Consider the following 72089-nt stretch of genomic DNA (forward strand, 5'->3'; position numbering starts at 1 on the left):
TTTAGGTTCAGCGGTAAAACTGAAGTTTCTATGGAAGTGCAGCTCGGCTTGTGACTGTGGTTTTCCCTGTCACACAAAAATGCTGAAATTCGACTTATACAGTGTTTGTGCTTATTAACCTTGATGAATTCTCTCCTCTTGACGGTAGAATAGTGTGTAAAGCAAAGCACAATACATTGCTATGTGTAGAAGCAAAGATATACGCGATTTCAGAATGTGTTCCTAGAACAGCTGCGAGCAACTTTTTTACTCAACGTTAACAACACATCTGAAGCTCAATATTTCTGGGCTGAAGCGGGGAGGATTAGACACAATGTGCACTGTAAAGGGGAAGTCTGTGGCATTAACAGGAAGGGAGAAAAAGTACTTTCTACCCATTTTTAGGTTCAGCGGTAAAACTGAAGTTTCTATGGAACTGCAGCTCGTCTTGTGACTGTGGTTTTCATGGTCACACAAAAATGCTGAAATTCGACTTATACTGTGTTTGTGCTTATTAACCTTGATGATTTCTCTCCTCTTGACGGTAGAATAGTGTGTAAAGCAAAGCACAATACATTGCTATGTGTAGAAGCAAAGATATACGCTATTTCAGAATGTGTTCCTAGAACAGCTGCGAGCAACTTTTTTACTCAACGTTAACAACACATCTGAAGCTCAATATTTCTGGGCTGAAGCGGGGAGGATTAGACACAGTGTGCACTGTAAAGGGGAAGTCTGTGGCATTAACAGGAAGGGAGAAAAAGTACTTTCTACCCATTTTTAGGTTCGGCGGTAAAACTGAAGTTTCTATGCAACTGCAGCTCGGCTTGTGAATGTGGTTTTCCCGGTCACACAAAAATGCTGAAATTCGACTTATACAGTGTTTGTGCTTATTAACCTTGATGAATTCTCTCCTCTTGACGGTAGAATAGTGTGTAAAGCAAAGCACAATACATTGCTATGTGTAGAAGCAAAGATAAACGCGATTTCAGAATGTGTTCCTAGAATATCTGCGAGCAACTTTTTTACTCAACGTTAACAACACATCTGAAGCTCAATATTTCTGGGCTGAAGCGGGGAGGATTAGACACAGTGTGCACTGTAAAGGGGAAGTCTGTGGCATTAACAGGAAGGGAGAAAAAGTACTTTCTACCCATTTTTAGGTTCAGCTGTAAAACTGAAGTTTCTATGGAACTGGAGCTTGGCTTTTGACTGTGGTTTTCCCGGTCACACAAAAATGCTGAAATTCGACTTATACAGTGTTTGTGCTTATTAACCTTGATGAATTCTCTCCTCTTGACGGTAGAATAGTGTGTAAAGCAAAGCACAATACATTGCTATGTGTAGAAGCAAAGATAAAGGCGATTTCAGAATGTGTTCCTAGAACAGCTGCGAGCAACTTTTTTACTCAACGTTAACAACACATCTGAAGCTCAATATTTCTGGGCTGAAGCGGGGAGGATTAGACACAGTGTGCACTGTAAAGGGGAAGTCTGTGGCATTAACAGGAAGGGAGAAAAAATGTTCAGCGGTAAAACTGAAGTTTCTATGGAACTGCAGCTCGGCTTGTGACTGTGGTTTTCCAGGTCACACAAAAATGCTGAAATTCGACTTATACAGTGTTTGTGCTTATTAACCTTGATGAATTCTCTCCTCTTGACGGTAGAATAGTGTGTAAAGCAAAGCACAATACATTGCTATGTGTAGAAGCAAAGATATACGCGATTTCAGAATGTGTTCCTAGAACAGCTGCGAGCAACTTTTTTACTCAACGTTAACAACACATCTGAAGCTCAATATTTCTGGGCTGAAGCGGGGAGGATTAGACACAGTGTGCAGTGTAAAGGGGAAGTCTGTGGCATTAACAGGAAGGGAGAAAAAGTACTTTCTACCCATTTTTAGCTTCAGCGGTAAAACTGAAGTTTCTATGGAACTGCAGCTCGGCTTGTGACTGTGGTTTTCCAGGTCACACAAAAATGCTGAAATTCGACTTATACAGTGTTTGTGCTTATTAACCTTGATGAATTCTCTCCTCTTGACGGTAGAATAGTGTGTAAAGCAAAGCACAATACATTGCTATGTGTAGAAGCAAAGATATACGCGATTTCAGAATGTGTTCCTAGAACAGCTGCGAGCAACTTTTTTACTCAACGTTAACAACACATCTGAAGCTCAATATTTCTGGGCTGAAGCGGGGAGGATTAGACACAGTGTGCACTGTAAAGGGGAAGTCTGTGGCATTAACAGGAAGGGAGAAAAAGTACTTTCTACCCATTTTTAGGTTCGGCGGTAAAACTGAAGTTTCTATGCAACTGCAGCTCGGCTTGTGAATGTGGTTTTCCCGGTCACACAAAAATGCTGAAATTCGACTTATACAGTGTTTGTGCTTATTAACCTTGATGAATTCTCTCCTCTTGACGGTAGAATAGTGTGTAAAGCAAAGCACAATACATTGCTATGTGTAGAAGCAAAGATAAAGGCGATTTCAGAATGTGTTCCTAGAACAGCTGCGAGCAACTTTTTTACTCAACGTTAACAACACATCTGAAGCTCAATATTTCTGGGCTGAAGCGGGGAGGATTAGACACAGTGTGCACTGTAAAGGGGAAGTCTGTGGCATTAACAGGAAGGGAGAAAAAATGTTCAGCGGTAAAACTGAAGTTTCTATGGAACTGCAGCTCGGCTTGTGACTGTGGTTTTCCAGGTCACACAAAAATGCTGAAATTCGACTTATACAGTGTTTGTGCTTATTAACCTTGATGAATTCTCTCCTCTTGACGGTAGAATAGTGTGTAAAGCAAAGCACAATACATTGCTATGTGTAGAAGCAAAGATATACGCGATTTCAGAATGTGTTCCTAGAACAGCTGCGAGCAACTTTTTTACTCAACGTTAACAACACATCTGAAGCTCAATATTTCTGGGCTGAAGCGGGGAGGATTAGACACAATGTGCACTGTAAAGGGGAAGTCTGTGGCATTAACAGGAAGGGAGAAAAAGTACTTTCTACCCATTTTTAGGTTCAGCGGTAAAACTGAAGTTTCTATGGAACTGCAGCTCGTCTTGTGACTGTGGTTTTCATGGTCACACAAAAATGCTGAAATTCGACTTATACTGTGTTTGTGCTTATTAACCTTGATGATTTCTCTCCTCTTGACGGTAGAATAGTGTGTAAAGCAAAGCACAATACATTGCTATGTGTAGAAGCAAAGATATACGCTATTTCAGAATGTGTTCCTAGAACAGCTGCGAGCAACTTTTTTACTCAACGTTAACAACACATCTGAAGCTCAATATTTCTGGGCTGAAGCGGGGAGGATTAGACACAGTGTGCACTGTAAAGGGGAAGTCTGTGGCATTAACAGGAAGGGAGAAAAAGTACTTTCTACCCATTTTTAGGTTCGGCGGTAAAACTGAAGTTTCTATGCAACTGCAGCTCGGCTTGTGAATGTGGTTTTCCCGGTCACACAAAAATGCTGAAATTCGACTTATACAGTGTTTGTGCTTATTAACCTTGATGAATTCTCTCCTCTTGACGGTAGAATAGTGTGTAAAGCAAAGCACAATACATTGCTATGTGTAGAAGCAAAGATAAACGCGATTTCAGAATGTGTTCCTAGAACATCTGCGAGCAACTTTTTTACTCAACGTTAACAACACATCTGAAGCTCAATATTTCTGGGCTGAAGCGGGGAGGATTAGACACAGTGTGCACTGTAAAGGGGAAGTCTGTGGCATTAACAGGAAGGGAGAAAAAGTACTTTCTACCCATTTTTAGGTTCAGCTGTAAAACTGAAGTTTCTATGGAACTGGAGCTTGGCTTTTGACTGTGGTTTTCCCGGTCACACAAAAATGCTGAAATTCGACTTATACAGTGTTTGTGCTTATTAACCTTGATGAATTCTCTCCTCTTGACGGTAGAATAGTGTGTAAAGCAAAGCACAATACATTGCTATGTGTAGAAGCAAAGATAAAGGCGATTTCAGAATGTGTTCCTAGAACAGCTGCGAGCAACTTTTTTACTCAACGTTAACAACACATCTGAAGCTCAATATTTCTGGGCTGAAGCGGGGAGGATTAGACACAGTGTGCACTGTAAAGGGGAAGTCTGTGGCATTAACAGGAAGGGAGAAAAAATGTTCAGCGGTAAAACTGAAGTTTCTATGGAACTGCAGCTCGGCTTGTGACTGTGGTTTTCCAGGTCACACAAAAATGCTGAAATTCGACTTATACAGTGTTTGTGCTTATTAACCTTGATGAATTCTCTCCTCTTGACGGTAGAATAGTGTGTAAAGCAAAGCACAATACATTGCTATGTGTAGAAGCAAAGATATACGCGATTTCAGAATGTGTTCCTAGAACAGCTGCGAGCAACTTTTTTACTCAACGTTAACAACACATCTGAAGCTCAATATTTCTGGGCTGAAGCGGGGAGGATTAGACACAGTGTGCAGTGTAAAGGGGAAGTCTGTGGCATTAACAGGAAGGGAGAAAAAGTACTTTCTACCCATTTTTAGCTTCAGCGGTAAAACTGAAGTTTCTATGGAACTGCAGCTCGGCTTGTGACTGTGGTTTTCCAGGTCACACAAAAATGCTGAAATTCGACTTATACAGTGTTTGTGCTTATTAACCTTGATGAATTCTCTCCTCTTGACGGTAGAATAGTGTGTAAAGCAAAGCACAATACATTGCTATGTGTAGAAGCAAAGATATACGCGATTTCAGAATGTGTTCCTAGAACAGCTGCGAGCAACTTTTTTACTCAACGTTAACAACACATCTGAAGCTCAATATTTCTGGGCTGAAGCGGGGAGGATTAGACACAGTGTGCACTGTAAAGGGGAAGTCTGTGGCATTAACAGGAAGGGAGAAAAAGTACTTTCTACCCATTTTTAGGTTCAGCGGTAAAACTGAAGTTTCTATGGAAGTGCAGCTCGGCTTGTGACTGTGGTTTTCCCTGTCACACAAAAATGCTGAAATTCGACTTATACAGTGTTTGTGCTTATTAACCTTGATGAATTCTCTCCTCTTGACGGTAGAATAGTGTGTAAAGCAAAGCACAATACATTGCTATGTGTAGAAGCAAAGATATACGCGATTTCAGAATGTGTTCCTAGAACAGCTGCGAGCAACTTTTTTACTCAACGTTAACAACACATCTGAAGCTCAATATTTCTGGGCTGAAGCGGGGAGGATTAGACACAATGTGCACTGTAAAGGGGAAGTCTGTGGCATTAACAGGAAGGGAGAAAAAGTACTTTCTACCCATTTTTAGGTTCAGCGGTAAAACTGAAGTTTCTATGGAACTGCAGCTCGTCTTGTGACTGTGGTTTTCATGGTCACACAAAAATGCTGAAATTCGACTTATACTGTGTTTGTGCTTATTAACCTTGATGATTTCTCTCCTCTTGACGGTAGAATAGTGTGTAAAGCAAAGCACAATACATTGCTATGTGTAGAAGCAAAGATATACGCTATTTCAGAATGTGTTCCTAGAACAGCTGCGAGCAACTTTTTTACTCAACGTTAACAACACATCTGAAGCTCAATATTTCTGGGCTGAAGCGGGGAGGATTAGACACAGTGTGCACTGTAAAGGGGAAGTCTGTGGCATTAACAGGAAGGGAGAAAAAGTACTTTCTACCCATTTTTAGGTTCGGCGGTAAAACTGAAGTTTCTATGCAACTGCAGCTCGGCTTGTGAATGTGGTTTTCCCGGTCACACAAAAATGCTGAAATTCGACTTATACAGTGTTTGTGCTTATTAACCTTGATGAATTCTCTCCTCTTGACGGTAGAATAGTGTGTAAAGCAAAGCACAATACATTGCTATGTGTAGAAGCAAAGATAAACGCGATTTCAGAATGTGTTCCTAGAACATCTGCGAGCAACTTTTTTACTCAACGTTAACAACACATCTGAAGCTCAATATTTCTGGGCTGAAGCGGGGAGGATTAGACACAGTGTGCACTGTAAAGGGGAAGTCTGTGGCATTAACAGGAAGGGAGAAAAAGTACTTTCTACCCATTTTTAGGTTCAGCTGTAAAACTGAAGTTTCTATGGAACTGGAGCTTGGCTTTTGACTGTGGTTTTCCCGGTCACACAAAAATGCTGAAATTCGACTTATACAGTGTTTGTGCTTATTAACCTTGATGAATTCTCTCCTCTTGACGGTAGAATAGTGTGTAAAGCAAAGCACAATACATTGCTATGTGTAGAAGCAAAGATAAAGGCGATTTCAGAATGTGTTCCTAGAACAGCTGCGAGCAACTTTTTTACTCAACGTTAACAACACATCTGAAGCTCAATATTTCTGGGCTGAAGCGGGGAGGATTAGACACAGTGTGCACTGTAAAGGGGAAGTCTGTGGCATTAACAGGAAGGGAGAAAAAATGTTCAGCGGTAAAACTGAAGTTTCTATGGAACTGCAGCTCGGCTTGTGACTGTGGTTTTCCAGGTCACACAAAAATGCTGAAATTCGACTTATACAGTGTTTGTGCTTATTAACCTTGATGAATTCTCTCCTCTTGACGGTAGAATAGTGTGTAAAGCAAAGCACAATACATTGCTATGTGTAGAAGCAAAGATATACGCGATTTCAGAATGTGTTCCTAGAACAGCTGCGAGCAACTTTTTTACTCAACGTTAACAACACATCTGAAGCTCAATATTTCTGGGCTGAAGCGGGGAGGATTAGACACAGTGTGCAGTGTAAAGGGGAAGTCTGTGGCATTAACAGGAAGGGAGAAAAAGTACTTTCTACCCATTTTTAGCTTCAGCGGTAAAACTGAAGTTTCTATGGAACTGCAGCTCGGCTTGTGACTGTGGTTTTCCAGGTCACACAAAAATGCTGAAATTCGACTTATACAGTGTTTGTGCTTATTAACCTTGATGAATTCTCTCCTCTTGACGGTAGAATAGTGTGTAAAGCAAAGCACAATACATTGCTATGTGTAGAAGCAAAGATATACGCGATTTCAGAATGTGTTCCTAGAACAGCTGCGAGCAACTTTTTTACTCAACGTTAACAACACATCTGAAGCTCAATATTTCTGGGCTGAAGCGGGGAGGATTAGACACAGTGTGCACTGTAAAGGGGAAGTCTGTGGCATTAACAGGAAGGGAGAAAAAGTACTTTCTACCCATTTTTAGGTTCGGCGGTAAAACTGAAGTTTCTATGCAACTGCAGCTCGGCTTGTGAATGTGGTTTTCCCGGTCACACAAAAATGCTGAAATTCGACTTATACAGTGTTTGTGCTTATTAACCTTGATGAATTCTCTCCTCTTGACGGTAGAATAGTGTGTAAAGCAAAGCACAATACATTGCTATGTGTAGAAGCAAAGATAAAGGCGATTTCAGAATGTGTTCCTAGAACAGCTGCGAGCAACTTTTTTACTCAACGTTAACAACACATCTGAAGCTCAATATTTCTGGGCTGAAGCGGGGAGGATTAGACACAGTGTGCACTGTAAAGGGGAAGTCTGTGGCATTAACAGGAAGGGAGAAAAAATGTTCAGCGGTAAAACTGAAGTTTCTATGGAACTGCAGCTCGGCTTGTGACTGTGGTTTTCCAGGTCACACAAAAATGCTGAAATTCGACTTATACAGTGTTTGTGCTTATTAACCTTGATGAATTCTCTCCTCTTGACGGTAGAATAGTGTGTAAAGCAAAGCACAATACATTGCTATGTGTAGAAGCAAAGATATACGCGATTTCAGAATGTGTTCCTAGAACAGCTGCGAGCAACTTTTTTACTCAACGTTAACAACACATCTGAAGCTCAATATTTCTGGGCTGAAGCGGGGAGGATTAGACACAGTGTGCAGTGTAAAGGGGAAGTCTGTGGCATTAACAGGAAGGGAGAAAAAGTACTTTCTACCCATTTTTAGCTTCAGCGGTAAAACTGAAGTTTCTATGGAACTGCAGCTCGGCTTGTGACTGTGGTTTTCCAGGTCACACAAAAATGCTGAAATTCGACTTATACAGTGTTTGTGCTTATTAACCTTGATGAATTCTCTCCTCTTGACGGTAGAATAGTGTGTAAAGCAAAGCACAATACATTGCTATGTGTAGAAGCAAAGATATACGCGATTTCAGAATGTGTTCCTAGAACAGCTGCGAGCAACTTTTTTACTCAACGTTAACAACACATCTGAAGCTCAATATTTCTGGGCTGAAGCGGGGAGGATTAGACACAGTGTGCACTGTAAAGGGGAAGTCTGTGGCATTAACAGGAAGGGAGAAAAAGTACTTTCTACCCATTTTTAGGTTCGGCGGTAAAACTGAAGTTTCTATGCAACTGCAGCTCGGCTTGTGAATGTGGTTTTCCCGGTCACACAAAAATGCTGAAATTCGACTTATACAGTGTTTGTGCTTATTAACCTTGATGAATTCTCTCCTCTTGACGGTAGAATAGTGTGTAAAGCAAAGCACAATACATTGCTATGTGTAGAAGCAAAGATAAACTCGATTTCAGAATGTGTTCCTAGAACAGCTGCGAGCAACTTTTTTACTCAACGTTAACAACACATCTGAAGCTCAATATTTCTGGGCTGAAGCGGGGAGGATTAGACACAGTGTGCACTGTAAAGGGGAAGTCTGTGGCATTAACAGGAAGGGAGAAAAAGTACTTTCTACCCATTTTTAGGTTCAGCGGTAAAACTGAAGTTTCTATGGAACTGCAGCTCGGCTTGTGACTGTGGTTTTCCCGGTCACACAAAAATGCTGAAATTCGACTTATACAGTGTTTGTGCTTATTAACCTTGATGAATTCTCTCCTCTTGACGGTAGAATAGTGTGTAAAGCAAAGCACAATACATTGCTAAGTGTAGAAGCAAAAATAAACGCGATTTCAGAATGTGCTCCTAGAACAGCTGCGAGCAACTTTTTTACTCAACGTTAACAACACATCTGAAGCTCAATATTTCTGGGCTGAAGCGGGGAGGATTAAACACAGTGTGCACTGTAAAGGGGAAGTCTGTGGCCTTATCAGGAAGGTAGAAAAAGTACTTTCTACCCATTTTTATGTTCAGCGGTAAAACTGAAGTTTCTATGGAACTGCAGCTCGGCTTTTGACTGTGGTTTTCCCGGTCACACAAAAATGCTGAAATTCGACTTATACAGTGTTTGTGCTTATTAACCTTGATGAATTCTCTCCTCTTGACGGTAGAATAGTGTGTAAAGCAAAGCACAATACATTGCTATGTGTAGAAGAATAGATATACGCGATTTCAGAATGTGTTCCTAGAACAGCTGCGAGCAACTTTTTTACTCAACGTTAACAACACATCTGAAGCTCAATATTTCTGGGCTGAAGCGGGGAGGATTAGACACAGTGTGCACTGTTAAGGGGAAGTCTGTGGCATTAACAGTAAGGGAGAAAAAGTACTTTCTACCCATTTTTAGGTTCAGCGGTAAAACTGAAGTTTCTATGGAACTGCAGCTCGGCTTGTGACTCTGGTTTTCCCGGTCACACAAAAATGCTGAAATTCGACTTATACAGTGTTTGTGCTTATTAACCTTGATGAATTCTCTCCTCTTGACGGTAGAATAGTGTGTAAAGCAAAGCACAATACATTGCTATGTGTAGAAGCAAAGATAAACGCGATTTCAGAATGTGTTCCTAGAACAGCTGCGAGCAACTTTTTTACTCAAAGTTAACAACACATCTGAAGCTCAATATTTCTGGGCTGAAGCGGGGAGGATTAGACACAGTGTGCACTGTAAAGGGGAAGTCTGTGGCATTAACAGGAATGGAGAAAAAGTACTTCCTACCCATTTTTAGGTTCAGCGGTAAAACTGAGGTTTCTATGGAACTGCAGCTCGGCTTGTGACTGTGGTTTTCCCGGTCACACAAAAATGCTGAAATTCGACTTATACAGTGTTTGTGCTTATTAACCTTGATGAATTCTCTCCTCTTGACGGTAGAATAGTGTGTAAAGCAAAGCACAATACATTGCTATGTGTAGAAGCAAAGATATACGCGATTTCAAAATGTGTTCCTAGAACAGCTGCGAGCAACTTTTTTACTCAACGTTAACAACACATCTGAAGCTCAATATTTCTGGGCTGAAGCGGGGAGGATTAGACACAGTGTGCACTGCAAAGGGGAAGTCTGTGGCATTAACAGGCAGGGAGAAAAAGTACTTTCTACCCATTTTTAGGTTCAGCGGTAAAACTGAAGTTTCTATGCAACTGCAGCTCGGCTTGTGAATGTGGTTTTCCCGGTCACACAAAAATGCTGAAATTCGACTTATACAGTGTTTGTGCTTATTAACCTTGATGAATTCTCTCCTCTTGACGGTAGAATAGTGTGTAAAGCAAAGCACAATACATTGCTATGTGTAGAAGCAAAGATAAACTCGATTTCAGAATGTGTTCCTAGAACAGCTGCGAGCAACTTTTTTACTCAACGTTAACAACACATCTGAAGCTCAATATTTCTGGGCTGAAGCGGGGAGGATTAGACACAGTGTGCACTGTAAAGGGGAAGTCTGTGGCATTAACAGGAAGGGAGAAAAAGTACTTTCTACCCATTTTTAGGTTCGGCGGTAAAACTGAAGTTTCTATGGAACTTCAGCTCGGCTTGTGACTGTGGTTTTCCCAGTCACACAAAAATGCTGAAATTCGACTTATACAGTGTTTTTGCTTATTAAACTTGATGAATTCTCTCCTCTTGACTGTAGAATAGTGTGTAAAGCAAAGCACAATACATTTCTATGTGTAGAAGCAAAGATATACGCGATTTCACAATGTGTTCCTAGAACAGCTGTGAGCAACTTTTTTACACAACGTTAACAACACATTTGAAGCTCAATATTTCATGGGCTGAAGCGGGGAAGATAGAAAACGTGTGCCCTGTAAAGGGGAAATCTGTGGCATTAACAGGAAGGGAGAAAAAGTACTTTCTACCCATTTTTAGGTTCCGCGGTAAAATGGCAAGTTCCTATGGAACTAAATCTCGGCTTGTGACTGTGGTTTTCCCGGTCACACAAAAATGCTGAAATTCGACTTATACAGTGTTTTTGCTTATTAAACTTGATGAATTCTCTCTTGACTGTAGAATAGTGTGTAAAGCAAAGCACAATACATTCCTATGTGTAGAAGAAAAGATATACGCGATTTCACAATGTGCTCCTAGAACAGCTGTGAGCAACTTTTTTACACAACGTAAACAACACATTTGAAGCTCAATATTTCATGGGCTGAAGCGGGGAAGATAGAAAACGTGTGCCCTGTAAAGGCGAAGTCTGTGGCATTAACAGGAAGGGAGAAAAAGTACTTTCTACCCATTTTTAGGTTCAGCGGTAAAATGGCAAGTTTCTATGGAACTGCATCTCGGATTGTGACTGTGGTTTTCCCGGTCACACAAAAAAGCTGAAATTCGACTTATACAGTGTTTGTGCTTATTAAACTTGATGAATTCTCTCCTCTTGACTGTAGAATAGTGTGTAAAGCAAAGCACAATACATTCCTATGTGTAGAAGCAAAGATATACGCGATTTCACAATGTGTTCCTAGAACAGCTGTGAGCAACTTTTTTACACAATGTTAACAACACATTTGAAGCTCAATATTTCTGGGCTGAAGCGGGGAGGATTAGACACAGTGTGCACTGCAAAGGGGAAGTCTGTGGCATTAACAGGCAGGGAGAAAAAGTACTTTCTACCCATTTTTAAGTTCAGCGGTAAAACTGAAGTTTCTATGGAACTGCAGCTCGGCTTGTTACTGTGGTTTTCCCGGTCACACAAAAATGCTGAAATTCGACTTATACAGTGTTTGTGCTTATTAACCTTGATGAATTCTCTCCTCTTGACGGTAGAATAGTGTGTAAAGCAAAGCACAATACATTGCTATGTGTAGAAGCAAAGATATACGCGATTTCAGAATGTGTTCCTAGAACAGCTGCGAGCAACTTTTTTACTCAACGTTAACAACACATCTGAAGCTAAATATTTCTGGGCTGAAGCGGGGAGGATTAGACACAGTGTGTACTGCAAAGGGGAAGTCTGTGGCATTAACAGGCAGGGAGAAAAAGTACTTTCTACCCATTTTTAGGTTCAGCGGTAAAACTGAAGTTTCTATGGAACTGCAGCTCGGCTTGTGACTGTGGTTTTCCCGGTCACACAAAAATGCTGAAATTCGACTTATACAGTGTTTGTGCTTATTAACCTTGATGAATTCTCTCCTCTTGACGGTAGAATAGTGTGTAAAGCAAAGCACAATACATTGCTATGTGTAGAAGCAAAGATATACGCGATTTCAGAATGTGTTCCTAGAACAGCTGCGAGCAACTTTTTTACTCAACGTTAACAACACATCTGAAGCTCAATATTTCTGGGCTGAAGCGGGGAGGATTAGACACAGTGTGCACTGCAAAGGGGAAGTCTGTGGCATTAATAGGCAGGGAGAAAAAGTACTTTCTACCCATTTTTAGGTTCAGCGGTAAAACTGAAGTTTCTATGGAACTGCAGCTCGGCTTGTGACTGTGGTTTTCCCGGTCAAACAAAAATGCTGAATTTCGACTTATACAGTGTTTGTGCTTATTAACCTTGATGAATTCTCTCCTCTTGACGGTAGAATAGTGTGTAAAGCAAAGCACAATACATTGCTATGTGTAGAAGCAAAGATATACGCGATTTCAGAATGTGTTCCTAGAACAGCTGCGAGCAACTTTTTTACTCAACGTTAACAACACATCTGAAGCTCAATATTTCTGGGCTGAAGCGGGGAGGATTAGACACAGTGTGCACTGCAAAGGGGAAGTCTGTGGCATTAATAGGCAGGGAGAAAAAGTACTTTCTACCCATTTTTAGGTTCAGCGGTAAAACTGAAGTTTCTATGGAACTGCAGCTCGGCTTGTGACTGTGGTTTTCCCGGTCACACAAAAATGCTGAATTTCGACTTATACAGTGTTTGTGCTTATTAACCTTGATGAATTCTCTCCTCTTGACGGTAGAATAGTGTGTAAAGCAAAGCACAATACATTGCTATGTGTAGAAGCAAAGATATACGCGATTTCAGAATGTGTTCCTAGAACAGCTGCGAGCAACTTTTTTACTCAACGTTAACAACACATCTGAAGCTCAATTTTTCTGGGCTGAAGCGGGGAGGATTAGACACAGTGTGCACTGCAAAGGGGAAGTCTGTGGCATTAACAGGCAGGGAGAAAAAGTACTTTCTACCCATTTTTAGGTTCAGCGGTAAAACTGAAGTTTCTATGGAACTGCAGCTCGGCTTGTGACTGTGGTTTTCCCGGTCACACAAAAATGCTGAAATTCGACTTATACAGTGTTTGTGCTTATTAACCTTGATGAATTCTCTCCTCTTGACGGTAGAATAGTGTGTAAAGCAAAGCACAATACATTGCTATGTGTAGAAGCAAAGATATACGCGATTTCAGAATGTGTTCCTAGAACAGCTGCGAGCAACTTTTTTACTCAACGTTAACAACACATCTGAAGCTCAATATTTCTGGGCTGAAGCGGGGAGGATTAGACACAGTGTGCACTGCAAAGGGGAAGTCTGTGGCATTAACAGGCAGGGAGAAAAAGTACTTTCTACCCATTTTTAGGTTCAGCGGTAAAACTGAAGTTTCTATGGAACTGCAGCTCGGCTTGTGACTCTGGTTTTCCCGGTCACACAAAAATGCTGAAATTCGACTTATACAGTGTTTGTGCTTATTAACCTTGATGAATTCTCTCCTCTTGACGGTAGAATAGTGTGTAAAGCAAAGCACAATACATTGCTATGTGTAGAAGCAAAGATATACGCGATTTCAGAATGTGTTCCTAGAACAGCTGCGAGCAACTTTTTTACTCAAAGTTAACAACACATCTGAAGCTCAATATTTCTGGGCTGAAGCGGGGAGGATTAGACACAGTGTGCACTGTAAAGGGGAAGTCTGTGGCATTAACAGGAAGGGAGAAAAAGTACTTTCTACCCATTTTTAGGTTCAGCGGTAAAACTGACGTTTCTATGGAACTGCAGCTCGGCTTGTGACTGGTTTTCCAGGTCACACAAAAATGCTGAAATTCGACTTATACAGTGTTTGTGCTTATTAACCTTGATGAATTCTCTCCTCTTGACGGTAGAATAGTGTTTAAAGCAAAGCACAATACATTGCTATGTGTAGAAGCAAAGATATACGCGATTTCAGAATGTGTTCCTAGAACAGCTGCGAGCAACTTTTTTACTCAACGTTAACAACACATCTGAAGCTCAATATTTCTGGGCTGAAGCGGGGAGGATTAGACACAGTGTGCAATGCAAAGGGGAAGTCTGTGGCATTAACAGGAAGGGAGAAAAAGTACTTTCTACCCATTTTTAGGTTCAGCGGTAAAACTGACGTTTCTATGGAACTGCAGCTCGGCTTGTGACTGTGGTTTTCCCAATCACACAAAAATGCTGAAATTCGACTTATACAGTGTTTGTGCTTATTAACCTTGATGAATTCTCTCCTCTTGACGGTAGAATAGTGTGTAAAGCAAAGCACAATACATTGCTATGTGTAGAAGCAAAGATATACGCGATTTCAGAATGTGTTCCTAGAACAGCTGCGAGCAACTTTTTTACTCAACGTTAACAACACATCTGAAGCTCAATATTTCTGGGCTGAAGCGGGGAGGATTAGACACAGTGTGCACTGCAAAGGGGAAGTCTGTGGCATTAACAGGCAGGGAGAAAAAGTACTTTCTACCCATTTTTAGGTTCAGCGGTAAAACTGAAGTTTCTATGGAACTGCAGCTCGGCTTGTGACTGTGGTTTTCCCGGTCACACAAAAATGCTGAAATTCGACTTATACAGTGTTTGTGCTTATTAACCTTGATGAATTCTCTCCTCTTGACGGTAGAATAGTGTGTAAAGCAAAGCACAATACATTGCTATGTGTAGAAGCAAAGATATACGCGATTTCAGAATGTGTTCCTAGAACAGCTGCGAGCAACTTTTTTACTCAACGTTAACAACACATCTGAAGCTCAATATTTCTGGCTGAAGCGGGGAGGATTAGACACAGTGTGCACTGCAAAGGGGAAGTCTGTGGCATTAACAGGCAGGGAGAAAAAGTACTTTCTACCCATTTTTAGGTTCAGCGGTAAAACTGAAGTTTCTATGGAACTGCAGCTCGGCTTGTGACTCTGGTTTTCCCGGTCACACAAAAATGCTGAAATTCGACTTATACAGTGTTTGTGCTTATTAACCTTGATGAATTCTCTCCTCTTGACGGTAGAATAGTGTGTAAAGCAAAGCACAATACAGTGCTATGTGTAGAAGCAAAGATTTACGCGATTTCAGAATGTGTTCCTAGAACAGCTGCGAGCAACTTTTTTTACTCAACGTTAACAACACATCTGAAGCTCAATATTTCTGGGCTGAAGCGGGGAGGATTAGACACAGTGTGCACTGTAAAGGGGAAGTCTGTGGCATTAACAGGAAGGGAGAAAAAGTACTTTCTACCCATTTTTAGGTTCAGCGGTAAAACTGAAGTTTCTATGGAACTGCAGCTCGGCTTGTGACTGTGGTTTTCCCGGTAACACAAAAATGCTGAAATTCGACTTATACAGTGTTTGTGCTTACTAACCTTGATGAATTCTCTCCTCTTGACGGTAGAATAGTGTGTAAAGCAAAGCACAATACATTGCTATGTGTAGAAGCAAAGATATACGCGATTTCAGAATGTGTTCCTAGAACAGCTGCGAGCAACTTTTTTACTCAACGTTAACAACACATCTGAAGCTCAATATTTCTGGGCTGAAGCGGTGAGGATTAGACACAGTGTGCACTGCAAAGGGAAAGTCTGTGGCATTAACAGGCAGGGAGAAAAAGTACTTTCTACCCATTTTTAGGTTCAGCGGTAAAACTGAAGTTTCTATGGAACTGCAGCTCGGCTTGTGACTGTGGTTTTCCCGGTCACACAAAAATGCTGATATTCGACATATACAGTGTTTGTGCTTATTAACCTTGATGAATTCTCTCCTCTTGACGGTAGAATAGTGTGTAAAGCAAAGCACAATACATTGCTATGTGTAGAAGCAAAGATATACGCGATTTCAGAATGTGTTCCTAGAACAGCTGCGAGCAACTTTTTTACTCAACGTTAACAACACATCTGAAGCTCAATATTTCTGGGCTGAAGCGGGGAGGATTAGACACAGTGTGCACTGCAAAGGGGAAGTCTGTGGCATTAACAGGCAGGGAGAAAAAGTACTTTCTACCCATTTTTAGGTTCAGCGGTAAAACTGAAGTTTCTATGGAACTGCAGCTCGGCTTGTGACTGTGGTTTTCCCGGTCACACAAAAATGCTGAAATTCGACTTATACAGTGTTTGTGCTTATTAACCTTGATGAATTCTCTCCTCTTGACTGTAGAATAGTGTGTAAAGCAAAGCACAATACATTTCTATGTGTAGAAGCAAAGATATACGCGATTTCACAATGTGTTCCTAGAACAGCTGTGAGCAACTTTTTTACACAACGTTAACAACACATTTGAAGCTCAATATTTCATGGGCTGAAGCGGGGAAGATAGAAAACGTGTGCCCTGTAAAGGTGAAGTCTGTGGCATTAACAGGAAGGGAGAAAAAGTATTTTCTACCCATTTTTAGGTTCAGCGGTAAAATGGCAAGTTTCTATGGAACTGCATCTCGGCTTGTGACTGTGGTTTTCCCAGTCACACAAAAATGCTGAAATTCGACTTATACAGTGTTTTTGCTTATTAAACTTGATGAATTCTCTCCTCTTGACTGTAGAATAGTGTGTAAAGCAAAGCACAATACATTTCTATGTGTAGAAGCAAAGATATACGCGATTTCACAATGTGTTCCTAGAACAGCTGTGAGCAACTTTTTTACACAACGTTAACAACACATTTGAAGCTCAATATTTCATGGGCTGAAGCGGGGAAGATAGAAAACGTGTGCCCTGTAAAGGGGAAATCTGTGGCATTAACAGGAAGGGAGAAAAAGTACTTTCTACCCATTTTTAGGTTCCGCGGTAAAATGGCAAGTTCCTATGGAACTGAATCTCGGCTTGTGACTGTGGTTTTCCCGGTCACACAAAAATGCTGAAATTCGACTTATACAGTGTTTTTGCTTATTAAACTTGATGAATTCTCTCCTCTTGACTGTAGAATAGTGTGTAAAGCAAAGCACAATACATTCCTATGTGTAGAAGAAAAGATATACGCGATTTCACAATGTGCTCCTAGAACAGCTGTGAGCAACTTTTTTACACAACGTAAACAACACATTTGAAGCTCAATATTTCATGGGCTGAAGCGGGGAAGATAGAAAACGTGTGCCCTGTAAAGGCGAAGTCTGTGGCATTAACAGGAAGGGAGAAAAAGTACTTTCTACCCATTTTTAGGTTCAGCGGTAAAATGGCAAGTTTCTATGGAACTGCTTCTCGGCTTGTGACTGTGGTTTTCCCGGTCACACAAAAATGCTGAAATTCGACTTATACAGTGTTTTTGCTTATTAAACTTGATGAATTCTCTCCTCTTGACTGTAGAATAGTTTGTAAAGCAAAGCACAATACATTCCTATGTGTAGAAGAAAAGATATACGCGATTTCACAATGTGTTCCTAGAACAGCTGTGAGCAACTTTCTTACACAAAGTTAACAACACATTTGAAGCTCAATATTTCATGGGCTGAAGCGGGGAAGATAGAAAACGTGTGCCCTGTAAAGGCGAAGTCTGTGGCATTAACAGGAAGGGAGAAAAGTACTTTCTACCCATTTTTAGGTACAGCGGTAAAATGGCAAGTTTCTATGAAACTGCATCTCGGCTTGTGACTGTGGTTTTCCCGGTCACACAAAAATGCTGAAATTCGACTTATACAGTGTTTTTGCTTATTAAACTTGATGAATTCTCACCTCTTGACTGTAGAATAGTGTGTAAAGCAAAGCACAATACATTCCTATGTGTAGAAGAAAAGATATACGCGATTTCACAATGTGTTCCTAGAACAGCTGTGAGCAACTTTTTTACACAAAGTTAACAACACATTTGAAGCGGGGAAGATAGAAAACGTGTGCCCTGTAAAGGCGAAGTCTGTGGCATTAACAGGAAGGGAGAAAAAGTACTTTCTACCCATTTTTAGGTTCAGCGGTAAAATGGCAAGTTTCTATGGAACTGCATCTCGGCTTTTGACTGTGGTTTTCCTGGTCACACAAAAATGCTGAAATTCGACTTATACAGTGTTTTTGCTTATTAAACTTGATGAATTCTCTCCTCTTGACTGTAGAATAGTGTGTAAAGCAAAGCACAATACATTCCTATGTGTAGAAGAAAAGATATACGCGATTTCACAATGTGTTCCTAGAACAGCTGTGAGCAACTTTTTTACACAAAGTTAACAACACATTTGAAGCTCAATATTTCATGGGCTGAAGCGGGGAAGATAGAAAACGTGTGCCCTGTAAAGGCGAAGTCTGTGGCATTAACAGGAAGGGAGAAAAAGTACTTTCTACCCATTTTTAGGTTCAGCGGTAAAATGGCAAGTTTCTATGGAACTGCATCTCGGCTTGTGACTGTGGTTTTCCCGGTCACACAAAAATGCTGAAATTCGACTTATACAGTGTTTTTGCTTATTAAACTTGATGAATTCTCTCCTCTTGACTGTAGAATAGTGTGTAAAGCAAAGCACAATACATTCCTATGTGTAGAAGAAAAGATATACGCGATTTCACAATGTGTTCCTAGAACAGCTGTGAGCAACTTTTTTACACAATGTTAACAACACATTTGAAGCTCAATATTTCATGAACTGAAGCGGGGAAGATTGAAAACGTGTGCCCTGTAAAGGCGAAGTCTGTGGCATTAACAGGAAGGGAGAAAAAGTACTTTCTACCCATTTTTAGTTTCAGCGGTAAAATGGCAAGTTTCTATGGAACTGCATCTCGGCTTGTGACTGTGGTTTTCCCGGTCACACAAAAATGCTGAAATTCGACTTATACAGTGTTTTTGCTTATTAAACTTGATGAATTCTCTCCTCTTGACTGTAGAATAGTGTGTAAAGCAAAGCACAATACATTCCTATGTGTAGAAGAAAAGATATACGCGATTTCACAATGTGTTACTAGAACAGCTGTGAGCAACTTTTTTACACAATGTTAACAACACATTTGAAGCTCAATATTTCATGGGCTGAAGCGGGGAAGATAGAAAACGTGTGCCCTGTAAAGGCGAAGTCTGTGGCATTAACAGGAAGGGAGAAAAAGTACTTTCTACCCATTTTTAGGTTCCGCGGTAAAATGGCAAGTTCCTATGGAACTGAATCTCGGCTTGTGACTGTGGTTTTCCCGGTCACACAAAAATGCTGAAATTCGACTTATACAGTGTTTTTGCTTATTAAACTTGATGAATTCTCTCCTCTTGACTGTAGAATAGTGTGTAAAGCAAAGCACAATACATTCCTATGTGTAGAAGAAAAGATATACGCGATTTCACAATGTGTTCCTAGAACAGCTGTGAGCAACTTTTTTACACAAAGTTAACAACACATTTGAAGCTCAATATTTCATGGGCTGAAGCGGGGAAGATAGAAAACGTGTGCCCTGTAAAGGCGAAGTCTGTGGCATTAACAGGAAGGGAGAAAAAGTACTTTCTACCCATTTTTAGGTTCAGCGGTAAAACGGCAAGTTTCTATGGAACTGCATCTCGGCTTGTGACTGTGGTTTTCCCGGTCACACAAAAATGCTGAAATTCGACTTATACAGTGTTTTTGATTATTAAACTTGATGAATTCTCTCCTCTTGACTGTAGAATAGTGTGTAAAGCAAAGCACAATACATTTCTATGTGTAGTAGCATAGATATACGCGATTTCACAATGTGTTCCTAGAACAGCTGTGAGCAACTTTTTTACACAACGTTAACAACACATTTGAAGCTCAATATTTCATGGGCTGAAGCGGGGAAGATAGAAAACGTGTGCCCTGTAAAGGCGAAGTCTGTGGCATTAACAGGAAGGGAGAAAAAGTACTTTCTACCCATTTTTAGGTTCAGCGGTAAAATGGCAAGTTCCTATGGAACTGCATCTCGGATTGTGACTGTGGTTTTCCCGGTCACACAAAAAAGCTGAAATTCGACTTATACAGTGTTTGTGCTTATTAAACTTGATGAATTCTCTCCTCTTGACTGTAGAATAGTGTGTAAAGCAAAGCACAATACATTCCTATGTGTAGAAGCAAAGATATACGCGATTTCACAATGTGTTCCTAGAACAGCTGTGAGCAACTTTTTTACACAATGTTAACAACACATTTGAAGCTCAATATTTCATGGGCTGAAGCGGGGAAGATAGAAAACGTGTGCCCTGTAAAGGCGAAGTCTGTGGCATTAACAGGAAGGGAGAAAAAGTACTTTCTACCCATTTTTAGGTTCAGCGGTAAAATGGCAAGTCTCTATGGAACTGCATCTCGGCTTGTGACTGTGGTTTTCCCGGTCACACAAAAATGCTGAAATTCGACTTATACAGTGTTTTTGCTTATTAAACTTGATGAATTCTCTCCTCTTGACTGTAGAATAGTGTGTAAAGCAAAGCACAATACATTGCTATGTGTAGAAGCAAAGATTTACGCGATTTCACAATGTGTTCCTAGAACAGCTGTGAGCAACTTTTTTACACAACGTTAACAACACATTTGAAGCTCAATATTTCATGGGCTGAAGCGGGGAAGATAGAAAACGTGTGCCCTGTAAAGGCGAAGTCTGTGGCATTAACAGGAAGGGAGAAAAAATACTTTCTACCCATTTTTAGGTACAGCGGTAAAACGGCAAGTTTCTATGGAACTGCATCTCGGCTTGTGACTGTGGTTTTCCCGGTCACACAAAAATGCTGAAATTCGACTTATACAGTGTTTTTGCTTATTAAACTTGATGAATTCTCTCCTCTTGACTGTAGAATAGTGTGTAAAGCAAAGCACAATACATTCCTATGTGTAGAAGAAAAGATATACGCGATTTCACAATGTGTTCCTAGAACAGCTGTGAGCAACTTTTTTACACAAAGTTAACAACACATTTGAAGCTCAATATTTCATGGGCTGAAGCGGGGAAGATAGAAAACGTGTGCCCTGTAAAGGCGAAGTCTGTGGCATTAACAGGAAGGGAGAAAAAGTACTTTCTACCCATTTTTAGGTTCAGCGGTAAAATGGCAAGTTTCTATGGAACTGCATCTCGGCTTGTGACTGTGGTTTTCCTGGTCACACAAAAATGCTGAAATTCGACTTATACAGTGTTTTTGCTTATTAAACTTGATGAATTCTCTCCTCTTGACTGTAGAATAGTGTGTAAAGCAAAGCACAATACATTCCTATGTGTAGAAGAAAAGATATACGCGATTTCACAATGTGTTCCTAGAACAGCTGTGAGCAACTTTTTTACACAATGTTAACAACACATTTGAAGCTCAATATTTCATGAACTGAAGCGGGGAAGATAGAAAACGTGTGCCCTGTAAAGGCGAAGTCTGTGGCATTAACAGGAAGGGAGAAAAAGTACTTTCTACCCATTTTTAGGTTCAGCGGTAAAATGGCAAGTTTCTATGGAACTGCATCTCGGCTTGTGACTGTGGTTTTCCCGGTCACACAAAAATGCTGAAATTCGACTTATACAGTGTTTTTGCTTATTAAACTTGATGAATTCTCTCTTGACTGTAGAATAGTGTGTAAAGCAAAGCACAATACATTCCTATGTGTAGAAGAAAAGATATACGCGATTTCACAATGTGCTCCTAGAACAGCTGTGAGCAACTTTTTTACACAACGTAAACAACACATTTGAAGCTCAATATTTCATGGGCTGAAGCGGGGAAGATAGAAAACGTGTGCCCTGTAAAGGCGAAGTCTGTGGCATTAACAGGAAGGGAGAAAAAGTACTTTCTACCCATTTTTAGGTTCAGCGGTAAAATGGCAAGTTTCTATGGAACTGCATCTCGGATTGTGACTGTGGTTTTCCCGGTCACACAAAAAAGCTGAAATTCGACTTATACAGTGTTTGTGCTTATTAAACTTGATGAATTCTCTCCTCTTGACTGTAGAATAGTGTGTAAAGCAAAGCACAATACATTCCTATGTGTAGAAGCAAAGATATACGCGATTTCACAATGTGTTCCTAGAACAGCTGTGAGCAACTTTTTTACACAATGTTAACAACACATTTGAAGCTCAATATTTCTGGGCTGAAGCGGGGAGGATTAGACACAGTGTGCACTGCAAAGGGGAAGTCTGTGGCATTAACAGGCAGGGAGAAAAAGTACTTTCTACCCATTTTTAAGTTCAGCGGTAAAACTGAAGTTTCTATGGAACTGCAGCTCGGCTTGTTACTGTGGTTTTCCCGGTCACACAAAAATGCTGAAATTCGACTTATACAGTGTTTGTGCTTATTAACCTTGATGAATTCTCTCCTCTTGACGGTAGAATAGTGTGTAAAGCAAAGCACAATACATTGCTATGTGTAGAAGCAAAGATATACGCGATTTCAGAATGTGTTCCTAGAACAGCTGCGAGCAACTTTTTTACTCAACGTTAACAACACATCTGAAGCTAAATATTTCTGGGCTGAAGCGGGGAGGATTAGACACAGTGTGTACTGCAAAGGGGAAGTCTGTGGCATTAACAGGCAGGGAGAAAAAGTACTTTCTACCCATTTTTAGGTTCAGCGGTAAAACTGAAGTTTCTATGGAACTGCAGCTCGGCTTGTGACTGTGGTTTTCCCGGTCACACAAAAATGCTGAAATTCGACTTATACAGTGTTTGTGCTTATTAACCTTGATGAATTCTCTCCTCTTGACGGTAGAATAGTGTGTAAAGCAAAGCACAATACATTGCTATGTGTAGAAGCAAAGATATACGCGATTTCAGAATGTGTTCCTAGAACAGCTGCGAGCAACTTTTTTACTCAACGTTAACAACACATCTGAAGCTCAATATTTCTGGGCTGAAGCGGGGAGGATTAGACACAGTGTGCACTGCAAAGGGGAAGTCTGTGGCATTAATAGGCAGGGAGAAAAAGTACTTTCTACCCATTTTTAGGTTCAGCGGTAAAACTGAAGTTTCTATGGAACTGCAGCTCGGCTTGTGACTGTGGTTTTCCCGGTCAAACAAAAATGCTGAATTTCGACTTATACAGTGTTTGTGCTTATTAACCTTGATGAATTCTCTCCTCTTGACGGTAGAATAGTGTGTAAAGCAAAGCACAATACATTGCTATGTGTAGAAGCAAAGATATACGCGATTTCAGAATGTGTTCCTAGAACAGCTGCGAGCAACTTTTTTACTCAACGTTAACAACACATCTGAAGCTCAATTTTTCTGGGCTGAAGCGGGGAGGATTAGACACAGTGTGCACTGTAAAGGGGAAGTCTGTGGCATTAACAGGAAGGGATAAAAAGTACTTTCTACCCATTTTTAGGTTCAGCGGTAACACTGAAGTTTCTATGGAACTGCAGCTCGTCTTTTGACTGTGGTTTTCCCGGTCACACAAAAATGCTGAAATTCGACTTATACAGTGTTTGTGCTTATTAACCTTGATGAATTCTCTCCTCTTGACGGTAGAATAGTGTGTAAAGCAAAGCACAATACATTGCTATGTGTAGAAGCAAAGATATACGCGATTTCAGAATGTGTTCCTAGAACAGCTGCGAGCAACTTTTTTACTCAACGTTAACAACACATATGAAGCTCAATATTTCTGGGCTGAAGCGGGGAGGATTAGACACAGTGTGCACTGCAAAGGGGAAGTCTGTGGCATTAACAGGCAGGGAGAAAAAGTACTTTCTACCCATTTTTAGGTTCAGCGGTAAAACTGAAGTTTCTATGGAACTGCAGCTCGGCTTGTGACTCTGGTTTTCCCGGTCACACAAAAATGCTGAAATTCGACTTATACAGTGTTTGTGCTTATTAACCTTGATGAATTCTCTCCTCTTGACGGTAGAATAGTGTGTAAAGCAAAGCACAATACATTGCTATGTGTAGAAGCAAAGATATACGCGATTTCAGAATGTGTTCCTAGAACAGCTGCGAGCAACTTTTTTACTCAACGTTAACAACACATCTGAAGCTCAATATTTCTGGGCTGAAGCGGGGAGGATTAGACACAGTGTGCACTGCAAAGGGGAAGTCTGTGGCATTAATAGGCAGGGAGAAAAAGTACTTTCTACCCATTTTTAGGTTCAGCGGTAAAACTGAAGTTTCTATGGAACTGCAGCTCGGCTTGTGACTGTGGTTTTCCCGGTCACACAAAAATGCTGAATTTCGACTTATACAGTGTTTGTGCTTATTAACCTTGATGAATTCTCTCCTCTTGACGGTAGAATAGTGTGTAAAGCAAAGCACAATACATTGCTATGTGTAGAAGCAAAGATATACGCGATTTCAGAATGTGTTCCTAGAACAGCTGCGAGCAACTTTTTTACTCAACGTTAACAACACATCTGAAGCTCAATTTTTCTGGGCTGAAGCGGGGAGGATTAGACACAGTGTGCACTGCAAAGGGGAAGTCTGTGGCATTAACAGGCAGGGAGAAAAAGTACTTTCTACCCATTTTTAGGTTCAGCGGTAAAACTGAAGTTTCTATGGAACTGCAGCTCGGCTTGTGACTGTGGTTTTCCCGGTCACACAAAAATGCTGAAATTCGACTTATACAGTGTTTGTGCTTATTAACCTTGATGAATTCTCTCCTCTTGACGGTAGAATAGTGTGTAAAGCAAAGCACAATACATTGCTATGTGTAGAAGCAAAGATATACGCGATTTCAGAATGTGTTCCTAGAACAGCTGCGAGCAACTTTTTTACTCAACGTTAACAACACATCTGAAGCTCAATATTTCTGGGCTGAAGCGGGGAGGATTAGACACAGTGTGCACTGCAAAGGGGAAGTCTGTGGCATTAACAGGCAGGGAGAAAAAGTACTTTCTACCCATTTTTAGGTTCAGCGGTAAAACTGAAGTTTCTATGGAACTGCAGCTCGGCTTGTGACTCTGGTTTTCCCGGTCACACAAAAATGCTGAAATTCGACTTATACAGTGTTTGTGCTTATTAACCTTGATGAATTCTCTCCTCTTGACGGTAGAATAGTGTGTAAAGCAAAGCACAATACATTGCTATGTGTAGAAGCAAAGATATACGCGATTTCAGAATGTGTTCCTAGAACAGCTGCGAGCAACTTTTTTACTCAAAGTTAACAACACATCTGAAGCTCAATATTTCTGGGCTGAAGCGGGGAGGATTAGACACAGTGTGCACTGTAAAGGGGAAGTCTGTGGCATTAACAGGAAGGGAGAAAAAGTACTTTCTACCCATTTTTAGGTTCAGCGGTAAAACTGACGTTTCTATGGAACTGCAGCTCGGCTTGTGACTGGTTTTCCAGGTCACACAAAAATGCTGAAATTCGACTTATACAGTGTTTGTGCTTATTAACCTTGATGAATTCTCTCCTCTTGACGGTAGAATAGTGTTTAAAGCAAAGCACAATACATTGCTATGTGTAGAAGCAAAGATATACGCGATTTCAGAATGTGTTCCTAGAACAGCTGCGAGCAACTTTTTTACTCAACGTTAACAACACATCTGAAGCTCAATATTTCTGGGCTGAAGCGGGGAGGATTAGACACAGTGTGCAATGCAAAGGGGAAGTCTGTGGCATTAACAGGAAGGGAGAAAAAGTACTTTCTACCCATTTTTAGGTTCAGCGGTAAAACTGACGTTTCTATGGAACTGCAGCTCGGCTTGTGACTGTGGTTTTCCCAATCACACAAAAATGCTGAAATTCGACTTATACAGTGTTTGTGCTTATTAACCTTGATGAATTCTCTCCTCTTGACGGTAGAATAGTGTGTAAAGCAAAGCACAATACATTGCTATGTGTAGAAGCAAAGATATACGCGATTTCAGAATGTGTTCCTAGAACAGCTGCGAGCAACTTTTTTACTCAACGTTAACAACACATCTGAAGCTCAATATTTCTGGGCTGAAGCGGGGAGGATTAGACACAGTGTGCACTGCAAAGGGGAAGTCTGTGGCATTAACAGGCAGGGAGAAAAAGTACTTTCTACCCATTTTTAGGTTCAGCGGTAAAACTGAAGTTTCTATGGAACTGCAGCTCGGCTTGTGACTGTGGTTTTCCCGGTCACACAAAAATGCTGAAATTCGACTTATACAGTGTTTGTGCTTATTAACCTTGATGAATTCTCTCCTCTTGACGGTAGAATAGTGTGTAAAGCAAAGCACAATACATTGCTATGTGTAGAAGCAAAGATATACGCGATTTCAGAATGTGTTCCTAGAACAGCTGCGAGCAACTTTTTTACTCAACGTTAACAACACATCTGAAGCTCAATATTTCTGGCTGAAGCGGGGAGGATTAGACACAGTGTGCACTGCAAAGGGGAAGTCTGTGGCATTAACAGGCAGGGAGAAAAAGTACTTTCTACCCATTTTTAGGTTCAGCGGTAAAACTGAAGTTTCTATGGAACTGCAGCTCGGCTTGTGACTCTGGTTTTCCCGGTCACACAAAAATGCTGAAATTCGACTTATACAGTGTTTGTGCTTATTAACCTTGATGAATTCTCTCCTCTTGACGGTAGAATAGTGTGTAAAGCAAAGCACAATACAGTGCTATGTGTAGAAGCAAAGATTTACGCGATTTCAGAATGTGTTCCTAGAACAGCTGCGAGCAACTTTTTTTACTCAACGTTAACAACACATCTGAAGCTCAATATTTCTGGGCTGAAGCGGGGAGGATTAGACACAGTGTGCACTGTAAAGGGGAAGTCTGTGGCATTAACAGGAAGGGAGAAAAAGTACTTTCTACCCATTTTTAGGTTCAGCGGTAAAACTGAAGTTTCTATGGAACTGCAGCTCGGCTTGTGACTGTGGTTTTCCCGGTAACACAAAAATGCTGAAATTCGACTTATACAGTGTTTGTGCTTACTAACCTTGATGAATTCTCTCCTCTTGACGGTAGAATAGTGTGTAAAGCAAAGCACAATACATTGCTATGTGTAGAAGCAAAGATATACGCGATTTCAGAATGTGTTCCTAGAACAGCTGCGAGCAACTTTTTTACTCAACGTTAACAACACATCTGAAGCTCAATATTTCTGGGCTGAAGCGGTGAGGATTAGACACAGTGTGCACTGCAAAGGGAAAGTCTGTGGCATTAACAGGCAGGGAGAAAAAGTACTTTCTACCCATTTTTAGGTTCAGCGGTAAAACTGAAGTTTCTATGGAACTGCAGCTCGGCTTGTGACTGTGGTTTTCCCGGTCACACAAAAATGCTGATATTCGACATATACAGTGTTTGTGCTTATTAACCTTGATGAATTCTCTCCTCTTGACGGTAGAATAGTGTGTAAAGCAAAGCACAATACATTGCTATGTGTAGAAGCAAAGATATACGCGATTTCAGAATGTGTTCCTAGAACAGCTGCGAGCAACTTTTTTACTCAACGTTAACAACACATCTGAAGCTCAATATTTCTGGGCTGAAGCGGGGAGGATTAGACACAGTGTGCACTGCAAAGGGGAAGTCTGTGGCATTAACAGGCAGGGAGAAAAAGTACTTTCTACCCATTTTTAGGTTCAGCGGTAAAACTGAAGTTTCTATGGAACTGCAGCTCGGCTTGTGACTGTGGTTTTCCCGGTCACACAAAAATGCTGAAATTCGACTTATACAGTGTTTGTGCTTATTAACCTTGATGAATTCTCTCCTCTTGACTGTAGAATAGTGTGTAAAGCAAAGCACAATACATTTCTATGTGTAGAAGCAAAGATATACGCGATTTCACAATGTGTTCCTAGAACAGCTGTGAGCAACTTTTTTACACAACGTTAACAACACATTTGAAGCTCAATATTTCATGGGCTGAAGCGGGGAAGATAGAAAACGTGTGCCCTGTAAAGGTGAAGTCTGTGGCATTAACAGGAAGGGAGAAAAAGTATTTTCTACCCATTTTTAGGTTCAGCGGTAAAATGGCAAGTTTCTATGGAACTGCATCTCGGCTTGTGACTGTGGTTTTCCCAGTCACACAAAAATGCTGAAATTCGACTTATACAGTGTTTTTGCTTATTAAACTTGATGAATTCTCTCCTCTTGACTGTAGAATAGTGTGTAAAGCAAAGCACAATACATTTCTATGTGTAGAAGCAAAGATATACGCGATTTCACAATGTGTTCCTAGAACAGCTGTGAGCAACTTTTTTACACAACGTTAACAACACATTTGAAGCTCAATATTTCATGGGCTGAAGCGGGGAAGATAGAAAACGTGTGCCCTGTAAAGGGGAAATCTGTGGCATTAACAGGAAGGGAGAAAAAGTACTTTCTACCCATTTTTAGGTTCCGCGGTAAAATGGCAAGTTCCTATGGAACTGAATCTCGGCTTGTGACTGTGGTTTTCCCGGTCACACAAAAATGCTGAAATTCGACTTATACAGTGTTTTTGCTTATTAAACTTGATGAATTCTCTCCTCTTGACTGTAGAATAGTGTGTAAAGCAAAGCACAATACATTCCTATGTGTAGAAGAAAAGATATACGCGATTTCACAATGTGCTCCTAGAACAGCTGTGAGCAACTTTTTTACACAACGTAAACAACACATTTGAAGCTCAATATTTCATGGGCTGAAGCGGGGAAGATAGAAAACGTGTGCCCTGTAAAGGCGAAGTCTGTGGCATTAACAGGAAGGGAGAAAAAGTACTTTCTACCCATTTTTAGGTTCAGCGGTAAAATGGCAAGTTTCTATGGAACTGCTTCTCGGCTTGTGACTGTGGTTTTCCCGGTCACACAAAAATGCTGAAATTCGACTTATACAGTGTTTTTGCTTATTAAACTTGATGAATTCTCTCCTCTTGACTGTAGAATAGTTTGTAAAGCAAAGCACAATACATTCCTATGTGTAGAAGAAAAGATATACGCGATTTCACAATGTGTTCCTAGAACAGCTGTGAGCAACTTTCTTACACAAAGTTAACAACACATTTGAAGCTCAATATTTCATGGGCTGAAGCGGGGAAGATAGAAAACGTGTGCCCTGTAAAGGCGAAGTCTGTGGCATTAACAGGAAGGGAGAAAAGTACTTTCTACCCATTTTTAGGTACAGCGGTAAAATGGCAAGTTTCTATGAAACTGCATCTCGGCTTGTGACTGTGGTTTTCCCGGTCACACAAAAATGCTGAAATTCGACTTATACAGTGTTTTTGCTTATTAAACTTGATGAATTCTCACCTCTTGACTGTAGAATAGTGTGTAAAGCAAAGCACAATACATTCCTATGTGTAGAAGAAAAGATATACGCGATTTCACAATGTGTTCCTAGAACAGCTGTGAGCAACTTTTTTACACAAAGTTAACAACACATTTGAAGCGGGGAAGATAGAAAACGTGTGCCCTGTAAAGGCGAAGTCTGTGGCATTAACAGGAAGGGAGAAAAAGTACTTTCTACCCATTTTTAGGTTCAGCGGTAAAATGGCAAGTTTCTATGGAACTGCATCTCGGCTTTTGACTGTGGTTTTCCTGGTCACACAAAAATGCTGAAATTCGACTTATACAGTGTTTTTGCTTATTAAACTTGATGAATTCTCTCCTCTTGACTGTAGAATAGTGTGTAAAGCAAAGCACAATACATTCCTATGTGTAGAAGAAAAGATATACGCGATTTCACAATGTGTTCCTAGAACAGCTGTGAGCAACTTTTTTACACAAAGTTAACAACACATTTGAAGCTCAATATTTCATGGGCTGAAGCGGGGAAGATAGAAAACGTGTGCCCTGTAAAGGCGAAGTCTGTGGCATTAACAGGAAGGGAGAAAAAGTACTTTCTACCCATTTTTAGGTTCAGCGGTAAAATGGCAAGTTTCTATGGAACTGCATCTCGGCTTGTGACTGTGGTTTTCCCGGTCACACAAAAATGCTGAAATTCGACTTATACAGTGTTTTTGCTTATTAAACTTGATGAATTCTCTCCTCTTGACTGTAGAATAGTGTGTAAAGCAAAGCACAATACATTCCTATGTGTAGAAGAAAAGATATACGCGATTTCACAATGTGTTCCTAGAACAGCTGTGAGCAACTTTTTTACACAATGTTAACAACACATTTGAAGCTCAATATTTCATGAACTGAAGCGGGGAAGATTGAAAACGTGTGCCCTGTAAAGGCGAAGTCTGTGGCATTAACAGGAAGGGAGAAAAAGTACTTTCTACCCATTTTTAGTTTCAGCGGTAAAATGGCAAGTTTCTATGGAACTGCATCTCGGCTTGTGACTGTGGTTTTCCCGGTCACACAAAAATGCTGAAATTCGACTTATACAGTGTTTTTGCTTATTAAACTTGATGAATTCTCTCCTCTTGACTGTAGAATAGTGTGTAAAGCAAAGCACAATACATTCCTATGTGTAGAAGAAAAGATATACGCGATTTCACAATGTGTTACTAGAACAGCTGTGAGCAACTTTTTTACACAATGTTAACAACACATTTGAAGCTCAATATTTCATGGGCTGAAGCGGGGAAGATAGAAAACGTGTGCCCTGTAAAGGCGAAGTCTGTGGCATTAACAGGAAGGGAGAAAAAGTACTTTCTACCCATTTTTAGGTTCCGCGGTAAAATGGCAAGTTCCTATGGAACTGAATCTCGGCTTGTGACTGTGGTTTTCCCGGTCACACAAAAATGCTGAAATTCGACTTATACAGTGTTTTTGCTTATTAAACTTGATGAATTCTCTCCTCTTGACTGTAGAATAGTGTGTAAAGCAAAGCACAATACATTCCTATGTGTAGAAGAAAAGATATACGCGATTTCACAATGTGTTCCTAGAACAGCTGTGAGCAACTTTTTTACACAAAGTTAACAACACATTTGAAGCTCAATATTTCATGGGCTGAAGCGGGGAAGATAGAAAACGTGTGCCCTGTAAAGGCGAAGTCTGTGGCATTAACAGGAAGGGAGAAAAAGTACTTTCTACCCATTTTTAGGTTCAGCGGTAAAACGGCAAGTTTCTATGGAACTGCATCTCGGCTTGTGACTGTGGTTTTCCCGGTCACACAAAAATGCTGAAATTCGACTTATACAGTGTTTTTGATTATTAAACTTGATGAATTCTCTCCTCTTGACTGTAGAATAGTGTGTAAAGCAAAGCACAATACATTTCTATGTGTAGTAGCATAGATATACGCGATTTCACAATGTGTTCCTAGAACAGCTGTGAGCAACTTTTTTACACAACGTTAACAACACATTTGAAGCTCAATATTTCATGGGCTGAAGCGGGGAAGATAGAAAACGTGTGCCCTGTAAAGGCGAAGTCTGTGGCATTAACAGGAAGGGAGAAAAAGTACTTTCTACCCATTTTTAGGTTCAGCGGTAAAATGGCAAGTTCCTATGGAACTGCATCTCGGATTGTGACTGTGGTTTTCCCGGTCACACAAAAAAGCTGAAATTCGACTTATACAGTGTTTGTGCTTATTAAACTTGATGAATTCTCTCCTCTTGACTGTAGAATAGTGTGTAAAGCAAAGCACAATACATTCCTATGTGTAGAAGCAAAGATATACGCGATTTCACAATGTGTTCCTAGAACAGCTGTGAGCAACTTTTTTACACAATGTTAACAACACATTTGAAGCTCAATATTTCATGGGCTGAAGCGGGGAAGATAGAAAACGTGTGCCCTGTAAAGGCGAAGTCTGTGGCATTAACAGGAAGGGAGAAAAAGTACTTTCTACCCATTTTTAGGTTCAGCGGTAAAATGGCAAGTCTCTATGGAACTGCATCTCGGCTTGTGACTGTGGTTTTCCCGGTCACACAAAAATGCTGAAATTCGACTTATACAGTGTTTTTGCTTATTAAACTTGATGAATTCTCTCCTCTTGACTGTAGAATAGTGTGTAAAGCAAAGCACAATACATTGCTATGTGTAGAAGCAAAGATTTACGCGATTTCACAATGTGTTCCTAGAACAGCTGTGAGCAACTTTTTTACACAACGTTAACAACACATTTGAAGCTCAATATTTCATGGGCTGAAGCGGGGAAGATAGAAAACGTGTGCCCTGTAAAGGCGAAGTCTGTGGCATTAACAGGAAGGGAGAAAAAATACTTTCTACCCATTTTTAGGTACAGCGGTAAAACGGCAAGTTTCTATGGAACTGCATCTCGGCTTGTGACTGTGGTTTTCCCGGTCACACAAAAATGCTGAAATTCGACTTATACAGTGTTTTTGCTTATTAAACTTGATGAATTCTCTCCTCTTGACTGTAGAATAGTGTGTAAAGCAAAGCACAATACATTCCTATGTGTAGAAGAAAAGATATACGCGATTTCACAATGTGTTCCTAGAACAGCTGTGAGCAACTTTTTTACACAAAGTTAACAACACATTTGAAGCTCAATATTTCATGGGCTGAAGCGGGGAAGATAGAAAACGTGTGCCCTGTAAAGGCGAAGTCTGTGGCATTAACAGGAAGGGAGAAAAAGTACTTTCTACCCATTTTTAGGTTCAGCGGTAAAATGGCAAGTTTCTATGGAACTGCATCTCGGCTTGTGACTGTGGTTTTCCTGGTCACACAAAAATGCTGAAATTCGACTTATACAGTGTTTTTGCTTATTAAACTTGATGAATTCTCTCCTCTTGACTGTAGAATAGTGTGTAAAGCAAAGCACAATACATTCCTATGTGTAGAAGAAAAGATATACGCGATTTCACAATGTGTTCCTAGAACAGCTGTGAGCAACTTTTTTACACAATGTTAACAACACATTTGAAGCTCAATATTTCATGAACTGAAGCGGGGAAGATAGAAAACGTGTGCCCTGTAAAGGCGAAGTCTGTGGCATTAACAGGAAGGGAGAAAAAGTACTTTCTACCCATTTTTAGGTTCAGCGGTAAAATGGCAAGTTTCTATGGAACTGCATCTCGGCTTGTGACTGTGGTTTTCCCGGTCACACAAAAATGCTGAAATTCGACTTATACAGTGTTTTTGCTTATTAAACTTGATAAATTCTCTCCTCTTGACTGTAGAATAGTGTGTAAAGCAAAGCACAATACATTCCTATGTGTAGAAGAAAAGATATACGCGATTTCACAATGTGTTCCTAGAACAGCTGTGAGCAACTTTTTTACACAAAGTTAACAACACATTTGAAGCTCAATATTTCATGGGCTGAAGCGGGGAAGATAGAAAACGTGTGCCCTGTAAAGGCGAAGTCTGTGGCATTAACAGGAAGGGAGAAAAAGTACTTTCTACCCATTTTTAGGTTCAGCGGTAAAATGGCAAGTTTCTATGGAACTGCATCTCGGCTTGTGACTGTGGTTTTCCCAGTCACACAAAAATGCTGAAATTCGACTTATACAGTGTTTTTGCTTATTAAACTTGATGAATTCTCTCCTCTTGACTGTAGAATAGTGTGTAAAGCAAAGCACAATACATTTCTATGTGTAGAAGCAAAGATATACGCGATTTCACAATGTGTTCCTAGAACAGCTGTGAGCAACTTTTTTACACAACGTTAACAACACATTTGAAGCTCAATATTTCATGGGCTGAAGCGGGGAAGATAGAAAACGTGTGCCCTGTAAAGGCGAAGTCTGTGGCATTAACAGGAAGGGAGAAAAAGTACTTTCTACCCATTTTTAGGTTCAGCGGTAAAATGGCAAGTTTCTATGGAACTGCATCTCGGCTTGTGACTGTGGTTTTCCCAGTCACACAAAAATGCTGAAATTCGACTTATACAGTGTTTTTGCTTATTAACCTTGATGAATTCTCTCCTCTTGACGGTAGAATAGTGTGTAAAGCAAAGCACAATACATTGCTATGTGTAGAAGCAAAGATATACGCGATTTCAGAATGTGTTCCTAGAACAGCTGCGAGCAACTTTTTTACTCAACGTTAACAACACATCTGAAGCTCAATATTTCTGGGCTGAAGCGGGGAGGATTAGACACAGTGTGCACTGTAAAGGGGAAGTCTGTGGCATTAACAGGCAGGGAGAAAAAGTACTTTCTACCCATTTTTAGGTTCGGCGGTAAAACTGAAGTTTCTATGCAACTGCAGCTCGGCTTGTGAATGTGGTTTTCCCGGTCACACAAAAATGCTGAAATTCGACTTATACAGTGTTTGTGCTTATTAACCTTGATGAATTCTCTCCTCTTGACGGTAGAATAGTGTGTAAAGCAAAGCACAATACATTGCTATGTGTAGAAGCAAAGATAAAGGCGATTTCAGAATGTGTTCCTAGAACAGCTGCGAGCAACTTTTTTACTCAACGTTAACAACACATCTGAAGCTCAATATTTCTGGGCTGAAGCGGGGAGGATTAGACACAGTGTGCACTGTAAAGGGGAAGTCTGTGGCATTAACAGGAAGGGAGAAAAAATGTTCAGCGGTAAAACTGAAGTTTCTATGGAACTGCAGCTCGGCTTGTGACTGTGGTTTTCCAGGTCACACAAAAATGCTGAAATTCGACTTATACAGTGTTTGTGCTTATTAACCTTGATGAATTCTCTCCTCTTGACGGTAGAATAGTGTGTAAAGCAAAGCACAATACATTGCTATGTGTAGAAGCAAAGATATACGCGATTTCAGAATGTGTTCCTAGAACAGCTGCGAGCAACTTTTTTACTCAACGTTAACAACACATCTGAAGCTCAATATTTCTGGGCTGAAGCGGGGAGGATTAGACACAGTGTGCAGTGTAAAGGGGAAGTCTGTGGCATTAACAGGAAGGGAGAAAAAGTACTTTCTACCCATTTTTAGCTTCAGCGGTAAAACTGAAGTTTCTATGGAACTGCAGCTCGGCTTGTGACTGTGGTTTTCCAGGTCACACAAAAATGCTGAAATTCGACTTATACAGTGTTTGTGCTTATTAACCTTGATGAATTCTCTCCTCTTGACGGTAGAATAGTGTGTAAAGCAAAGCACAATACATTGCTATGTGTAGAAGCAAAGATATACGCGATTTCAGAATGTGTTCCTAGAACAGCTGCGAGCAACTTTTTTACTCAACGTTAACAACACATCTGAAGCTCAATATTTCTGGGCTGAAGCGGGGAGGATTAGACACAGTGTGCACTGTAAAGGGGAAGTCTGTGGCATTAACAGGAAGGGAGAAAAAGTACTTTCTACCCATTTTTAGGTTCGGCGGTAAAACTGAAGTTTCTATGCAACTGCAGCTCGGCTTGTGAATGTGGTTTTCCCGGTCACACAAAAATGCTGAAATTCGACTTATACAGTGTTTGTGCTTATTAACCTTGATGAATTCTCTCCTCTTGACGGTAGAATAGTGTGTAAAGCAAAGCACAATACATTGCTATGTGTAGAAGCAAAGATAAACTCGATTTCAGAATGTGTTCCTAGAACAGCTGCGAGCAACTTTTTTACTCAACGTTAACAACACATCTGAAGCTCAATATTTCTGGGCTGAAGCGGGGAGGATTAGACACAGTGTGCACTGTAAAGGGGAAGTCTGTGGCATTAACAGGAAGGGAGAAAAAGTACTTTCTACCCATTTTTAGGTTCAGCGGTAAAACTGAAGTTTCTATGGAACTGCAGCTCGGCTTGTGACTGTGGTTTTCCCGGTCACACAAAAATGCTGAAATTCGACTTATACAGTGTTTGTGCTTATTAACCTTGATGAATTCTCTCCTCTTGACGGTAGAATAGTGTGTAAAGCAAAGCACAATACATTGCTAAGTGTAGAAGCAAAAATAAACGCGATTTCAGAATGTGCTCCTAGAACAGCTGCGAGCAACTTTTTTACTCAACGTTAACAACACATCTGAAGCTCAATATTTCTGGGCTGAAGCGGGGAGGATTAAACACAGTGTGCACTGTAAAGGGGAAGTCTGTGGCCTTATCAGGAAGGTAGAAAAAGTACTTTCTACCCATTTTTATGTTCAGCGGTAAAACTGAAGTTTCTATGGAACTGCAGCTCGGCTTTTGACTGTGGTTTTCCCGGTCACACAAAAATGCTGAAATTCGACTTATACAGTGTTTGTGCTTATTAACCTTGATGAATTCTCTCCTCTTGACGGTAGAATAGTGTGTAAAGCAAAGCACAATACATTGCTATGTGTAGAAGAATAGATATACGCGATTTCAGAATGTGTTCCTAGAACAGCTGCGAGCAACTTTTTTACTCAACGTTAACAACACATCTGAAGCTCAATATTTCTGGGCTGAAGCGGGGAGGATTAGACACAGTGTGCACTGTTAAGGGGAAGTCTGTGGCATTAACAGTAAGGGAGAAAAAGTACTTTCTACCCATTTTTAGGTTCAGCGGTAAAACTGAAGTTTCTATGGAACTGCAGCTCGGCTTGTGACTCTGGTTTTCCCGGTCACACAAAAATGCTGAAATTCGACTTATACAGTGTTTGTGCTTATTAACCTTGATGAATTCTCTCCTCTTGACGGTAGAATAGTGTGTAAAGCAAAGCACAATACATTGCTATGTGTAGAAGCAAAGATAAACGCGATTTCAGAATGTGTTCCTAGAACAGCTGCGAGCAACTTTTTTACTCAAAGTTAACAACACATCTGAAGCTCAATATTTCTGGGCTGAAGCGGGGAGGATTAGACACAGTGTGCACTGTAAAGGGGAAGTCTGTGGCATTAACAGGAATGGAGAAAAAGTACTTCCTACCCATTTTTAGGTTCAGCGGTAAAACTGAGGTTTCTATGGAACTGCAGCTCGGCTTGTGACTGTGGTTTTCCCGGTCACACAAAAATGCTGAAATTCGACCTATACAGTGTTTGTGCTTATTAACCTTGATGAATTCTCTCCTCTTGACGGTAGAATAGTGTGTAAAGCAAAGCACAATACATTGCTATGTGTAGAAGCAAAGATATACGCGATTTCAAAATGTGTTCCTAGAACAGCTGCGAGCAACTTTTTTACTCAACGTTAACAACACATCTGAAGCTCAATATTTCTGGGCTGAAGCGGGGAGGATTAGACACAGTGTGCACTGCAAAGGGGAAGTCTGTGGCATTAACAGGCAGGGAGAAAAAGTACTTTCTACCCATTTTTAGGTTCAGCGGTAAAACTGAAGTTTCTATGCAACTGCAGCTCGGCTTGTGAATGTGGTTTTCCCGGTCACACAAAAATGCTGAAATTCGACTTATACAGTGTTTGTGCTTATTAACCTTGATGAATTCTCTCCTCTTGACGGTAGAATAGTGTGTAAAGCAAAGCACAATACATTGCTATGTGTAGAAGCAAAGATAAACTCGATTTCAGAATGTGTTCCTAGAACAGCTGCGAGCAACTTTTTTACTCAACGTTAACAACACATCTGAAGCTCAATATTTCTGGGCTGAAGCGGGGAGGATTAGACACAGTGTGCACTGTAAAGGGGAAGTCTGTGGCATTAACAGGAAGGGAGAAAAAGTACTTTCTACCCATTTTTAGGTTCGGCGGTAAAACTGAAGTTTCTATGGAACTTCAGCTCGGCTTGTGACTGTGGTTTTCCCAGTCACACAAAAATGCTGAAATTCGACTTATACAGTGTTTTTGCTTATTAAACTTGATGAATTCTCTCCTCTTGACTGTAGAATAGTGTGTAAAGCAAAGCACAATACATTTCTATGTGTAAAAGCAAAGATATACGCGATTTCACAATGTGTTCCTAGAACAGCTGTGAGCAACTTTTTTACACAACGTTAACAACACATTTGAAGCTCAATATTTCATGGGCTGAAGCGGGGAAGATAGAAAACGTGTGCCCTGTAAAGGCGAAGTCTGTGGCATTAACAGGAAGGGAGAAAAAGTACTTTCTACCCATTTTTAGGTTCAGCGGTAAAATGGCAAGTTTCTATGGAACTGCATCTCGGATTGTGACTGTGGTTTTCCCGGTCACACAAAAAAGCTGAAATTCGACTTATACAGTGTTTGTGCTTATTAAACTTGATGAATTCTCTCCTCTTGACTGTAGAATAGTGTGTAAAGCAAAGCACAATACATTCCTATGTGTAGAAGCAAAGATATACGCGATTTCACAATGTGTTCCTAGAACAGCTGTGAGCAACTTTTTTACACAATGTTAACAACACATTTGAAGCTCAATATTTCTGGGCTGAAGCGGGGAGGATTAGACACAGTGTGCACTGCAAAGGGGAAGTCTGTGGCATTAACAGGCAGGGAGAAAAAGTACTTTCTACCCATTTTTAAGTTCAGCGGTAAAACTGAAGTTTCTATGGAACTGCAGCTCGGCTTGTTACTGTGGTTTTCCCGGTCACACAAAAATGCTGAAATTCGACTTATACAGTGTTTGTGCTTATTAACCTTGATGAATTCTCTCCTCTTGACGGTAGAATAGTGTGTAAAGCAAAGCACAATACATTGCTATGTGTAGAAGCAAAGATATACGCGATTTCAGAATGTGTTCCTAGAACAGCTGCGAGCAACTTTTTTACTCAACGTTAACAACACATCTGAAGCTAAATATTTCTGGGCTGAAGCGGGGAGGATTAGACACAGTGTGTACTGCAAAGGGGAAGTCTGTGGCATTAACAGGCAGGGAGAAAAAGTACTTTCTACCCATTTTTAGGTTCAGCGGTAAAACTGAAGTTTCTATGGAACTGCAGCTCGGCTTGTGACTGTGGTTTTCCCGGTCACACAAAAATGCTGAAATTCGACTTATACAGTGTTTGTGCTTATTAACCTTGATGAATTCTCTCCTCTTGACGGTAGAATAGTGTGTAAAGCAAAGCACAATACATTGCTATGTGTAGAAGCAAAGATATACGCGATTTCAGAATGTGTTCCTAGAACAGCTGCGAGCAACTTTTTTACTCAACGTTAACAACACATCTGAAGCTCAATATTTCTGGGCTGAAGCGGGGAGGATTAGACACAGTGTGCACTGCAAAGGGGAAGTCTGTGGCATTAATAGGCAGGGAGAAAAAGTACTTTCTACCCATTTTTAGGTTCAGCGGTAAAACTGAAGTTTCTATGGAACTGCAGCTCGGCTTGTGACTGTGGTTTTCCCGGTCAAACAAAAATGCTGAATTTCGACTTATACAGTGTTTTTGCTTATTAACCTTGATGAATTCTCTCCTCTTGACGGTAGAATAGTGTGTAAAGCAAAGCACAATACATTGCTATGTGTAGAAGCAAAGATATACGCGATTTCAGAATGTGTTCCTAGAACAGCTGCGAGCAACTTTTTTACTCAACGTTAACAACACATCTGAAGCTCAATTTTTCTGGGCTGAAGCGGGGAGGATTAGACACAGTGTGCACTGTAAAGGGGAAGTCTGTGGCATTAACAGGAAGGGATAAAAAGTACTTTCTACCCATTTTTAGGTTCAGCGGTAACACTGAAGTTTCTATGGAACTGCAGCTCGTCTTTTGACTGTGGTTTTCCCGGTCACACAAAAATGCTGAAATTCGACTTATACAGTGTTTGTGCTTATTAACCTTGATGAATTCTCTCCTCTTGACGGTAGAATAGTGTGTAAAGCAAAGCACAATACATTGCTATGTGTAGAAGCAAAGATATACGCGATTTCAGAATGTGTTCCTAGAACAGCTGCGAGCAACTTTTTTACTCAACGTTAACAACACATCTGAAGCTCAATATTTCTGGGCTGAAGCGGGGAGGATTAGACACAGTGTGCACTGCAAAGGGGAAGTCTGTGGCATTAACAGGCAGGGAGAAAAAGTACTTTCTACCCATTTTTAGGTTCAGCGGTAAAACTGAAGTTTCTATGGAACTGCAGCTCGGCTTGTGACTCTGGTTTTCCCGGTCACACAAAAATGCTGAAATTCGACTTATACAGTGTTTGTGCTTATTAACCTTGATGAATTCTCTCCTCTTGACGGTAGAATAGTGTGTAAAGCAAAGCACAATACATTGCTATGTGTAGAAGCAAAGATATACGCGATTTCAGAATGTGTTCCTAGAACAGCTGCGAGCAACTTTTTTACTCAACGTTAACAACACATCTGAAGCTCAATATTTCTGGGCTGAAGCGGGGAGGATTAGACACAGTGTGCACTGCAAAGGGGAAGTCTGTGGCATTAATAGGCAGGGAGAAAAAGTACTTTCTACCCATTTTTAGGTTCAGCGGTAAAACTGAAGTTTCTATGGAACTGCAGCTCGGCTTGTGACTGTGGTTTTCCCGGTCACACAAAAATGCTGAATTTCGACTTATACAGTGTTTGTGCTTATTAACCTTGATGAATTCTCTCCTCTTGACGGTAGAATAGTGTGTAAAGCAAAGCACAATACATTGCTATGTGTAGAAGCAAAGATATACGCGATTTCAGAATGTGTTCCTAGAACAGCTGCGAGCAACTTTTTTACTCAACGTTAACAACACATCTGAAGCTCAATATTTCTGGGCTGAAGCGGGGAGGATTAGACACAGTGTGCACTGTAAAGGGGAAGTCTGTGGCATTAACAGGAAGGGAGAAAAAGTACTTTCTACCCATTTTTAGGTTCAGCGGTAAAATGGCAAGTTTCTATGGAACTGCATCTCGGCTTGTGACTGTGGTTTTCCCGGTCACACAAAAAAGCTGAAATTCGACTTATACAGTGTTTGTGCTTATTAACCTTGATGAATTCTCTCCTCTTGACGGTAGAATAGTGTGTAAAGCAAAGCACAATACATTGCTATGTGTAGAAGCAAAGATATACGCGATTTCAGAATGTGTTCCTAGAACAGCTGCGAGCAACTTTTTTACTCAACGTTAACAACACATCTGAAGCTAAATATTTCTGGGCTGAAGCGGGGAGGATTAGACACAGTGTGTACTGCAAAGGGGAAGTCTGTGGCATTAACAGGCAGGGAGAAAAAGTACTTTCTACCCATTTTTAGGTTCAGCGGTAAAACTGAAGTTTCTATGGAACTGCAGCTCGGCTTGTGACTGTGGTTTTCCCGGTCACACAAAAATGCTGAAATTCGACTTATACAGTGTTTGTGCTTATTAACCTTGATGAATTCTCTCCTCTTGACGGTAGAATAGTGTGTAAAGCAAAGCACAATACATTGCTATGTGTAGAAGCAAAGATATACGCGATTTCAGAATGTGTTCCTAGAACAGCTGCGAGCAACTTTTTTACTCAACGTTAACAACACATCTGAAGCTCAATATTTCTGGGCTGAAGCGGGGAGGATTAGACACAGTGTGCACTGCAAAGGGGAAGTCTGTGGCATTAATAGGCAGGGAGAAAAAGTACTTTCTACCCATTTTTAGGTTCAGCGGTAAAACTGAAGTTTCTATGGAACTGCAGCTCGGCTTGTGACTGTGGTTTTCCCGGTCAAACAAAAATGCTGAATTTCGACTTATACAGTGTTTGTGCTTATTAACCTTGATGAATTCTCTCCTCTTGACGGTAGAATAGTGTGTAAAGCAAAGCACAATACATTGCTATGTGTAGAAGCAAAGATATACGCGATTTCAGAATGTGTTCCTAGAACAGCTGCGAGCAACTTTTTTACTCAACGTTAACAACACATCTGAAGCTCAATTTTTCTGGGCTGAAGCGGGGAGGATTAGACACAGTGTGCACTGTAAAGGGGAAGTCTGTGGCATTAACAGGAAGGGATAAAAAGTACTTTCTACCCATTTTTAGGTTCAGCGGTAACACTGAAGTTTCTATGGAACTGCAGCTCGTCTTTTGACTGTGGTTTTCCCGGTCACACAAAAATGCTGAAATTCGACTTATACAGTGTTTGTGCTTATTAACCTTGATGAATTCTCTCCTCTTGACGGTAGAATAGTGTGTAAAGCAAAGCACAATACATTGCTATGTGTAGAAGCAAAGATATACGCGATTTCAGAATGTGTTCCTAGAACAGCTGCGAGCAACTTTTTTACTCAACGTTAACAACACATCTGAAGCTCAATATTTCTGGGCTGAAGCGGGGAGGATTAGACACAGTGTGCACTGCAAAGGGGAAGTCTGTGGCATTAACAGGCAGGGAGAAAAAGTACTTTCTACCCATTTTTAGGTTCAGCGGTAAAACTGAAGTTTCTATGGAACTGCAGCTCGGCTTGTGACTCTGGTTTTCCCGGTCACACAAAAATGCTGAAATTCGACTTATACAGTGTTTGTGCTTATTAACCTTGATGAATTCTCTCCTCTTGACGGTAGAATAGTGTGTAAAGCAAAGCACAATACATTGCTATGTGTAGAAGCAAAGATATACGCGATTTCAGAATGTGTTCCTAGAACAGCTGCGAGCAACTTTTTTACTCAACGTTAACAACACATCTGAAGCTCAATATTTCTGGGCTGAAGCGGGGAGGATTAGACACAGTGTGCACTGCAAAGGGGAAGTCTGTGGCATTAACAGGCAGGGAGAAAAAGTACTTTCTACCCATTTTTAGGTTCAGCGGTAAAACTGAAGTTTCTATGGAACTGCAGCTCGGCTTGTGACTCTGGTTTTCCCGGTCACACAAAAATGCTGAAATTCGACTTATACAGTGTTTGTGCTTATTAACCTTGATGAATTCTCTCCTCTTGACGGTAGAATAGTGTGTAAAGCAAAGCACAATACATTGCTATGTGTAGAAGCAAAGATATACGCGATTTCAGAATGTGTTCCTAGAACAGCTGCGAGCAACTTTTTTACTCAAAGTTAACAACACATCTGAAGCTCAATATTTCTGGGCTGAAGCGGGGAGGATTAGACACAGTGTGCACTGTAAAGGGGAAGTCTGTGGCATTAACAGGAAGGGAGAAAAAGTACTTTCTACCCATTTTTAGGTTCAGCGGTAAAACTGACGTTTCTATGGAACTGCAGCTCGGCTTGTGACTGGTTTTCCAGGTCACACAAAAATGCTGAAATTCGACTTATACAGTGTTTGTGCTTATTAACCTTGATGAATTCTCTCCTCTTGACGGTAGAATAGTGTTTAAAGCAAAGCACAATACATTGCTATGTGTAGAAGCAAAGATATACGCGATTTCAGAATGTGTTCCTAGAACAGCTGCGAGCAACTTTTTTACTCAACGTTAACAACACATCTGAAGCTCAATATTTCTGGGCTGAAGCGGGGAGGATTAGACACAGTGTGCAATGCAAAGGGGAAGTCTGTGGCATTAACAGGAAGGGAGAAAAAGTACTTTCTACCCATTTTTAGGTTCAGCGGTAAAACTGACGTTTCTATGGAACTGCAGCTCGGCTTGTGACTGTGGTTTTCCCAATCACACAAAAATGCTGAAATTCGACTTATACAGTGTTTGTGCTTATTAACCTTGATGAATTCTCTCCTCTTGACGGTAGAATAGTGTGTAAAGCAAAGCACAATACATTGCTATGTGTAGAAGCAAAGATATACGCGATTTCAGAATGTGTTCCTAGAACAGCTGCGAGCAACTTTTTTACTCAACGTTAACAACACATCTGAAGCTCAATATTTCTGGGCTGAAGCGGGGAGGATTAGACACAGTGTGCACTGCAAAGGGGAAGTCTGTGGCATTAACAGGCAGGGAGAAAAAGTACTTTCTACCCATTTTTAGGTTCAGCGGTAAAACTGAAGTTTCTATGGAACTGCAGCTCGGCTTGTGACTGTGGTTTTCCCGGTCACACAAAAATGCTGAAATTCGACTTATACAGTGTTTGTGCTTATTAACCTTGATGAATTCTCTCCTCTTGACGGTAGAATAGTGTGAAAAGCAAAGCACAATACATTGCTATGTGTAGAAGCAAAGATATACGCGATTTCAGAATGTGTTCCTAGAACAGCTGCGAGCAACTTTTTTACTCAACGTTAACAACACATCTGAAGCTCAATATTTCTGGCTGAAGCGGGGAGGATTAGACACAGTGTGCACTGCAAAGGGGAAGTCTGTGGCATTAACAGGCAGGGAGAAAAAGTACTTTCTACCCATTTTTAGGTTCAGCGGTAAAACTGAAGTTTCTATGGAACTGCAGCTCGGCTTGTGACTCTGGTTTTCCCGGTCACACAAAAATGCTGAAATTCGACTTATACAGTGTTTGTGCTTATTAACCTTGATGAATTCTCTCCTCTTGACGGTAGAATAGTGTGTAAAGCAAAGCACAATACAGTGCTATGTGTAGAAGCAAAGATTTACGCGATTTCAGAATGTGTTCCTAGAACAGCTGCAAGCAACTTTTTTTACTCAACGTTAACAACACATCTGAAGCTCAATATTTCTGGGCTGAAGCGGGGAGGATTAGACACAGTGTGCACTGTAAAGGGGAAGTCTGTGGCATTAACAGGAAGGGAGAAAAAGTACTTTCTACCCATTTTTAGGTTCAGCGGTAAAACTGAAGTTTCTATGGAACTGCAGCTCGGCTTGTGACTGTGGTTTTCCCGGTAACACAAAAATGCTGAAATTCGACTTATACAGTGTTTGTGCTTACTAACCTTGATGAATTCTCTCCTCTTGACGGTAGAATAGTGTGTAAAGCAAAGCACAATACATTGCTATGTGTAGAAGCAAAGATATACGCGATTTCAGAATGTGTTCCTAGAACAGCTGCGAGCAACTTTTTTACTCAACGTTAACAACACATCTGAAGCTCAATATTTCTGGGCTGAAGCGGTGAGGATTAGACACAGTGTGCACTGCAAAGGGAAAGTCTGTGGCATTAACAGGCAGGGAGAAAAAGTACTTTCTACCCATTTTTAGGTTCAGCGGTAAAACTGAAGTTTCTATGGAACTGCAGCTCGGCTTGTGACTGTGGTTTTCCCGGTCACACAAAAATGCTGATATTCGACATATACAGTGTTTGTGCTTATTAACCTTGATGAATTCTCTCCTCTTGACGGTAGAATAGTGTGTAAAGCAAAGCACAATACATTGCTATGTGTAGAAGCAAAGATATACGCGATTTCAGAATGTGTTCCTAGAACAGCTGCGAGCAACTTTTTTACTCAACGTTAACAACACATCTGAAGCTCAATATTTCTGGGCTGAAGCGGGGAGGATTAGACACAGTGTGCACTGCAAAGGGGAAGTCTGTGGCATTAACAGGCAGGGAGAAAAAGTACTTTCTACCCATTTTTAGGTTCAGCGGTAAAACTGAAGTTTCTATGGAACTGCAGCTCGGCTTGTGACTGTGGTTTTCCCGGTCACACAAAAATGCTGAAATTCGACTTATACAGTGTTTGTGCTTATTAACCTTGATGAATTCTCTCCTCTTGACTGTAGAATAGTGTGTAAAGCAAAGCACAATACATTTCTATGTGTAGAAGCAAAGATATACGCGATTTCACAATGTGTTCCTAGAACAGCTGTGAGCAACTTTTTTACACAACGTTAACAACACATTTGAAGCTCAATATTTCATGGGCTGAAGCGGGGAAGATAGAAAACGTGTGCCCTGTAAAGGTGAAGTCTGTGGCATTAACAGGAAGGGAGAAAAAGTATTTTCTACCCATTTTTAGGTTCAGCGGTAAAATGGCAAGTTTCTATGGAACTGCATCTCGGCTTGTGACTGTGGTTTTCCCAGTCACACAAAAATGCTGAAATTCGACTTATACAGTGTTTTTGCTTATTAAACTTGATGAATTCTCTCCTCTTGACTGTAGAATAGTGTGTAAAGCAAAGCACAATACATTTCTATGTGTAGAAGCACAGATATACGCGATTTCACAATGTGTTCCTAGAACAGCTGTGAGCAACTTTTTTACACCACGTTAACAACACATTTGAAGCTCAATATTTCATGGGCTGAAGCGGGGAAGATAGAAAACGTGTGCCCTGTAAAGGGGAAATCTGTGGCATTAACAGGAAGGGAGAAAAAGTACTTTCTACCCATTTTTAGGTTCCGCGGTAAAATGGCAAGTTCCTATGGAACTGAATCTCGGCTTGTGACTGTGGTTTTCCCGGTCACACAAAAATGCTGAAATTCGACTTATACAGTGTTTTTGCTTATTAAACTTGATGAATTCTCTCCTCTTGACTGTAGAATAGTGTGTAAAGCAAAGCACAATACATTCCTATGTGTAGAAGAAAAGATATACGCGATTTCACAATGTGCTCCTAGAACAGCTGTGAGCAACTTTTTTACACAACGTAAACAACACATTTGAAGCTCAATATTTCATGGGCTGAAGCGGGGAAGATAGAAAACGTGTGCCCTGTAAAGGCGAAGTCTGTGGCATTAACAGGAAGGGAGAAAAAGTACTTTCTACCCATTTTTAGGTTCAGCGGTAAAATGGCAAGTTTCTATGGAACTGCTTCTCGGCTTGTGACTGTGGTTTTCCCGGTCACACAAAAATGCTGAAATTCGACTTATACAGTGTTTTTGCTTATTAAACTTGATGAATTCTCTCCTCTTGACTGTAGAATAGTTTGTAAAGCAAAGCACAATACATTCCTATGTGTAGAAGAAAAGATATACGCGATTTCACAATGTGTTCCTAGAACAGCTGTGAGCAACTTTCTTACACAAAGTTAACAACACATTTGAAGCTCAATATTTCATGGGCTGAAGCGGGGAAGATAGAAAACGTGTGCCCTGTAAAGGCGAAGTCTGTGGCATTAACAGGAAGGGAGAAAAGTACTTTCTACCCATTTTTAGGTACAGCGGTAAAATGGCAAGTTTCTATGAAACTGCATCTCGGCTTGTGACTGTGGTTTTCCCGGTCACACAAAAATGCTGAAATTCGACTTATACAGTGTTTTTGCTTATTAAACTTGATGAATTCTCACCTCTTGACTGTAGAATAGTGTGTAAAGCAAAGCACAATACATTCCTATGTGTAGAAGAAAAGATATACGCGATTTCACAATGTGTTCCTAGAACAGCTGTGAGCAACTTTTTTACACAAAGTTAACAACACATTTGAAGCGGGGAAGATAGAAAACGTGTGCCCTGTAAAGGCGAAGTCTGTGGCATTAACAGGAAGGGAGAAAAAGTACTTTCTACCCATTTTTAGGTTCAGCGGTAAAATGGCAAGTTTCTATGGAACTGCATCTCGGCTTTTGACTGTGGTTTTCCTGGTCACACAAAAATGCTGAAATTCGACTTATACAGTGTTTTTGCTTATTAAACTTGATGAATTCTCTCCTCTTGACTGTAGAATAGTGTGTAAAGCAAAGCACAATACATTCCTATGTGTAGAAGAAAAGATATACGCGATTTCACAATGTGTTCCTAGAACAGCTGTGAGCAACTTTTTTACACAAAGTTAACAACACATTTGAAGCTCAATATTTCATGGGCTGAAGCGGGGAAGATAGAAAACGTGTGCCCTGTAAAGGCGAAGTCTGTGGCATTAACAGGAAGGGAGAAAAAGTACTTTCTACCCATTTTTAGGTTCAGCGGTAAAATGGCAAGTTTCTATGGAACTGCATCTCGGCTTGTGACTGTGGTTTTCCCGGTCACACAAAAATGCTGAAATTCGACTTATACAGTGTTTGTGCTTATTAACCTTGATGAATTCTCTCCTCTTGACGGTAGAATAGTGTGAAAAGCAAAGCACAATACATTGCTATGTGTAGAAGCAAAGATATACGCGATTTCAGAATGTGTTCCTAGAACAGCTGCGAGCAACTTTTTTACTCAACGTTAACAACACATTTGAAGCTCAATATTTCATGAACTGAAGCGGGGAAGATAGAAAACGTGTGCCCTGTAAAGGCGAAGTCTGTGGCATTAACAGGAAGGGAGAAAAAGTACTTTCTACCCATTTTTAGTTTCAGCGGTAAAATGGCAAGTTTCTATGGAACTGCATCTCGGCTTGTGACTGTGGTTTTCCCGGTCACACAAAAATGCTGAAATTCGACTTATACAGTGTTTTTGCTTATTAAACTTGATGAATTCTCTCCTCTTGACTGTAGAATAGTGTGTAAAGCAAAGCACAATACATTTCTATGTGTAGAAGCACAGATATACGCGATTTCACAATGTGTTCCTAGAACAGCTGTGAGCAACTTTTTTACACCACGTTAACAACACATTTGAAGCTCAATATTTCATGGGCTGAAGCGGGGAAGATAGAAAACGTGTGCCCTGTAAAGGGGAAATCTGTGGCATTAACAGGAAGGGAGAAAAAGTACTTTCTACCCATTTTTAGGTTCCGCGGTAAAATGGCAAGTTCCTATGGAACTGAATCTCGGCTTGTGACTGTGGTTTTCCCGGTCACACAAAAATGCTGAAATTCGACTTATACAGTGTTTTTGCTTATTAAACTTGATGAATTCTCTCCTCTTGACTGTAGAATAGTGTGTAAAGCAAAGCACAATACATTCCTATGTGTAGAAGAAAAGATATACGCGATTTCACAATGTGCTCCTAGAACAGCTGTGAGCAACTTTTTTACACAACGTAAACAACACATTTGAAGCTCAATATTTCATGGGCTGAAGCGGGGAAGATAGAAAACGTGTGCCCTGTAAAGGCGAAGTCTGTGGCATTAACAGGAAGGGAGAAAAAGTACTTTCTACCCATTTTTAGGTTCAGCGGTAAAATGGCAAGTTTCTATGGAACTGCTTCTCGGCTTGTGACTGTGGTTTTCCCGGTCACACAAAAATGCTGAAATTCGACTTATACAGTGTTTTTGCTTATTAAACTTGATGAATTCTCTCCTCTTGACTGTAGAATAGTTTGTAAAGCAAAGCACAATACATTCCTATGTGTAGAAGAAAAGATATACGCGATTTCACAATGTGTTCCTAGAACAGCTGTGAGCAACTTTCTTACACAAAGTTAACAACACATTTGAAGCTCAATATTTCATGGGCTGAAGCGGGGAAGATAGAAAACGTGTGCCCTGTAAAGGCGAAGTCTGTGGCATTAACAGGAAGGGAGAAAAGTACTTTCTACCCATTTTTAGGTACAGCGGTAAAATGGCAAGTTTCTATGAAACTGCATCTCGGCTTGTGACTGTGGTTTTCCCGGTCACACAAAAATGCTGAAATTCGACTTATACAGTGTTTTTGCTTATTAAACTTGATGAATTCTCACCTCTTGACTGTAGAATAGTGTGTAAAGCAAAGCACAATACATTCCTATGTGTAGAAGAAAAGATATACGCGATTTCACAATGTGTTCCTAGAACAGCTGTGAGCAACTTTTTTACACAAAGTTAACAACACATTTGAAGCGGGGAAGATAGAAAACGTGTGCCCTGTAAAGGCGAAGTCTGTGGCATTAACAGGAAGGGAGAAAAAGTACTTTCTACCCATTTTTAGGTTCAGCGGTAAAATGGCAAGTTTCTATGGAACTGCATCTCGGCTTTTGACTGTGGTTTTCCTGGTCACACAAAAATGCTGAAATTCGACTTATACAGTGTTTTTGCTTATTAAACTTGATGAATTCTCTCCTCTTGACTGTAGAATAGTGTGTAAAGCAAAGCACAATACATTCCTATGTGTAGAAGAAAAGATATACGCGATTTCACAATGTGTTCCTAGAACAGCTGTGAGCAACTTTTTTACACAAAGTTAACAACACATTTGAAGCTCAATATTTCATGGGCTGAAGCGGGGAAGATAGAAAACGTGTGCCCTGTAAAGGCGAAGTCTGTGGCATTAACAGGAAGGGAGAAAAAGTACTTTCTACCCATTTTTAGGTTCAGCGGTAAAATGGCAAGTTTCTATGGAACTGCATCTCGGCTTGTGACTGTGGTTTTCCCGGTCACACAAAAATGCTGAAATTCGACTTATACAGTGTTTGTGCTTATTAACCTTGATGAATTCTCTCCTCTTGACGGTAGAATAGTGTGAAAAGCAAAGCACAATACATTGCTATGTGTAGAAGCAAAGATATACGCGATTTCAGAATGTGTTCCTAGAACAGCTGCGAGCAACTTTTTTACTCAACGTTAACAACACATTTGAAGCTCAATATTTCATGAACTGAAGCGGGGAAGATAGAAAACGTGTGCCCTGTAAAGGCGAAGTCTGTGGCATTAACAGGAAGGGAGAAAAAGTACTTTCTACCCATTTTTAGTTTCAGCGGTAAAATGGCAAGTTTCTATGGAACTGCATCTCGGCTTGTGACTGTGGTTTTCCCGGTCACACAAAAATGCTGAAATTCGACTTATACAGTGTTTTTGCTTATTAAACTTGATGAATTCTCTCCTCTTGACTGTAGAATAGTGTGTAAAGCAAAGCACAATACATTCCTATGTGTAGAAGAAAAGATATACGCGATTTCACAATGTGTTACTAGAACAGCTGTGAGCAACTTTTTTACACAATGTTAACAACACATTTGAAGCTCAATATTTCATGGGCTGAAGCGGGGAAGATAGAAAACGTGTGCCCTGTAAAGGCGAAGTCTGTGGCATTAACAGGAAGGGAGAAAAAGTACTTTCTACCCATTTTTAGGTTCCGCGGTAAAATGGCAAGTTCCTATGGAACTGAATCTCGGCTTGTGACTGTGGTTTTCCCGGTCACACAAAAATGCTGAAATTCGACTTATACAGTGTTTTTGCTTATTAAACTTGATGAATTCTCTCCTCTTGACTGTAGAATAGTGTGTAAAGCAAAGCACAATACATTCCTATGTGTAGAAGAAAAGATATACGCGATTTCACAATGTGTTCCTAGAACAGCTGTGAGCAACTTTTTTACACAAAGTTAACAACACATTTGAAGCTCAATATTTCATGGGCTGAAGCGGGGAAGATAGAAAACGTGTGCCCTGTAAAGGCGAAGTCTGTGGCATTAACAGGAAGGGAGAAAAAGTACTTTCTACCCATTTTTAGGTTCAGCGGTAAAACGGCAAGTTTCTATGGAACTGCATCTCGGCTTGTGACTGTGGTTTTCCCGGTCACACAAAAATGCTGAAATTCGACTTATACAGTGTTTTTGATTATTAAACTTGATGAATTCTCTCCTCTTGACTGTAGAATAGTGTGTAAAGCAAAGCACAATACATTTCTATGTGTAGTAGCATAGATATACGCGATTTCACAATGTGTTCCTAGAACAGCTGTGAGCAACTTTTTTACACAACGTTAACAACACATTTGAAGCTCAATATTTCATGGGCTGAAGCGGGGAAGATAGAAAACGTGTGCCCTGTAAAGGCGAAGTCTGTGGCATTAACAGGAAGGGAGAAAAAGTACTTTCTACCCATTTTTAGGTTCAGCGGTAAAATGGCAAGTTCCTATGGAACTGCATCTCGGATTGTGACTGTGGTTTTCCCGGTCACACAAAAAAGCTGAAATTCGACTTATACAGTGTTTGTGCTTATTAAACTTGATGAATTCTCTCCTCTTGACTGTAGAATAGTGTGTAAAGCAAAGCACAATACATTCCTATGTGTAGAAGCAAAGATATACGCGATTTCACAATGTGTTCCTAGAACAGCTGTGAGCAACTTTTTTACACAATGTTAACAACACATTTGAAGCTCAATATTTCATGGGCTGAAGCGGGGAAGATAGAAAACGTGTGCCCTGTAAAGGCGAAGTCTGTGGCATTAACAGGAAGGGAGAAAAAGTACTTTCTACCCATTTTTAGGTTCAGCGGTAAAATGGCAAGTCTCTATGGAACTGCATCTCGGCTTGTGACTGTGGTTTTCCCGGTCACACAAAAATGCTGAAATTCGACTTATACAGTGTTTTTGCTTATTAAACTTGATGAATTCTCTCCTCTTGACTGTAGAATAGTGTGTAAAGCAAAGCACAATACATTGCTATGTGTAGAAGCAAAGATTTACGCGATTTCACAATGTGTTCCTAGAACAGCTGTGAGCAACTTTTTTACACAACGTTAACAACACATTTGAAGCTCAATATTTCATGGGCTGAAGCGGGGAAGATAGAAAACGTGTGCCCTGTAAAGGCGAAGTCTGTGGCATTAACAGGAAGGGAAAAAAATACTTTCTACCCATTTTTAGGTACAGCGGTAAAACGGCAAGTTTCTATGGAACTGCATCTCGGCTTGTGACTGTGGTTTTCCCGGTCACACAAAAATGCTGAAATTCGACTTATACAGTGTTTTTGCATATTAAACTTGATGAATTCTCTCCTCTTGACTGTAGAATAGTGTGTAAAGCAAAGCACAATACATTCCTATGTGTAGAAGAAAAGATATACGCGATTTCACAATGTGCTCCTAGAACAGCTGTGAGCAACTTTTTTACACAACGTAAACAACACATTTGAAGCTCAATATTTCATGGGCTGAAGCGGGGAAGATAGAAAACGTGTGCCCTGTAAAGGCGAAGTCTGTGGCATTAACAGGAAGGGAGAAAAAGTACTTTCTACCCATTTTTAGGTTCAGCGGTAAAATGGCAAGTTTCTATGGAACTGCTTCTCGGCTTGTGACTGTGGTTTTCCCGGTCACACAAAAATGCTGAAATTCGACTTATACAGTGTTTTTGCTTATTAAACTTGATGAATTCTCTCCTCTTGACTGTAGAATAGTGTGTAAAGCAAAGCACAATACATTCCTATGTGTAGAAGAAAAGATATACGCGATTTCACAATGTGTTCCTAGAACAGCTGTGAGCAACTTTCTTACACAAAGTTAACAACACATTTGAAGCTCAATATTTCATGGGCTGAAGCGGGGAAGATAGAAAACGTGTGCCCTGTAAAGGCTAAGTCTGTGGCATTAACAGGAAGGGAGAAAAGTACTTTCTACCCATTTTTAGGTTCAGCGGTAAAATGGCAAGTTTCTATGGAACTGCATCTCGGCTTGTGACTGTGGTTTTCCCGGTCACACAAAAATGCTGAAATTCGACTTATACAGTGTTTTTGCTTATTAAACTTGATGAATTCTCTCCTCTTGACTGTAGAATAGTGTGTAAAGCAAAGCACAATACATTCCTATGTGTAGAAGAAAAGATATACGCGATTTCACAATGTGTTCCTAGAACAGCTGTGAGCAACTTTTTTACACAAAGTTAACAACACATTTGAAGCTCAATATTTCATGGGCTGAAGCGGGGAAGATAGAAAACGTGTGCCCTGTAAAGGCGAAGTCTGTGGCATTAACAGGAAGGGAGAAAAAGTACTTTCTACCCATTTTTAGGTTCAGCGGTAAAATGGCAAGTTTCTATGGAACTGCATCTCGGCTTGTGACTGTGGTTTTCCCGGTCACACAAAAATGCTGAAATTCGACTTATACAGTGTTTTTGCTTATTAAACTTGATGAATTCTCTCCTCTTGACTGTAGAATAGTGTGTAAAGCAAAGCACAATACATTCCTATGTGTAGAAGAAAAGATGTACGCGATTTCACAATGTGTTCCTAGAACAGCTGTGAGCAACTTTTTTACACAAAGTTAACAACACATTTGAAGCTCAATATTTCATGGGCTGAAGCGGGGAAGATAGAAAACGTGTGCCCTGTAAAGGCGAAGTCTGTGGCATTAACAGGAAGGGAGAAAAAGTACTTTCTACCCATTTTTAGGTTCAGCGGTAAAATGGCAAGTTTCTATGGAACTGCATCTCGGCTTGTGACTGTGGTTTTCCTGGTCACACAAAAATGCTGAAATTCGACTTATACAGTGTTTTTGCTTATTAAACTTGATGAATTCTCTCCTCTTGACTGTAGAATAGTGTGTAAAGCAAAGCACAATACATTCCTATGTGTAGAAGAAAAGATATACGCGATTTCACAATGTGTTCCTAGAACAGCTGTGAGCAACTTTTTTACACAATGTTAACAACACATTTGAAGCTCAATATTTCATGAACTGAAGCGGGGAAGATAGAAAACGTGTGCCCTGTAAAGGCGAAGTCTGTGGCATTAACAGGAAGGGAGAAAAAGTACTTTCTACCCATTTTTAGGTTCAGCGGTAAAATGGCAAGTTTCTATGGAACTGCATCTCGGCTTGTGACTGTGGTTTTCCCGGTCACACAAAAATGCTGAAATTCGACTTATACAGTGTTTTTGCTTATTAAACTTGATAAATTCTCTCCTCTTGACTGTAGAATAGTGTGTAAAGCAAAGCACAATACATTCCTATGTGTAGAAGAAAAGATATACGCGATTTCACAATGTGTTCCTAGAACAGCTGTGAGCAACTTTTTTACACAAAGTTAACAACACATTTGAAGCTCAATATTTCATGGGCTGAAGCGGGGAAGATAGAAAACGTGTGCCCTGTAAAGGCGAAGTCTGTGGCATTAACAGGAAGGGAGAAAAAGTACTTTCTACCCATTTTTAGGTTCAGCGGTAAAATGGCAAGTTTCTATGGAACTGCATCTCGGCTTGTGACTGTGGTTTTCCCAGTCACACAAAAATGCTGAAATTCGACTTATACAGTGTTTTTGCTTATTAAACTTGATGAATTCTCTCCTCTTGACTGTAGAATAGTGTGTAAAGCAAAGCACAATACATTTCTATGTGTAGAAGCAAAGATATACGCGATTTCACAATGTGTTCCTAGAACAGCTGTGAGCAACTTTTTTACACAACGTTAACAACACATTTGAAGCTCAATATTTCATGGGCTGAAGCGGGGAAGATAGAAAACGTGTGCCCTGTAAAGGCGAAGTCTGTGGCATTAACAGGAAGGGAGAAAAAGTACTTTCTACCCATTTTTAGGTTCAGCGGTAAAATGGCAAGTTTCTATGGAACTGCATCTCGGCTTGTGACTGTGGTTTTCCCAGTCACACAAAAATGCTGAAATTCGACTTATACAGTGTTTTTGCTTATTAACCTTGATGAATTCTCTCCTCTTGACGGTAGAATAGTGTGTAAAGCAAAGCACAATACATTGCTATGTGTAGAAGCAAAGATATACGCGATTTCAGAATGTGTTCCTAGAACAGCTGCGAGCAACTTTTTTACTCAACGTTAACAACACATCTGATGCTCAATATTTCTGGGCTGAAGCGGGGAGGATTAGACACAGTGTGCACTGCAAAGGGGAAGTCTGTGGCATTAATAGGCAGGGAGAAAAAGTACTTTCTACCCATTTTTAGGTTCAGCGGTAAAACTGAAGTTTCTATGGAACTGCAGCTCGGCTTGTGACTGTGGTTTTCCCGGTCACACAAAAATGCTGAATTTCGACTTATACAGTGTTTGTGCTTATTAACCTTGATGAATTCTCTCCTCTTGACGGTAGAATAGTGTGTAAAGCAAAGCACAATACATTGCTATGTGTAGAAGCAAAGATATACGCGATTTCAGAATGTGTTCCTAGAACAGCTGCGAGCAACTTTTTTACTCAACGTTAACAACACATCTGAAGCTCAATTTTTCTGGGCTGAAGCGGGGAGGATTAGACACAGTGTGCACTGCAAAGGGGAAGTCTGTGGCATTAACAGGCAGGGAGAAAAAGTACTTTCTACCCATTTTTAGGTTCAGCGGTAAAACTGAAGTTTCTATGGAACTGCAGCTCGGCTTGTGACTCTGGTTTTCCCGGTCACACAAAAATGCTGAAATTCGACTTATACAGTGTTTTTGCTTATTAAACTTGATGAATTCTCTCCTCTTGACTGTAGAATAGTGTGTAAAGCAAAGCACAATACATGACTAGGGAGGTTCCAGGCGGTTCCCCTCTCCCCCCGCCTTGTACCCACATGCAACGTACAAATAAAGACAGGAAACGGGAGCTGGAGGTAAAATGGCCGCGGCTATTTATTTATACAGAAAACCTAATGGGGTAAATGCACTCCCTGCCAGAGTGTGCTCCTTTGTCAGGAGGGGGAGGGGACGGTCAGCCGGCCCTCGAACCGCTGACCTCGTGTCCCCTACGCGAGCGGGCTCTCGAGGTCATGGATAACTGACCTTGCCCACTCGTACTCCCCCCGGGCTCAAACGGCCCAGCTCCCAGTCTGGCAAGAACAAGCACCTACCCCCCAAGAGCCGCCGCGACAAAGGCAAAACTGGACAATGACCCCTCCTGCTCGGAACCTCGTCCTTTCACTCAGCACAGTATCAGCAGTTCATGCTGTAACGGAACAAAGAACCATTAACACGGCATACAATGCATATGTCCACATTCCTGGGAATACCCTGCCCTGCTCAACCTTCTGCTGCCGTTCATTACATGATTGCAATCACTAACTAAGGGGATGGGTGGGTGGGAAATCGTCTGGCGGGCAGCCAAAGAGGATGTGCTGCCCGCCAGCCTGGCCTTAAGTAGGCCTTCCATGAACTCCTCCCCTGTGCTGGGGAGGGAGGTGTGGGGGCGGGCCAGCGAGGGGAAGGCCGGACCCCCCCCGGTCATGAAGCCCCCCCGCCTATGGCTAGGGGGTGCCGCTTGACTAGGGAGGTTCCAGGCGGTTCCCCTCTCCCCCCGCCTTGTACCCACATGCAACGTACAAATAAAGACAGGAAACGGGAGCTGGAGGTAAAATGGCCGCGGCTATTTATTTATACAGAAAACCTAATGGGGTAAATGCACTCCCTGCCAGAGTGTGCTCCTTTGTCAGGAGGGGGAGGGGACGGTCAGCCGGCCCTCGAACCGCTGACCTCGTGTCCCCTACGCGAGCGGGCTCTCGAGGTCATGGATAACTGACCTTGCCCACTCGTACTCCCCCCGGGCTCAAACGGCCCAGCTCCCAGTCTGGCAAGAACAAGCACCTACCCCCCAAGAGCCGCCACCGACGGGCCTATTTAACCCCCCTTAAACTAGGCCCGTACCGCCAACCCTCCAGACCCTCTCGAAGCCTTCCCGGAAACTGAAATAAGTCTATCCCGCCTGGCATGCCTAGCAGCGGGACCCATGCTCCTCTACCAGCCCAGCTTGTCCTTACCATTTACCTGGGGCTGCCAATCGCGCCTGGAGAAGTAATTACCCAACTTGCCATGGTTTTTAAAGATGCCCTGAGAATCGCTTTTTTCGCTGCACTATCCCTCACCCGGTCCCGGACATACCCACCTCCGGAGCCGCAGGCCGCCTTTGCCCAGCGCTATCTGGGATTTCGCCTTTTTTACTGCTGCAGGCTTCTTACCCGCCCTCAGCGACCCCTGGGGAATAGACCCTGGCAGTGGACTGGGCCACGCCTCCTCCCTTGCTCGCTCTGTGTCACACACTGCAAGCCTTGACGCCTTGCCCTATCTCTTCGATGCCGCCCTAAACGCGACTCCTTACCATTACCCGATACGCCATATGCCGTACCTTCCACGGCGTGTCCCCATCAACCGCCCGCCGGGGCTGTTCCACCATCTGTGCAGTGCGTGATGCTGCCGGGTGGGTCCGCTACCGTGCCCCTGACCCCGGCCGTGGCTGAAGAATTGAAAGACACCGGGGTCCGGCTGATGGAACTGGAGTGGGATTCGCGGTGCCAGTGACATCCGGCCGTGGCCATTGTGGCCTCTCGTGAGGGAGAGACCTGTGCCGCGACTTGGTTCGCCCTTCACCCGATGCCGTCTCCACGTAGTCGAACCATGCTGGGTTCTCTGCTCTCCGAAACACATTGGCACCAACCGCGGTTGCGGTTGGCCGTCTTGGTCTCCTTGGCCCTGCCGACTCTGCAGGCGAAATCCTGCAGTGACACCGCCCGCGTTAGCAACGGGCGGCCGTGTGGCATGCCGTGACGCCCTGTTCTGCGTCACGGTGGCTGGAAGTCGCCGCCCCTCCTTCGCGGGCCGACCTGCGCGCCGATCCGCCGTGTCCTGCGTCCCAGCGGTCGAAGTCCTCCCCACCATCGCTGAGGCCCGACCTGGCCGCTGTGACGCCCTGCCTCGCGGTACCGTGACCGAGGGCTGCCGCCCTGCGTGCGGTTGCTGAACTTCGCCTGCCGCCTTGCACTGCAGCACCCTCCGCGCTCCTTTCCTGTGGAGCGCGGCCTCTCTGCCTGCCGCCTGTCTAGCGCGCAATGCTGCCTGGAGACTGTCGCCTGACGCGTTGTGCTGCAGCGCCCTCTGCTTCCCCTTCCCGCGGGGAGCAGCTATACACGCGCGCATCTACGCGCGCCCATACACTCGCACGCATCCACGCGCGCCCACACCCTGCGTCCCAGCAGTCGAAGTCTTCCCCACCATTGCTGAGGCCCGACCTGGCCGCTGTGACGCCCTGCCTCACGGTACCGTGACCGAGGGCTGCCGCCTTGCGTGCGGTTGCTGAACTTCGCCTGCCGCCTTGCACTGCAGCACCCTCCGCGCTCCCTTCCTGTGGAGCGCGGCTTCTCTGCATGCCGCCGGTCTAGCGCGCAATGGTGCCTGGGGACTGTCGCCTGACGCGTTGTGCTGCAGCGCCCTCTGCTTCCCCTTCCCGCGGGGAGCAGCCTTAGTGCCACGTGCTGGTTTCGCAGAGAACAACGCCTGCAGCCACCGATCCAACCATGCCTCGTCATGGTTTTCAGCCTCGACTTGAAGAAGGCGTAACTGCTCTGCCATTGATGCCATGCAGCCCGCTTCCCGTATGATTTTCCAAAATTTTCGCGCGACTGGGCACCGGCCCGTCCCTACCCGGCCCTGCTTGCACGGGTCGCGACTATTGCCTGCCCCAGGATTAGCAACCCAGGGCCTCACGCGCTGTGACCGCGTGCCTCCGCCAGCCCCTCTCCCCGCACAGCAAACCGTATGCACCCGCGCGCATTTCCGTGTGCCCATATACACCCGCGCGCATTTCCGTGTGCCCATATACACCCGTGCGCATTTCCGTGTGCCCATATACACCCGCGCGCATTTCCTTGTGCCCATATACACCCGCGCGCACCCATATACATCCACACGCACACATATAAACCCGCGCGCACCTGCGTGTGCCCTACTCTGTGAAGTGTGCTTGCTGAGACTATTTAAAGGGCGCGCTAGGCTAGGGCAACTATGCCAACCACCAGAGCCGCCATAAATCCAAGAGGGGAAAACAAAGATCACCGCTGAAATAAGCCATGCAACCAGCATTCGATCGCCGTCCTGCTCCGTGCTCGGAGATCACACCTTTGCAGTTCTGCTCGGGCCTTCGCTAGCAAGAACATTCAAGCGCACACTTAAACCGGCCACCCCCACCACCATACCTGGCCAAGGGACTATAACGTAGGTGCACCAACGCAGGCTGCCCAGTTCCCCCTTAGGAACATAATTACCTGACGAGGCGAATAAGGTAGGTTTGCCAGTCCTCATCGGTATGGCTTCCACCAATTAGCCACCAAATGGGGGTGGGGGGGTCACCTTTCCCATATCATGGGTAATGTCTTTGATTGATTCAAAGTGTCTTCATGTGTGTACCCAGTCCTGTGAGACACCAGCACCTCACACCATCTGTGCTGTTTACCTTGCTCTCAAGGCAGCACCACACCTCAGTCAACTGAAGCCGCTTAACCAGCACCTTAACACAATAGCAGAATCTACCATCAAAACCCCATCCACTATTAGACGGCTTGAATATCAAAACGGTCACCTTACCGAACTCCTGAAGAACTATTCGAGGAAATGCAGTGCAAATTGCTGCTAAACAAATTTTAAAGAGTATGCCACCCGGCTGGACAGAGGTAGACAAGATCAGCTCAAAACAATAAACGTTCCTCTACCCTGCATTCAAACCAGTTCGCCCCAACACGTGGCACGACTATAATCGTACCTGTCCCCCTTGCCCCTACAGCGCCATGCAGCTCCCTTATTCGTTATTATAACCACGGTAACACGCCTCTACGTATGTCCATACGCGCCCCCCCAAGTGTACCCATACGCACGCCTCTCAGCGTGCCCATGCACGACTCTCCGTGCGCGCTCATCGCCGTGTGCCCATATACACACGCGCGGGTCTCCGTGTGCCCATGTACACACGCGCGCCTCTCCGTGTGCCCATGTACACTCGCGCGCCTCTCCGTGTGCCCATGTACACACGCGCGCATCTCCGTGTGACCTTATACACGCGCGCATCTCCGTGTGACCTTATACACGCGCGCTTCTCCGTGTGCCCATATACACACGCGCGCATTTCCGTGTGCCCATATACACACGCGCGCGCATCTCCGTGTGACCTTATACACGCGCGGGTCTCCGTGTGCCCATATACACACGTGCGCCTCTCCGTGTGCACATGTACACTCGCGCGCATCTCCGTGTGCCCATGTACACTCGCGCGCATCTCCGTGTGCCCATGTACACTCGCGCGCATCTCCGTGTGCCCATGTACACTCGCGCGCATCTCCGTGTGCCCATATACACACGCGCGCATCTCCGTGTGACCTTATACACGCGCGCTTCTCCGTGTGACCTTATACACACGTCCGCATCTCCGTGTGCCCATATACACACGCGCGCGCATCTCCGTGTGACCTTATACACACGCCCGCATCTCCGTGTGACCTTATACACACGCGCGCATCTCCGTGTGACCTTATACACAAGCGCGCATCTCCGTGTGACCTTATACACACGCGCGCATCTCCGTGTGACCTTATACACCCGCGCGCATCTCCATGTGACCTTACACCCGCGCCTCTCCGTGACCTTATACACACGCGCGTATCCCCGTGTGACTTTATACGCACACACGCGCATCTCCGAGTGCCCATATACACACACGCATCTCCGTGTGCCCATATACACACGCGCACATACACCCGCGTGCGCATCTCCGTGTGCCCATATACACACACGCGCGCAACTCCGTGTGCCCATATACACACGCGCACATCTACGTGTGCCCCTATACACACGCGCGCCTATACACCCACACCTCCATGTGACCTTAAACCCGCGCGCGCCTCTCCGTGTGACCTTATACACACGCGCGCATCCCCGTGTGACCTTATACGCACACACGCGCATCTCCGAGTGCCCATATACACCCACGTGCGCATCTCCGTGTGCCCATATACACACACACGCGCGCGCGCATCTCCCTGTGCCCATATACACACGAGCACATACACCCGCGTGCCCATATACACACACGCACATCTACGTGTGCCCATATACACAAGCGCGCCCATACACCCACGCGCGCATCTACGTGCCCATACACGCGCGCGCCCATATGCACCCATCTCCGTGTGCCCATAAGCCCTCGCACACATCCACATGTGCCCATACACACCCACGTGTGCCCATACACACCCGCACACATCTACGTGTGCCCATCCACGTCCACGTGTGCCCATCCACGTCCACGTGTGCCCATACACGCACACGCGTGCCCATACACGCACACGCGTGCCCATACCCACACACACGTCTACGCGTGCCCCCCGTACCCATCTATGTGTGCCTCTACACCAGCTTACACATCTACGTGCATTTATTTAGTTATAACATATCTTACCAGGAAGTAATACCTTGAGAGTTACCTCTCGTTTTCAAGTATGTCCTACACACGTATACACCCAACTGTGACTACATACATTCATCCCCATGTGCCTACCCATATGTCCATCTACCCGTGCCCACGCACCTATCCACCCACACATGCGCCTCCGCACGCACGCATCCACATGCGCCCACCCACATGAATTAATTGGGGAATCCAGATAAAACCATGCATAAATGCTTAACATTGTGATTCCCATTCACAAGTAATTATGTAATATTCACTCGGAGTATATTTATATAGCTTATAATGTCCCAAGATAAAGAGCTCTATTGACACCATATAACTCCCGATGCAGCATATTCTGAGTATGAGACCATAAGAGGGGGGGAGGCACCCTGCAACATGCCGCGGGGGCAGGCTCCCCCGCCAACCAGAGTCCGCTCCCCCATATGGGAAGCTTTTGCCAGCCTATCTGCCCCGTCCCCCGGCGCGGGCGGGCAACTGCCGCCGGGAGCAGAGTCAGGCACCCACTTGCCCATGCCCCGAGCGCATCAGCGTATGTCCCCCGCACCTAAACTTGAACTGCGGGAGCAGACCGAAGCACCAACCTTGGCCGCCCTCCACCCTCGCACATATATATATACCCATACCACACACATATATATACCCATACCACACATATATATATATATACATATATATACCCATACCACACATATATATATATATATATATATATATATATATATACACCCATACCACACATATATATATATATATACCCATACCACACATATATACATATATACCCATACCACACATATATACATATATACCCATACCACACATATATACATATATACCCATACCACACATATATACATATATGCCCATACCACACATATATACATATATGCCCATACCACACATATATACATATATGCCCATACCACACATATATACATATATGCCCATACCACACATATATACATATATGCCCATACCACACATATATACATATATGCCCATACCACACATATATACATATATGCCCATACCACACATATATACATATATGCCCATACCACACATATATACATATATGCCCATACCACACATATATACATATATGCCCATACCACACATATATACATATATGCCCATACCACACATATATACATATATGCCCATACCACACATATATACATATATGCCCATACCACACATATATACATATATGCCCATACCACACATATATACATATATGCCCATACCACACATATATACATATATGCCCATACCACACATATATACATATATGCCCATACCACACATATATACCCATACCACACATATATACCACCACGTTATTTATTTATTATAGCTTTATCCCGGCGACCGGGGGGGGGGAGGGGCCTCTGCCCGCGCCACGTGGGACTGCGCCCCAGCCCCCGAACGGGCCCCGAGCAGCCGCCCACATGGGACACACGCGGCCGCATGCCTCGGCCGGACCCCCCTCTCCACGCAACCAGCATCCCTCTGCTCCTCCCCGCCGGGGTGCCCCTACCCATGGCAGCCGCCGCGGGGCTATGCAGATGGAGGCACTCGCCCGCACAACGCCGCGGGAGCAGGGAGCAGGCAGCCCCCCCCCAGGAGAAGAAGCGGGGGGAAAAACCCGTCCGGCCCCCTCTGCCCGCCAGACCCCCTCTGTCCCCCGAGACCAACCCCTCCCCGCCTGCAGCCGCCGTGGCACATGCTTAAATGCGACCCCCCCAGCTCCATGCTGCGCGCCGCAGATGGAGGATGGGGACGGGCCGCTACACTACGGGGTCCCTCTCCTCCCTGCATCCCGCCTCCCCCCTCACCGCCGATTCAAAAATCGCGGCTATACAGGAGGGGGGAGTGCCCAGGATTGACCCCCCTTTCGGGGCCTTACCTTAATTTAACCTGCAGGGAGGAGAGGGACGTCCAAATCGTCTGGCGGGCAGCCAAAGAGGATGTGCTGCCCGCCAGCCTGGCCTTAAGTAGGCCTTCCATGAACTCCTCCCCTGTGCTGGGGAGGGAGGTGTGGGGGCGGGCCAGCGAGGGGAAGGCCGGACCCCCCCCGGTCATGAAGCCCCCCCGCCTATGGCTAGGGGGTGCCGCTTTGCTATGTGTAGAAGCAAAGATTTACGCGATTTCACAATGTGTTCCTAGAACAGCTGTGAGCAACTTTTTTACACAACGTTAACAACACATTTGAAGCTCAATATTTCATGGGCTGAAGCGGGGAAGATAGAAAACGTGTGCCCTGTAAAGGCGAAGTCTGTGGCATTAACAGGAAGGGAAAAAAATACTTTCTACCCATTTTTAGGTACAGCGGTAAAACGGCAAGTTTCTATGGAACTGCATCTCGGCTTGTGACTGTGGTTTTCCCGGTCACACAAAAATGCTGAAATTCGACTTATACAGTGTTTTTGCATATTAAACTTGATGAATTCTCTCCTCTTGACTGTAGAATAGTGTGTAAAGCAAAGCACAATACATTCCTATGTGTAGAAGAAAAGATATACGCGATTTCACAATGTGCTCCTAGAACAGCTGTGAGCAACTTTTTTACACAACGTAAACAACACATTTGAAGCTCAATATTTCATGGGCTGAAGCGGGGAAGATAGAAAACGTGTGCCCTGTAAAGGCGAAGTCTGTGGCATTAACAGGAAGGGAGAAAAAGTACTTTCTACCCATTTTTAGGTTCAGCGGTAAAATGGCAAGTTTCTATGGAACTGCTTCTCGGCTTGTGACTGTGGTTTTCCCGGTCACACAAAAATGCTGAAATTCGACTTATACAGTGTTTTTGCTTATTAAACTTGATGAATTCTCTCCTCTTGACTGTAGAATAGTGTGTAAAGCAAAGCACAATACATTCCTATGTGTAGAAGAAAAGATATACGCGATTTCACAATGTGTTCCTAGAACAGCTGTGAGCAACTTTCTTACACAAAGTTAACAACACATTTGAAGCTCAATATTTCATGGGCTGAAGCGGGGAAGATAGAAAACGTGTGCCCTGTAAAGGCTAAGTCTGTGGCATTAACAGGAAGGGAGAAAAGTACTTTCTACCCATTTTTAGGTTCAGCGGTAAAATGGCAAGTTTCTATGGAACTGCATCTCGGCTTGTGACTGTGGTTTTCCCGGTCACACAAAAATGCTGAAATTCGACTTATACAGTGTTTTTGCTTATTAAACTTGATGAATTCTCTCCTCTTGACTGTAGAATAGTGTGTAAAGCAAAGCACAATACATTCCTATGTGTAGAAGAAAAGATATACGCGATTTCACAATGTGTTCCTAGAACAGCTGTGAGCAACTTTTTTACACAAAGTTAACAACACATTTGAAGCTCAATATTTCATGGGCTGAAGCGGGGAAGATAGAAAACGTGTGCCCTGTAAAGGCGAAGTCTGTGGCATTAACAGGAAGGGAGAAAAAGTACTTTCTACCCATTTTTAGGTTCAGCGGTAAAATGGCAAGTTTCTATGGAACTGCATCTCGGCTTGTGACTGTGGTTTTCCCGGTCACACAAAAATGCTGAAATTCGACTTATACAGTGTTTTTGCTTATTAAACTTGATGAATTCTCTCCTCTTGACTGTAGAATAGTGTGTAAAGCAAAGCACAATACATTCCTATGTGTAGAAGAAAAGATATACGCGATTTCACAATGTGTTCCTAGAACAGCTGTGAGCAACTTTTTTACACAAAGTTAACAACACATTTGAAGCTCAATATTTCATGGGCTGAAGCGGGGAAGATAGAAAACGTGTGCCCTGTAAAGGCGAAGTCTGTGGCATTAACAGGAAGGGAGAAAAAGTACTTTCTACCCATTTTTAGGTTCAGCGGTAAAATGGCAAGTTTCTATGGAACTGCATCTCGGCTTGTGACTGTGGTTTTCCTGGTCACACAAAAATGCTGAAATTCGACTTATACAGTGTTTTTGCTTATTAAACTTGATGAATTCTCTCCTCTTGACTGTAGAATAGTGTGTAAAGCAAAGCACAATACATTCCTATGTGTAGAAGAAAAGATATACGCGATTTCACAATGTGTTCCTAGAACAGCTGTGAGCAACTTTTTTACACAATGTTAACAACACATTTGAAGCTCAATATTTCATGAACTGAAGCGGGGAAGATAGAAAACGTGTGCCCTGTAAAGGCGAAGTCTGTGGCATTAACAGGAAGGGAGAAAAAGTACTTTCTACCCATTTTTAGGTTCAGCGGTAAAATGGCAAGTTTCTATGGAACTGCATCTCGGCTTGTGACTGTGGTTTTCCCGGTCACACAAAAATGCTGAAATTCGACTTATACAGTGTTTTTGCTTATTAAACTTGATAAATTCTCTCCTCTTGACTGTAGAATAGTGTGTAAAGCAAAGTACAATACATTCCTATGTGTAGAAGAAAAGATATACGCGATTTCACAATGTGTTCCTAGAACAGCTGTGAGCAACTTTTTTACACAAAGTTAACAACACATTTGAAGCTCAATATTTCATGGGCTGAAGCGGGGAAGATAGAAAACGTGTGCCCTGTAAAGGCGAAGTCTGTGGCATTAACAGGAAGGGAGAAAAAGTACTTTCTACCCATTTTTAGGTTCAGCGGTAAAATGGCAAGTTTCTATGGAACTGCATCTCGGCTTGTGACTGTGGTTTTCCCAGTCACACAAAAATGCTGAAATTCGACTTATACAGTGTTTTTGCTTATTAAACTTGATGAATTCTCTCCTCTTGACTGTAGAATAGTGTGTAAAGCAAAGCACAATACATTTCTATGTGTAGAAGCAAAGATATACGCGATTTCACAATGTGTTCCTAGAACAGCTGTGAGCAACTTTTTTACACAACGTTAACAACACATTTGAAGCTCAATATTTCATGGGCTGAAGCGGGGAAGATAGAAAACGTGTGCCCTGTAAAGGCGAAGTCTGTGGCATTAACAGGAAGGGAGAAAAAGTACTTTCTACCCATTTTTAGGTTCAGCGGTAAAATGGCAAGTTTCTATGGAACTGCATCTCGGCTTGTGACTGTGGTTTTCCCAGTCACACAAAAATGCTGAAATTCGACTTATACAGTGTTTTTGCTTATTAACCTTGATGAATTCTCTCCTCTTGACGGTAGAATAGTGTGTAAAGCAAAGCACAATACATTGCTATGTGTAGAAGCAAAGATATACGCGATTTCAGAATGTGTTCCTAGAACAGCTGCGAGCAACTTTTTTACTCAACGTTAACAACACATCTGATGCTCAATATTTCTGGGCTGAAGCGGGGAGGATTAGACACAGTGTGCACTGCAAAGGGGAAGTCTGTGGCATTAATAGGCAGGGAGAAAAAGTACTTTCTACCCATTTTTAGGTTCAGCGGTAAAACTGAAGTTTCTATGGAACTGCAGCTCGGCTTGTGACTGTGGTTTTCCCGGTCACACAAAAATGCTGAATTTCGACTTATACAGTGTTTGTGCTTATTAACCTTGATGAATTCTCTCCTCTTGACGGTAGAATAGTGTGTAAAGCAAAGCACAATACATTGCTATGTGTAGAAGCAAAGATATACGCGATTTCAGAATGTGTTCCTAGAACAGCTGCGAGCAACTTTTTTACTCAACGTTAACAACACATCTGAAGCTCAATTTTTCTGGGCTGAAGCGGGGAGGATTAGACACAGTGTGCACTGCAAAGGGGAAGTCTGTGGCATTAACAGGCAGGGAGAAAAAGTACTTTCTACCCATTTTTAGGTTCAGCGGTAAAACTGAAGTTTCTATGGAACTGCAGCTCGGCTTGTGACTCTGGTTTTCCCGGTCACACAAAAATGCTGAAATTCGACTTATACAGTGTTTGTGCTTATTAACCTTGATGAATTCTCTCCTCTTGACGGTAGAATAGTGTGTAAAGCAAAGCACAATACATTGCTATGTGTAAAAGCAAAGATATACGCGATTTCAGAATGTGTTCCTAGAACAGCTGCGAGCAACTTTTTTACTCAACGTTAACAACACATCTGAAGCTCAATATTTCTGGGCTGAAGCGGGGAGGATTAGACACAGTGTGCACTGTAAAGGGGAAGTCTGTGGCATTAACAGGAAGGGATAAAAAGTACTTTCTACCCATTTTTAGGTTCAGCGGTAAAACTGAAGTTTCTATGGAACTGCAGCTCGTCTTTTGACTGTGGTTTTCCCGGTCACACAAAAATGCTGAAATTCGACTTATACAGTGTTTGTGCTTATTAACCTTGATGAATTCTCTCCTCTTGACGGTAGAATAGTGTGTAAAGCAAAGCACAATACATTGCTACAGTATGTGTAGAAGCAAAGATATACGCGATTTCAGAATGTGTTCCTAGAACAGCTGCGAGCAACTTTTTTACTCAACGTTAACAACACATCTGAAGCTCAATATTTCTGGGCTGAAGCGGGGAGGATTAGACACAGTGTGCACTGCAAAGGGGAAGTCTGTGGCATTAACAGGCAGGGAGAAAAAGTACTTTCTACCCATTTTTAGGTTCAGCGGTAAAACTGAAGTTTCTATGGAACTGCAGCTCGGCTTGTGACTCTGGTTTTCCCGGTCACACAAAAATGCTGAAATTCGACTTATACAGTGTTTGTGCTTATTAACCTTGATGAATTATCTCCTCTTGACGGTAGAATAGTGTTTAAAGCAAAGCACAATGCATTGCTATGTGTAGAAGCAAAGATACTGTACTGTATACGCGATTTCAGAATGTGTTCCTAGAACAGCTGCGAGCAACTTTTCTCCTCAACGTTAACAACACATCTGAAGCTCAATATTTCTGGGCTGAAGCGGGGAGGATTAGACACAGTGTGCACTGCAAAGGGGAAGTCTGTGGCATTAACAGGAAGGGAGAAAAAGTACTTTCTACCCATTTTTAGGTTCAGCGGTAAAACTGACGTTTCTATGGAACTGCAGCTCGGCTTGTGACTGTGGTTTTCCCAATCACACAAAAATGCTGAAATTCGACTTATACAGTGTTTGTGCTTATTAACCTTGATGAATTCTCTCCTCTTGACGGTAGAATAGTGTGTAAAGCAAAGCACAATACATTGCTATGTGTAGAAGCAAAGATATACGCGATTTCAGAATGTGTTCCTAGAACAGCTGCGAGCAACTTTTTTACTCAACGTTAACAACACATCTGAAGCTCAATATTTCTGGGCTGAAGCGGGGAGGATTAGACACAGTGTGCACTGCAAAGGGGAAGTCTGTGGCATTAACAGGCAGGGAGAAAAAGTACTTTCTACCCATTTTTAGGTTCAGCGGTAAAACTGAAGTTTCTATGGAACTGCAGCTCGGCTTGTGACTGTGGTTTTCCCGGTCACACAAAAATGCTGAAATTCGACTTATACAGTGTTTGTGCTTATTAACCTTGATGAATTCTCTCCTCTTGACGGTAGAATAGTGTGTAAAGCAAAGCACAATACATTGCTATGTGTAGAAGCAAAGATATACGCGATTTCAGAATGTGTTCCTAGAACAGCTGCGAGCAACTTTTCTCCTCAACGTTAACAACACATCTGAAGCTCAATATTTCTGGGCTGAAGCGGGGAGGATTAGACACAGTGTGCACTGCAAAGGGGAAGTCTGTGGCATTAACAGGAAGGGAGAAAAAGTACTTTCTACCCATTTTTAGGTTCAGCGGTAAAACTGACGTTTCTATGGAACTGCAGCTCGGCTTGTGACTGTGGTTTTCCCAATCACACAAAAATGCTGAAATTCGACTTATACAGTGTTTGTGCTTATTAACCTTGATGAATTCTCTCCTCTTGACGGTAGAATAGTGTGTAAAGCAAAGCACAATACATTGCTATGTGTAGAAGCAAAGATATACGCGATTTCAGAATGTGTTCCTAGAACAGCTGCGAGCAACTTTTTTACTCAACGTTAACAACACATCTGAAGCTCAATATTTCTGGGCTGAAGCGGGGAGGATTAGACACAGTGTGCACTGCAAAGGGGAAGTCTGTGGCATTAACAGGCAGGGAGAAAAAGTACTTTCTACCCATTTTTAGGTTCAGCGGTAAAACTGAAGTTTCTATGGAACTGCAGCTCGGCTTGTGACTGTGGTTTTCCCGGTCACACAAAAATGCTGAAATTCGACTTATACAGTGTTTGTGCTTATTAACCTTGATGAATTCTCTCCTCTTGACGGTAGAATAGTGTGTAAAGCAAAGCACAATACATTGCTATGTGTAGAAGCAAAGATATACGCGATTTCAGAATGTGTTCCTAGAACAGCTGCGAGCAACTTTTTTACTCAACGTTAACAACACATCTGAAGCTCAATATTTCTGGGCTGAAGCGGGGAGGATTAGACACAGTGTGCACTGTAAAGGGGAAGTCTGTGGCATTAACAGGAAGGGATAAAAAGTACTTTCTACCCATTTTTAGGTTCAGCGGTAAAACTGAAGTTTCTATGGAACTGCAGCTCGTCTTTTGACTGTGGTTTTCCCGGTCACACAAAAATGCTGAAATTCGACTTATACAGTGTTTGTGCTTATTAACCTTGATGAATTCTCTCCTCTTGACGGTAGAATAGTGTGTAAAGCAAAGCACAATACATTGCTACAGTATGTGTAGAAGCAAAGATATACGCGATTTCAGAATGTGTTCCTAGAACAGCTGCGAGCAACTTTTTTACTCAACGTTAACAACACATCTGAAGCTCAATATTTCTGGGCTGAAGCGGGGAGGATTAGACACAGTGTGCACTGCAAAGGGGAAGTCTGTGGCATTAACAGGCAGGGAGAAAAAGTACTTTCTACCCATTTTTAGGTTCAGCGGTAAAACTGAAGTTTCTATGGAACTGCAGCTCGGCTTGTGACTCTGGTTTTCCCGGTCACACAAAAATGCTGAAATTCGACTTATACAGTGTTTGTGCTTATTAACCTTGATGAATTATCTCCTCTTGACGGTAGAATAGTGTTTAAAGCAAAGCACAATGCATTGCTATGTGTAGAAGCAAAGATACTGTACTGTATACGCGATTTCAGAATGTGTTCCTAGAACAGCTGCGAGCAACTTTTCTCCTCAACGTTAACAACACATCTGAAGCTCAATATTTCTGGGCTGAAGCGGGGAGGATTAGACACAGTGTGCACTGCAAAGGGGAAGTCTGTGGCATTAACAGGAAGGGAGAAAAAGTACTTTCTACCCATTTTTAGGTTCAGCGGTAAAACTGACGTTTCTATGGAACTGCAGCTCGGCTTGTGACTGTGGTTTTCCCAATCACACAAAAATGCTGAAATTCGACTTATACAGTGTTTGTGCTTATTAACCTTGATGAATTCTCTCCTCTTGACGGTAGAATAGTGTGTAAAGCAAAGCACAATACATTGCTATGTGTAGAAGCAAAGATATACGCGATTTCAGAATGTGTTCCTAGAACAGCTGCGAGCAACTTTTTTACTCAACGTTAACAACACATCTGAAGCTCAATATTTCTGGGCTGAAGCGGGGAGGATTAGACACAGTGTGCACTGCAAAGGGGAAGTCTGTGGCATTAACAGGCAGGGAGAAAAAGTACTTTCTACCCATTTTTAGGTTCAGCGGTAAAACTGAAGTTTCTATGGAACTGCAGCTCGGCTTGTGACTGTGGTTTTCCCGGTCACACAAAAATGCTGAAATTCGACTTATACAGTGTTTGTGCTTATTAACCTTGATGAATTCTCTCCTCTTGACGGTAGAATAGTGTGTAAAGCAAAGCACAATACATTGCTATGTGTAGAAGCAAAGATATACGCGATTTCAGAATGTGTTCCTAGAACAGCTGCGAGCAACTTTTCTCCTCAACGTTAACAACACATCTGAAGCTCAATATTTCTGGGCTGAAGCGGGGAGGATTAGACACAGTGTGCACTGCAAAGGGGAAGTCTGTGGCATTAACAGGAAGGGAGAAAAAGTACTTTCTACCCATTTTTAGGTTCAGCGGTAAAACTGACGTTTCTATGGAACTGCAGCTCGGCTTGTGACTGTGGTTTTCCCAATCACACAAAAATGCTGAAATTCGACTTATACAGTGTTTGTGCTTATTAACCTTGATGAATTCTCTCCTCTTGACGGTAGAATAGTGTGTAAAGCAAAGCACAATACATTGCTATGTGTAGAAGCAAAGATATACGCGATTTCAGAATGTGTTCCTAGAACAGCTGCGAGCAACTTTTTTACTCAACGTTAACAACACATCTGAAGCTCAATATTTCTGGGCTGAAGCGGGGAGGATTAGACACAGTGTGCACTGCAAAGGGGAAGTCTGTGGCATTAACAGGCAGGGAGAAAAAGTACTTTCTACCCATTTTTAGGTTCAGCGGTAAAACTGAAGTTTCTATGGAACTGCAGCTCGGCTTGTGACTGTGGTTTTCCCGGTCACACAAAAATGCTGAAATTCGACTTATACAGTGTTTGTGCTTATTAACCTTGATGAATTCTCTCCTCTTGACGGTAGAATAGTGTGTAAAGCAAAGCACAATACATTGCTATGTGTAGAAGCAAAGATATACGCGATTTCAGAATGTGTTCCTAGAACAGCTGCGAGCAACTTTTTTACTCAACGTTAACAACACATCTGAAGCTCAATATTTCTGGGCTGAAGCGGGGAGGATTAGACACAGTGTGCACTGTAAAGGGGAAGTCTGTGGCATTAACAGGAAGGGAGAAAAAATGTTCAGCGGTAAAACTGAAGTTTCTATGGAACTGCAGCTCGGCTTGTGACTGTGGTTTTCCAGGTCACACAAAAATGCTGAAATTCGACTTATACAGTGTTTGTGCTTATTAACCTTGATGAATTCTCTCCTCTTGACGGTAGAATAGTGTGTAAAGCAAAGCACAATACATTGCTATGTGTAGAAGCAAAGATATACGCGATTTCAGAATGTGTTCCTAGAACAGCTGCGAGCAACTTTTTTACTCAACGTTAACAACACATCTGAAGCTCAATATTTCTGGGCTGAAGCGGGGAGGATTAGACACAGTGTGCAGTGTAAAGGGGAAGTCTGTGGCATTAACAGGAAGGGAG

This window comes from Ascaphus truei, chromosome 2, assembly GCF_040206685.1.
Source record: "Ascaphus truei isolate aAscTru1 chromosome 2, aAscTru1.hap1, whole genome shotgun sequence".
NCBI lineage: Eukaryota > Metazoa > Chordata > Amphibia > Anura > Ascaphidae > Ascaphus > Ascaphus truei.